General features: G+C 36.8%; 1 long non-coding RNA gene across 1 annotated transcript; it reads right to left on the minus strand.

The window, feature by feature from the left end:
• Window positions 1-1103: 1103 nt before the first annotated feature.
• On the minus strand, window positions 1104-43037 carry LOC141372527 (uncharacterized). The gene is made up of 3 exons (XR_012377804.1): window positions 42952-43037; window positions 5445-5576; window positions 1104-1283 (listed from the first exon to the last, which is right to left on the minus strand). It is a non-coding gene; the product is annotated as an uncharacterized lncRNA (long non-coding RNA).
• Between the last annotated feature and the right edge of the window lie 29052 nt (window positions 43038-72089).

Consider the following 72089-nt stretch of genomic DNA (forward strand, 5'->3'; position numbering starts at 1 on the left):
ACCATATGAAATGTCTAAAAAAATTTTTTTTAGATAAATGAGAAGTTTTGAAATGATTACATTTGATTTGTTGTTTTTATGCTTTTGAACCCTTCATGTAATTTTCATTCCACTAACAGTAATGCTTCAATTTTCTTTCACCAGTAGGATTAATAGTCTTGAGAGCAAAACCTTAGCATACTCACGCCTCTTTAGCTTCCTGTCAGAATCTTACAAATGCGCTAATGAGGTAATGGGTATTTTAAAAAAATCACGATTTAATCCTGAACCGAAAGCCCAACAATTCCATATACGATTATCATTGTAATAGCAAATCATTACCGCATATATTGAGCCCTGGAACACGGCGGGTCTTGCTCCTTTGAGGCTTCAACTACAGATAGAGGAGGAAATACCTGAGCATGTTGACAACGGTTGAGTGAGTGATTGCTACTACAGACAAAAGTCAAGTGCATGTTGTACTCATCTGGGAACTTCTTTATTTGGTCTTTTTCTGAGAACACATCGCTGGAACTTCATTAAGTGTGAGCTTTGATTTTGCTTAATAGTTGGGACTAATATTATCTCATCAGAGACTTGATTTCAATGTTTTCCCAGGAACTATTCAGAAGTAGTCATGAAAAAAACCAGGTATTTTCATTATTCAAAGTAAAGTAGAGAATTGAAGAGACCTAGCAATTTAGAAAGAATTGGTCATTTCAGTGCTGAATACTAGCTTGCAATAATTAGCAAACTCTAACATCTGAGAATCAATCACATCTTTGTTTTCATCTTGCAGGGAAGGCAATGAGAACTTAATGAGTCTGTGTGTGTATAAATGAGGTAATTACTCAGATTTTTTTTTTTCCCCAGCCCTCACTCTTCTCTTCAACCTTTCAGTCAAGGTTTTGGGTTTCCCACTGTCCATGTATAACTTCTATCAGATAATGGGAAACTGAGAGGGAAAACGGCCCAAACCCAATGAAGTTATAAGGGTGCTTGCTAAGTCAGAAAATAAATGAGTTTTCATCTGACTATTTTTGGTGACAAATTGCATTATATATTTAGCAATAATACTCTTACCATTTTAATTCCATAATGATTATATGAATTGTGAGCTCCTTCAATGTATGAATCAAATTATATTTCTCCAGTCTCTCCATACAGAGGTTCTTTCTGCCTGGAACATGGAAATTATGTCATAAACAGTTGTGAGTTAAATGGAGGTTTGCCACACCTTGTTTTGTAACTCATTCAAGTGCACAATTGCAAAGTTAGGTACTGCAGAAGAGAATGGTTGTAACCTGAGGAACAAGAATTTGAAAGTGAACTTTCCTCTCAATACAATGTCATGACCTGAGGTCCTGGGGATCAAGGAAACATCACCTTTGAATGCTTTGACATACTAAGGAGAGAACAGAGAGGATCTATAGACCCCAGGTTGAGGTCTGGGAGCCAGCGGGCTAGAGAGAGTTGATGCACCGATAACAGATGTGCTTTTCTTGAACAGCAAAATATTTTGGAAATAGGGAAATTTCACATAAAAAAATCACCTGGAGTTTTGACTTCTCTTGAATTTTAGTAGATTTGGCAACCCTTGACAGTAATCCTTCGGATCCAATGTGAAACATCGCTCTTGTTGCAATTTCAGTTCTCCAGTCTGTTATGTTCCTGTCAGTCTGTATCGTTTTATTTTAGGCCTTTAGACATTTGTGTGGTAACCCCTTCCCCATGATAACAAAATTAACCAGGACAGATGGGATTTTTTTTTGCCTTTAAGAACTTTTGCAGAGAGCTTGCGCTGAATTGAGTTTCCATTTCCTTGGTACTCAGTCAGGTACCCCATGCTTCTCTTGAGGTTGTACTAGCATACCCATTCCCAACAGCGAACTGGAAAATTACTAAGGAGCGTGTGGTAAATGGCCCGGCTGACAGTGAATCCTGACATTGTATGAAAAGACCCGGGGCTCCATCTTCTCATCATCGCAGCTTCAAGGATCTGGCTCATGGTGTCAACTGAGATCATGAGGAACATTGATAAAGCATGGTGGGGTGCTGGATGACACGTCTCTTTGTCATCTGACCCATAACCAAGACTTTGCCTGCCTTTATATCCCATAGTGGATAATTCTTCAAAAGTGGCAAAATTATTTTTATGCTTATTTTCACTGTGGATTTAACATTTTAACATTGTTTGTGAGTGATCCTAAAGACCCATGGAACATAGGAATTTATAATTGTGTTGAGTCTAGGCTTTGAAGATTGGTAGTCAGGACATTAAATCACTTCACTAGTTAGTGAGTCTTACAGACTACGTGTACTCACATCTCCATGTGACACTGCTGTCCCATTTTAATTTATACGCCTATATTTTCGGGTGGTATATATATTATATCACACTATTGTTGTCTCACAATAGGAAAATGTCACTCTAAAAGTAAGTAAGCAGTTTAAGTAGACCCTCAGTTTACCTCAAGTGCCGATTGAAAATATTTTTTCCAGATTTGGGAACTATTTCCAGTAATAAATCATATGGAGTGTTGGCAGAAACATTTCTCTAGGCTCTGTCTTTAATTTTGGATGTTGCTAGTATACTTATTTCACTCCTTCACAGGCCCGCTTCTCTAAGACCTATGAGGTTAGTAATGATTTTATGTAGAGTCACAATAGCCTTATGCCATTCATCCCAGTAACGTGCATGAGCTGAGAAGTTGGTTTGTCTTACAAATGCTAAGAAAAATGCTTCATGCCAAACTTCTTAACAGTGGCCTCTTCTCAGAGAATAAATCATTCTATGTTTTCTTTAAGATTCATTGCCAAAGTTTAAATATTTATAACTACAGATGAAGCGAGAATCATGGTTTTGAAGTCTTGAAGCATAAGCTAAAATCTTAAGCTCGGTAATTAATAATAAACTACATGTTTGTATACATACAACAGGTGTGTGGAAGGTCCAGGTTACCTATTTGACAGGGAGAAGCGAAAATTACGTGTTTAACACACAGGCCTATTTTTCCATTAGTAAAACAGGGCTATTTTATCAATTTAATCTCACTATGTAGCGATAGGGGTGGCAATGATTTAAGGGGAAAATAAAGAGGCAGGCCAAGAAAAGAGGAAGAGACAAAACGTGAGTGTCAGAGCAGAAATAGTTCAATGGCCTGGTAAGTAACCAAGTCCGAGAAGTCACTGACTAAGAGAGCTGCGCAAGACCCAAACTCCAAAGTCCCTGCAGAACGGTTTCCCACCATGGTGTTCGCAAGAATGGAGAGAGCCAGGGCAAGCAACTCAATAAAGGAACATGTGTACAGTGCCAAAAGTAGGACAAACAACTTGAGACAATTCCTTTTCCCAGCCTCAACTGCTTTTTCTCACTCTCTCTGGTTACTGTCAATTCCAATATAATTTGACAACAGGAATACAGGTGAAGCTAACTGAAAACAACTGGGGGATAGTGTGGGCAGGGGTCAGGGGAAAGTCACTGTTCTCTAAGGCCTTTTCTAACAATTCCAAGAAGGAAGCACAAACTGAGTGTCATTCTTGAATTTCTCCCTTAGGTCAGGTTTATTTCCAGTGTAGGAGGTAACTTGTTTCTGTGCTTCGTGGCCAATAGCCAAGAATCTTTCTTTCACTTATAAAGAAACTTCCATGAGGATGCAGAATGGGAATCAAAGAGAAAATGGACAGTGAAAATATGTGCAACCAGAGGCCACTCCTCACCCTTACTTGTCTGGTCCCAAAGTTCCACCCTACTCCCGAAGAACAACTTGCCCTGGGCCCAGATCCGGAAGGACTGCTAACTTCACATGAAGGCAGACCTTTGGGAAGAATGACTTCCTTCCCTTTCACACAACTCCAGTTACAATCCAATCATCTCTACTCTTCTTCTCATTCTCTTTACATGTTTAGCTTTCTCTGCTAGCTTCCTCAAACACAACTTAAGCTCGGAGTCTCCATTCTTAAAGGATCAGTGTGGGTCCTTCACAAGAATAGTATGAAGCATGATTTTGGTCTCCTCCATTAACTCGATCCAGATCTGTCATCTGATACTGCCCTGAGAGACTAGTAGAAGTTACATGTGCTGATTTTAACGCTCTGTCTGGTCCAAAGCCAGAGTGAATTCCAAAGATTTAAAGCAAATGTCTCTACTATTCAGGAAAAGATCACTGCCTGCCTAGGGGCTCCCGGCACAGTCTAGTAAGTACTCTACTACCCCCCACTATCTCTTCAGTAAACAGCTGTCAGTTGGTTAACTTCCTCTGCACTGTCATCTGCTAATGTAGACCAGTGCTGGCTAACAGAAATATAATGTGAGGCACAAATGTGAGCCACAGATATAATTTTAAATTTTCTACTAGCCCCATTTTAAAGAAGTAAAACAAAAAACAAAAAACAACAAGAACCAAAAACCAAGCAAGCAAACAAAAAGAACAGGTGAAATTAATTTTAATAAGATTTTATTTAACCCAATACATCTAAAATATTATCCTTACAACGTATGATCAATATAAAATTATTAATGAAATATCTTACATTCTTCTTTTGTACTGTTTTTGAAATCCATGGTGTGTTTTCTACTTACAGCACATTTCTGTTTGGACCCTCTGTATTCCAAGAGCTTAATAATCACTGTGGCTAGTGACTACTGTGTTGGACTGAATTGTTTCAGCCTTAAATAGAGGGCCTGGGGTTGAGAATTTCCCTTCCTCAGATCTACTGGAATTCCTTTGAGCCATACAGTTCCCTAAAAGAGAATGATTTCCTAAATCCTATACAATTTTTCTTCATGACTTAAAATATGTACTAAAGATACCTTTGCACATTTTTTCATTGGTTGTGACTCTGATGGATTCTAATATCTTGCTTTTTGCCATGTAGGTGACTGTCTTTAGATTTCTACCCTATTCTATACCTGCATCTCCACCCCTCTGCCCCCGTTCCCACTCCCACTCCTGCACAGAGGGCAATTTTCCAAGAATTTAAAGGGCCACACATTTTTATAATGCCATGATTTGTTCCAGACAACTCATTAGGTTTTTTTCCTCAACCTACAAACAGGATGAGAAAAGATAAATTGTTTTATTCCTGTTCTTGCTATTATAGTGGTGGGTGGGTATGTACTGGTTTTTGGCTTGAACACCAGTTATACTATTAATCATGTGATAGACAATATGTATCTATTGTCACTTAAAAAAATGTTTGCTGAGACTATATGACATGTTTACCAATTTCCCACGAGGATGTCCACTTCCATCCTAAGGCTGCTCTGGTTTAACTATTTGTCTTGGTTTCATGCCCCATCTTTATTTGTGTTATAATCTCCTCCATTAATATATAAATTAAAAATTATGCTGTTAGATTTCTTCAGTTATTTATTGATTCTTTAGTGATCCTAAATTTAAAACAAACCAACAATTCTCCACATAATTTTAATGTAAATGAATATATATTTCTGAAGTACTTACTGTTGATTAATTTGCAGTATTTTGGAAGAAATGGGGTTTACTTATGAGATATTTTTCTGGACTCTAGGTCCTGAGTGTGGTACCTTAGCTCTGAGCATTCAGGTCTTCATGGTCTCGGAGATGGGCTGATACCTGTAGGGAAAAGTAATCTTTTTTTTTAAATTTTTTTAATTTTATTTATTTGAGAGAGAGAGAGACAGAGATAGTGACAGAGAGAGCACAAATGGGGAGGAGAGGGAGAAGCAGGCTCCCCACAGAGCAGGGAGCCCGATGCGGGACTCGATCCCAGGACCCTAGGATCATGATCCTGGGATCATGACCTGAGCCGAAGGCAGACGCTTAACCGACTGAGCCACCCAGGCGCCCGGGAAAAGTAATCTTTTAACAGGAGCAAACAGAAAGCTAGTGTGTGTGCAAATGCCCTAACTTTCATCAAACAGCCTATAAAGGAAGAACAAAACAGAGGGGATAAGAGTTACTTGAACTACTATGCTTGTCTCTAAGCAGGAAGTGTTTTATTCAAGAGAAATGCACTCTCCTTATGACTCTAACTGCACAGGGAAGATGAATGTTCCACAGAGAGAGCTGCCCATTCTCTTCTCTGGTCAGGAGAAGGCAGCTTACAGGGTGCCTGGACAAAGTTGTGTGTTTTCAAGAGTGCCCTCCAATGGGACAGAGACATCAAAAAAGAAAGCTAAGACTGTGGGTGAAACTCTCTAAAACTCAGCAGATCCATTTGGAATGAGTGCAGAAGACTTGAAACATCAAATTTTCTAATTTTATAGAGGAGAGTTAAACTGGCTTTGTTTTGGATTGAGAAGATAGATAATGTTTGATCAGTGCTTTTTTATTCCCAGAAGAGGAAGAGTAATATAAACACAGAATGGGCAGAAAAGAGTCAGTAAGAAATTTGACTGTTAGACTTTGTATAGGAGTTCCCCCATTTGGTGGAACTCCTACAGCGGATTGTGTTATTAGTCTTCTTTTCTTCTTGGTCTAGCCTAGTGCCGGGCGCCTGCTCTGTCCTCAATAAATATTTATTGAATTAATAAACAAAACATCCAGATTTCTTAAATTTTTGTTATATGTATTATGAGAACAATGTTTTAGTTACTATAAGGAGGAGAAGGCACCGGTTCAGCTAAACTGTTATTAGCCAACAGTTGTTAAATGATAGTAAGATTTTCAGAGAAGTTGGCAAACAATCTCCCGTGCTCCCATTGCCCATCACCCAGAGCCCTCCACTGAAGAAGGAAGGTCTGGTGCCACGGGGCTCTGCACTGGCCATCACTTCTAATTGGGCAGATTCTGGCTGGCAGCGCCTGAGCTGCGATATTGTGAATATGCTCCTCCAGCGTGTATGGAACAAAACCCTTTGGAAAAGCATAGGATGTTACGTGTCTTAAGATATATTTATTCTCAGTGAAAAACTTTCCTGAAAGGATCACTTTAAGTTTTGTTGTTGCTGTTATGTTTTCGTAAGACTCTTAGGACTACACTATGAAAGAAGCAAACTGAAAATAGGGACCCTTTTGTGAAAGTAAATTCCATTTGATTTAGTATGTGCTCTTTAAAACCTGATTTGTCTCTCTTACAGTTTGTCTTGTTGTACTGTTAAAAGGTTTACTGCACGGGGCTGACACTGCAGTAGCAATGTGTCAAACAGTTTGGGAAAAACAAATTGTCAGCATTTATCAGGGGTGGGGAATATTTACAAATCCTCGACTAAATTTGCAGTGCTTGGTCACATGGAGACAAAAACATGAAAGAATACCTGAAAAAAATATTTGAGACAAGGAGAGAAAAGTTAAAGCTGTTAGTCATGGACACTTCTGATGTACTTTATACAGGTGTCACTTTCTACACTGCATTGTGTTATTATTTACCTTGCAGTTCAAATCTTACCTTCCATTTTGTGCTTGGGAAGGGGAAAATGGACAAATTATGAAAAAGAAGAATAAGTCAACAAAGAAGAAAGATACACAAAGCAATCTTGTAACCTGATTATGTGTTCTTGAGCTCTCTCTGAGGTTTTGTTATAACTAAGTGAATAATTGTTTTAAAATCCTATTTTATACCATTGGTGAGAACATACTTTACTACCCAGAGTATTCCTTTTACAGAATGAAATTTCAATATGTGACAGAACACTGAATTTTATTAGGTGACTAAAACCATAAAAAAAATGAGGTTATTTTTAAAGAACTGGGTGATGGAGGTCTTGTGAAGGTTTTATTAGCAACTATCAGCTAGAATCGACAAATAATTTTGGTTAAGTATGGGAGGAAACTTGTCTGATTTATCACAGTCAAAATGCTTTCAATAAAATTTAGTGTTAAAGTACAAACAAATACCTATATGCAAAACTGCTTTGTTTTGGGATAGGAGCAATCTTACTAATACTAGTCTCATGAATTTTAATCCTCCAAAATAAGTTTATAAAAAGACAAAAGACAAATAAAGAAATAGGGCTTCCAGTAAAGGCATGGAAGCCTGTGAGGTCCTTATCCTGCAGAATAAAGCAGCAAGTATTAGGAGAATCAGACTTTATTTTTGTAGACCTGGTTTTCTTAGATTCAGTCTGTGCTTTCTTAAATGTTTTCTCCATTTGCTATACTTTTTCCAAATTTTGTTCTTTTCTCCTCTCTTCAAAACTTTTCTTAGACTCTCCCCTAAAAAGTACTATTTCTATTAATAATCAGTGTTAATGATGCAACAGATTTTTAAAGACACAAAATAAAAATTGAATGTAGTAAATAAATTCCAATATTAAGATAGTATAATTGTCTTCTAGTTTTATTTGTACTCCCTGTGTTTCACCATATGAAGAGAACATCATCTGAGAAAAATATATTGAAGGTAATTACAGAACAAACTTCCATGTCATGAAGACATATGCTAGTCAATTGATTTTCTTTATTTCAAAACCACTGTGTATTGGACTATCAGATAAAATCTGTCTTTGAGAGTCACAGTGGAATGAGAATTGGAGAAGATTTTAAAAATCAATTTGTTGTGCTCTTCATTTTATAAACGAGGGAACCGAGGCCCAGAGGGATCAGTGACTTTTGCAAGATGGTGCAGCTAGTTAATGGCAAAACCAAAATGGATCCCGAGGACTCCTGTCCCCTGTTCCAGCCCTGAGTACATTATACCATGCTACCTTCCCTATATGAGCAAAAAACCACAATATTGTTATGGAACAACATGTGGTTCTAAGAATAGAATGAGAATAATGAGAACAAACCTGAGGATACAGCAATTAATAATGTGTAGTTTTTCAGTTAACTCGATTTTTCTCTGAGCTAGTCTCCATCTCTTCAGAAAAATGTAAATATTGTGATAAAAATCTTAAAACTTTTAAGGAAAAATCACTCTATGGCTAATGTTAGGTAAATTTAAAAAGGAAAATAAATTTTTGTCGATAAGTAAGACACAATATAATAGTAAACTCCCCAGAGATTAGACCATTCAGTTCCACCCACTGTCAGTCTTGTCCCGGTGGGTAGCAGGCCCTGTGTACCCACAAGGGCATTAGAAGGTTCAGTCTTTTTCTTCTAGTGCCACATGTGCATTGAGTGGTGTTCAATATTGGTTTGGACATGAGAGACCACTTTAAGAGGATCATGTGCAACGTTGTGCATTGCTCCTCCCTCCTCTCTTTCTTGTAGACCCCTCTGAAAATCCCATATGTTATTGCTTTGCAAAACTCAAATCGTGTATATTCATCCTTGAATATGACAGCAATATATACTTTATTTTCCAGATGGAGAAAGTCTTCTCCATAAAAATCAATAACTTAAAAAATATATATTAGTTAACAGTAACTTGGAAGTGATTCAGAGGAAAAATAAAGCTATTTTCACCATATGTAAATCCAAGTGAATCATAAAACTTTCAGTGGTGTTTGGATCAAAATATCCTGCTCTCTTTTCAGTTCATTGAAGTCACATAGGAATGTAAGATAATCTAATGTGAAAGTTCTTAAAATCTTTTATATTTTTATTATGTATTGCCTTTAGTTTAAATTCCTAGATAGAACTAAAATGGTCAAGGCATGTTTTTAAATCTACACGTTCAGAAAAACATTTCTTTCCAAATATCAAGAGTAAAGCGTGTTAATGTCAGAGAGCCCAAGCTCAAAAACACTTTAAGCGCATATAGTTTTTCTGTTTAACTCTCATGTTAAGCTAATTTATACTTAAATTAAAGTATTATTATATTTTAGGTCACAATTTTGGCTTCTTAAAATCTAAACAGAAAAATATTTTTAAAACCTAATAGAAAGATTTCTGAGAAATAATTTTAGCAGAAGTTAAAATATGCTAAAACCATTCAGGTGTACAGGAAAAGAGATTTCACTGTGTTAAATTAAGAGTTGCTTTTAAAAATATATTTTAATACATAAAATGCATTTTCAGAATGTTATTTAGTTTGGGTATATGTTTATAATAATATGCTTTAAAAGTGAAATCAATTAATTGTTTCATTATTCAAACTGAGCAAAATACTAGAATAGTAAAAAAAGGTTATGAAATAAAATATGTAGGTGGTGGCTGATTTACGTCTTTTTCAGTCTTAGCTATTTCAGATGACTTGCAGTTTAATAATTTAGTTTAATAGCAACAATTAAACTCTTTCTCTGGGTATCCAATTTCTTTTTGACCATGCCACTTCCATGTGTTCTCTTAGATATGAGTTAACAAGATAAATGAGCGCAGAAACTATGAGTAGGCTGCAAAAGGGAAAATGCTCCTGGAGAACATCTGTTTTGGGTAAAGCAATTTAATTACAAAGATCGTGGTGGTATTGTCAGGATTTATTTCAAGAGAAGAGCAAGAAGCAAAAGAGGACAGTGAGAACCCTTGACACCCTCTTTCCTCACAGAATTTTATCATCAGCAATGAAGGGGCCAAGAAAAATCTACCTTCTTTTGTTTTCCTTTGTATCAATTTCCTCTTCTGAAATAAGGAAGTCTAAACAAAGTAGTTTGGCTTTTGAAATTATATATATATATAATGTATATAATACATATACACACATTTACATAACATACACACATATACATAATAGATACACATTCCAGTTTTAGGTGTATTTAGATGTATTCTCTGAGCAGTAAAATCCACCTTAGAGAGATTATAGAGACTGCCATTTTTCCTTAGGTTTCCAAGCCTGTTTTAATTCATAGAATGATTCAACATCCTTGTTAGGAATGTGTAGGTTCGGGATCAATGATTCACCTATGTACCTTCAAGACCAACAAAAAAAGCTTTCTAATAAAGCTTATGTTGGTTTAGGAAGTAACATGAAGTAGACTGTGATTTATGGAGAAATGGTAGTTTATATTAAAAACAAAAAAGATTATAGGAGAAATCAGCTATTGTACCATTTGTTTAGATATTAATTTTAGCATCATTAAAACTTGGATGGAACTGTGGCACCTGGGGCACTGAGTCCATTAAGCACCAGACTCTCGGTTTTGGCTCAGGTCATGATTTCAGGGTTGTGAGATCAAGTCCCACACCCGGCTTTGCACTCAGTGTGGAGTCAGCTTGAGATTCTCTCTCCCTCCCCCTCTGTTCCTCCCCACCACACATGCTCTCTCTCTAAAATGAATAAATAAATTAAAAAAAACTTTGATGGAATAATATTTGTGTTATTCATTAATACATCTCTTTAGTGGCAGTATTTGAGATAGTAAATATTCATAATTGAAGGCACTTGTCACACCTACTAGGACAAGCAAGCAGGAGAAAAGTGTGAGGTCAAAGCCTTCAGAAGGTTCACAGGAGTGTTCTTGTTAGTTCTTCTCTTTCTCTTTGGCTACCTTAGTTGCCTCTCAGATCCACACATGAACCAAGAGAAACCCTTTCTGATCATAAATGAAGGGAAAGAAGCAAGAGACATCTTATGATACCATTTTGAATGAAATGAAAAAATGTGGGCTATATGACAAGTCAAGCACATACAAAATGTGGATTAATAGACTGAAGTCAGACTTAGAGGGTATCTCTCAACATGTATTTCAAGGTCCACCAGTGGTCTGTGCGAGCTCCTCTGAAGGGTTTAACATGGATCCAGACTTGCAAGTTTTTTTTTGTTGTTCTTACAGGTAAGTGGTCTGAAAGACCTTGGATTTCTATTTTTCTTTGTATAATTAAGGGTTAATTACTGAAATTAAAAAACCATTTCTGATAGTTGATAACATAACATGCATAAACTAAAATTAGCATGATAGTAGGGGTGTCTGTGTTGCTCAGTCTGTTGAGGGTCTGACTCTTGATTTCCATTCAGGTCATGATCTCAGGGTCCTGGGATTAAGCCTTGTATCAGGTTACTCAAGGGAGAGTCTGCTTCTCTCTCTCTCCCTCTCTCTCTGCCCCCCTTCCTGCTCACATTCTCTTTTTCTCTCTCTAAAATAATAAATAAATCTTTTTTTTAAAGATTTTATTTATTTATTTGACAGAGAGAGAGAGAGATAGCTAGAGCAGGAACACAAGCAGGGGGAGTAGGTGAGGGAGAAGCAGGATTCCTGCTGAGCAGGGAGCCCGACACAGGGCTCGATCCCAGAACCCTGGGATCATGACCTGAGCCGAAGGCAGATGCTTAATGACTGAGCCACCCAGGCACCCCAAATAAATCTTTAAAAAATAAAATTAGCATGAAAATACAGTTTGCTGAAGACTTTAATTTCATAGTCTTAATAGAATTCCAGTGATTTGATATGATAAAGCTTTTCCTATACAGTAGAGCTAATGAGTGGTAAAAATCAAGACTTGCAAACATTTCTCACATTAGCAGAGTGCTCTTTATAATTCATTCAGCTGAGTAATAGGTTGGATCACAGAACCAGGTTTCAATACCTTTATAGTCTAGAACAGGATGCCAAATCCAAGAAGAGGAAATTTAATTAGTAGTAAATATTACACAGTTTTAGACTTCATTTTGAAATAACACCTGAATTTGGGAGTCTTTGCTTTGTGTATATTCGTGAGAAATACTTTCAAACTTTAGGAGGCACACTGATGATGAACTTGAGTTTGTGCAGGGAAGGGTGAATGGTCTGGAAACATGTACAGTTAAAATAACTGGAAGAACCTAGAGGAGGAAGGATTTAGAGTAAATGAAATAGGTGTCAGATGAACGAGGGATCTTCTTTATCCTGTAGAGTTCCATCTTCATTTGTGGAAATGCTGAGAGGAGATATGTTAGATAATGACATAAAAGAGGACACCTTCTTCTGCATTTCAGTTTTCTACTCTGAAAGAGGATAAGGAATAACAAAGGAACATCTAGTTAGCATGTAAAATCCTTGGAGCATGTAATAGATGATGTGATATACTTCCCAGTTCCCCCCTTTGGAATGGAGGACTACTTTTCCTAGCTGCTTGGCATGCTGCTGATGGACAGCTCTCAGCTATTATAAGGTTGCAGGAGTGGTACATCTGAGATCAGGCACATGCAGGACTGGGGGGCACAAACAAGCTGCACAAGCAGGAGGCCCAGACTCCTGGGAGTCCCTTGTCCTTTTTCACTGATGTCACAGTATCTCCCCCTTCATTCACTCCTATAGCCACATTGGGGGACCCACTTTATAGCAAAGGAAGTAAGGCATTGAGCACACGAGATTTAGTGATTGTATCCCATACTACACCCTCCAGAAGCTCTTCTTTTTAAAGTTTTACTCCAGGAAAAGAGTTCCATCAGAATCATGGAGGAGCTGTTCTCAGAACTTCAATCTCTCCTCATACTCCAAAACCACCTCCTGGTCCAAGTAACTACCATTTTGCACCTGAAACAATATCTATCTTGTCTCTTTGCTTCTACTCTTGAGTCTCATATCATCCACCCTGTAACATCTAGAGTGAAGTTTTGACAACAGAAATCAATCATGTAATTTCTCTGCTGAAAACACTTCAAAGGTTTCTCATTGTCCTCAGAATAAAATTACACTTTATGGCCTCAGGCTATACAGACCTTATTTCCTCCTACCACTTTCCCTCTTGCTCACTTTGGCCAGCCACATTGGCCTCACTCTTTCTTGACCATGTAAAACTCCTTTCCATACCAGAATCTTGCTTTACTCTGTTGTCCCCTCTGCTTGGAATCTCCTTTCTCCTGATCTTCACATGATTGGTAGCTTCACTAACTTGAGGTCTGGTTCAGGTCCCTGGACAAATGTCACTTTGCTCAGAAAGGTCTTTCCAGACCACTCTATCTAAAATACCCTCACACCATCCATCACAACCTATTAGCTTAGTTTGCTTTGATTTCTTTCAATGTACACAAAACACTGTACATGTAACAATTTCTCATGAGATAGTTATATAAGTATTAACTTGGAATTTGGGTATTAATTGCTATTTACATATGAGTATCAGATTCCCCACTCAGTGTAAGCCCCATGAGGATGAGTCTTTTTGCTCGCTTGTTTTTAACTTTAGCACTGCTTGGCACGTGTTAAGTACTCAATAATTATTTGTTGAATTAATGAATGATGAAGACATTTATTAAATGTTGACCAACTGATGGTTTCTGAATCTGCTGCCTTCTTTTGCAATAGATCTGGCTTTTTTTCTGAGAATAAACCAAATGGAAACATGAATGAAAGATCATTACATTCATCCCTTTTAAAAGAAAAGGTACTTTTTACATGGCTAGGTTATACAATCTATTGCTCTGAAGAAAACATCTGTTCTTGAGCTTGCTTTGGTAAGAGTGTTTGATATGCCTGGCCCAGATTTTAATTATAAACTTCCAGATGAGTCATTCTTTCTTTGGGAACATTTATCCTACCTGTTTCCACCACTTCCTCTGGAGAGGTTAATCTAAATTCTGATAATACCAAGAAGGGCAGAACTTGAGTTTTCTTCTTATTAACAAGTTTAAATGGGGTTTTTTGAAGGTTTTCTTTTATTTGAAATGCATTAATTATGACTTTTAAAATTGAAGTCAGCCATTAATACATAATTTAGAGAACTAACATCACTGTTGTCTTTCTCAATGGCACAGACAAAGCACTTTGTAAAGTAAATCTTTGTTTATTGTTACAGTAAAGTTCATGAGCCTTCAAGCCTAATATTTTTAAGATAATTTTTCAGTGGTTATAGACACCGGGGCACCTGGGTGGCTCAGTCGTTAAGCGTCTGCCTTCAGCTCAGGTCATGATTACAGGGTCCTGGGATCGAGCCCTGTATCCGGCTCTCTGCTCTGCGGGAAGCCTGCTTCTCCCTCTCCCACTCCCCCTGCTTGTGTTCCCTCTCTCACTGTGTCTCTCTCTGTCAAATAAATAAATAAAATCTTAAAAAAAAGTAGCTATAGACACCGAACAGCCATTTGTAAGCAGGAGAACTTATTGATTTACATTGTATTTAAACAAAAAAATTTGATGAAATATCCAGCTCACCAATCCAAGAGTTCTTTTGCTTTTGTTATGTAAGAAGTCAAGACTACTTTATGTTCGATTTAGACATGAAATGGCATTTCTCAGAAACATTCAGAATTAAAAAAAGTTGCAAAAATATAATTGGATATTATCCTGCTGATAGCCTTCGTCAGAGATTTTGGGGCATGGTGGCCCTATCTTTAGGAGACTAAAGTGACCTCGGCCAAATGGCAGCAGAGCTTCTCTGCATCCTTCCACCTTTAAAGGCACGATCCTCTCTCAGACATAGGAAGACCTGGTTAAAATTTAACTCAAGATAGACTATAAAGGACAGTGCAGTCATCCACTGTGGTAGATAGAATAATGGCCCATAAAAAAAAATGTCCATATCCTAATACCCTGAACTTGTGACTATGTTAACTTACATGACAAAGGTACTCTATATATGTGAGTAAGTTAAGAACCTTGAGATTGGGAGGTTATCCCTGATTATCCAGGTAAGCCCAGTATAATCATAAGGGTCCTTATAAAAAGAGTGCAGGGGAAGTCAGAGTCAGAAGAGAAGGCAATATAATAAGACAAGCAGAGATTGGAGTGATGTGGCCATGAACCAAAGTTTGTCGGCAGCTTCTAGAAGCTGGAAAAGGCAATGAACGGATTTTCCTCTGAAGGCTCCAGAAGTAACCAGCCATGTGGACACCTTGATTTTAGCCCCATAAGATTCATTTTAGACTTTGGACCTCCAGAGTTGTAAGAGAATAAATTTACATTGTCTTAAGCCATTAAGTTTGTGGTAATTTGTTACAGAAGCAATAGGAAACTAATACACTTACCAAAGCTAGATGAGACATGTGCTTCATGGTGTCCTAAAAAATGTTCTTTCCATGTGAGTTTCCAGGGTTACTGTTGTGGTTAAAGTGTCAGGTTTGTGAATAGGGATGATGTTAATTTATCTGTTCAATGACAGTTATTGAGTACATACCATGCTGCATAAATCATTTTATGTATGGGGGTTACTGCAGCAAAAAGACATCATAATGTCAAGGAGCCCTATTTGTTGAATATTTGCCTGCAATCCGTCCTTTAAATTTTGGCATAAAGAAACTCTTGACTATGGTTTTGTGGTAAGGTGATACAGATGAATAGAGATCCACTTCAGCATATAAGTTTAAGTCTAAGAATACTCTGTATCTTAATTCTTTCCTTTATCTATTCAAACCTAGTCTGAATCTATTACAAAGATTCTTAAGCAAAATGCATTACCCTGTGGAAGGCATACAAAAATCTCAAGAAATATGTGTGTAATTTGTGTAAGGCCATTTTAAAATTGCCATTGCTTTAATTTTTGTTACATTATTTGATACATTTGAAATTTACAAATGAAATTAAATGAGAACATGAAATCTAAGTTTCAGAAACACTGATTTAGAGTCACTGAGACCTTTCAACTTTTTCGGGGAAATTCCTCATACCCTATTTTTCCTTTTTGCTCTAACTGTGACAACTTCATATGGCATTGAATTTAGTTCCTCAACTATGCTGTTAATTCTTCCATGCTGAGGACCACGTCTTAGTCACTTGTGTACCCCACAACTATTATAGGGCTTACCATTTACTGTATGCTCAATGCACACTTAATGATTTTGATTTCCTATTCTGAGATTTTAAAGATTATTTGCCAAGTATTTTATAATTCCCCGAGCAGTTTTCACAATGCTGATGCCAGCAAAGACATTTAGTACTTCTGATCAACCAATTAATTATTTGGTTAAATTACAGTTACAACCTTGTATCCTGTGTCAATTTTACCTTTAGATTATTTAACTAATCCTCATTGATTGTTTTGATTATTTTTTTTCTGTGATTCTAACTGGGAAGTCATTTAAAAAATTACATTATATTTTCATAAAATTAATTTGTTATCTCATTGGCTGGCTAGTTAGGGCTCTTTTGTATTTTGTGCTTCATAGGTCATTGAATTTATGTGAAAATATTTATTTCCTTGTTCTTTGACTTCTTTTTTCTTCTACCCAAGTGGCAATTCTTTTTTTTAAGTTTTTGATTTATAAATGATTCTTTTCCATAATGTATTTATGTCTTATTTTATGTGTAAACTATTTTAATTTGAAATCTAGATTTTGCTAGTTGACATAATCACTTACAATCTTATTAATATCTCTGGTAGAAAATATTACATTGATGATAAAATTTTAATCTAATTTATCCTAGAACAGTAATTTTCTTTCATTTGCTAACTGATCCACCACCCACACCTCAAAGCCCCAGTCCAGACAGGACAGGAGCCAGGAAGAGCTCTTTATCTCTTTCTTATGGATCTAAAAAATAAAAATCAGAAGCTTCACTGGGAAAGATTACTACTCCCATTAAATTTTTAACTCAAATGATTATAATTTGGAACAATCAAATTTTGTGAATTCTTTACAGATGAAGTCCTATAGTTTTATCTGAAGATAAGTTACTTTGAGGGACCCCCTCTTTTATTAGCTGAAGGAACATTTTCCAAATACCTATCATAGCTAATTACACCTGGAAATGCATTTACTTTTTAGAGTGCCAACTACCTTGATCATACAGAAAATTGTGTTGTTGCTCTCAAGAGATGTATGTTCTCCTATGCTGAAAGTTCATGACACATAGAAGCACAATAATTTTATCTCTTTCACTCATGAAATAATTGCTGAATGGGAAAAGACATGTCCACCAAAGGAAAAAAAAAGGCAAGGAAAGAAAATTTCCAATAATTTTGTCTACAGTGTCAGCAAGATGGCAGAATAGGAAGTCCCAGTCCTTGTTCCCCTAGAGAAACACTAATAAAGCAATAATAAGATAAGAACTACAGAATCTAGTCAAGAATTGCAACACCTCAGATGAGAATGAAATCGAGAAAAAACACTTTGAAATGGCTAAGTAGAGCAGCTTCACTTTACTCATGTCAGTCCCTCCCCCAAGACAGTACAGCTCAGTGTTAAGAGAGAGATCTACCCCATCTGCAATTCTTCCTTGGAGGAAGCAGTGACCTTGCAGGACAGAAAGAAATGGGATGATATATTCAAAGTACTAAAAGAAAATAACTGCCAATCAAAAATACTATGCCTGGCAAAACTGTCCTTCAAAAATTAAGGAGAGATAAAAACATTCCCAGACAGACAAAAGCTGAAGAAATACATCACCACTAGGTCTGATTTACAATAGTGGCATGGGAGTTCCTCAAACCACAATGAAGGGATGCTAATTAGTAACATGAAAATAGAAAGTATAAAGGTAAATATAAGGCACCTGGGTGGCTCAGTCAGTTAAGTGTCTGCCTTCAGCTCAGGTCATGATCCTGGGATCCTGGGATTGAGTCCCACATTGGGTTCCCTGCTCAACCGGGAGCCTGCTTCTCTCTCTCCCATTGCTCCTCCCCCCGCTCATGCTCTCTCTCTCTGTCAAATAAATAAATAAAGCTTAAAAAAAAGTAAGTATATAAACAGAGAATACTGTAATAATGGTGTGTACATTACTTTTAATTTTAGAATAGAAATTTTAATGACAAAAAGTTAAGAATGACTATACAAACTTGTTAATGGATTCAAATATAAAAAGATGCAAATTATAACATAAAGTGTATGGGGGGAAGTAAAATATAGACTTTTGGAATGTGATTCAAATTAAATTTCAGTTTAAACTAGATTGTAATAACTGGAAGATGTTTTATGTAATCCTATGGTAACAATTTATACTTCATAGTATAATTTATATACATGATACACCAAAAAAAGAGAGAAAGGAATCAAAGAACATCATTACAAAACACAAGGAAACAAGAAGAAAAGAGAAGAAAAAAGAGAAGAAAACAACAACCACACATAAAATAATTAACATAATTGCAATTGTAGTCTTTTCTTATCATAATTACCTTAAAAATAAATGTACTAAACTCCCAAATCAAAAGACACAGAGTGGATAAATGGATAATGAAACAAGACCAAATTGTATGCTGCCTACAAAAGATTCACTTTTAGATTTAAGACAAACATAGGCTGAAAGTGAAGGGATAGAAAATGATAATCCATGCAAATGGTAACCAGAAGAGAGCAGGTGTGGCTATATTTATATCAGACAAAATAGCCTTTAAGTCAAACACTGTCATTGGGAAAAGAAGGATGTTATATAATAATAAAAGATATCAATGATTTATAAATATATATTCCAATTCATTAGGAAGATATAACAATTATATATGCACCCAATGCCAGATTACATAAAGATATAAAGCAAATATTAACCAAACAGAGGGGAGAAATAGACAGCAATACAATAATAATAGGTTACTTTAGTAGCACAGTTTTAACAATGGATAGAACATCCAGACCAAAAAAACAAAAACAAAAACCAAAAAAACAATAAGGAAATAGCAGACTTGAACAACACTATAGAACAAACAGACCTAACACAGATATGCAGAATATTTCACTCAACAGCAGCAGAATGCATATTTTTTCCAAACATACATGGGACGTTTTCCAGGATAGACCCCATGTCAGGTCACAAAACAAGTCTTACCAAATGTAAGAAGATTAATATTATACCAAGTTTCTTTTCTATACCATAATGATATAAAACTAGAGATTAATAACAGTAGAAAAGTCAGAAGTTCCACAAATATGTGGACATTAAATAACACCATCCTAAATAACCAGTGGGCCCAAGAAGAAATCAAAAGGAAAATCAGAAAACATCTTGAGACAAATGAAAACACAATAGATCAAAACTTGTGGGATGTGGCAACAAATGCCTACATTAAAAAAGACAAAAGATCTTAAATAAGCAACTGAAATTCATACCTCAAGGAACTAGAAAAAGAACAAACTAAGCCCAGAGTTAGCATAAGGAAGGAAATAATGAAGAGTAGAAATAAAACAAAGACAAGGAAAATAGTAGAAAAGAAAATCAATAAAACTAAGACTTGGCTTCTTAGAAAAGATAAACAAGTTGACAAACCTTCAGCGAGACTAAGAAAAAAAGAAGACTCAAATAAATAAAATCATAAATAAAACAGGAGACATTACAATTGATGCAACAGAAATAAAAGGGTCATAAGAGACTGTTATGAACAATTATAGGTCAATAACCAGATAACTTAGGGGAAATGGATAAATTCCTAGATACATACAACTTACCAAGACTCAATCATCAAGAAAAAGAAAACTTGAACAGACAGTAATGGGTAAGGAGATTGAGTTAATAATTAAAACCTCCTCACAAAGAAAAGCTCAGGCCTAGACTTCACTAGTAAATTCTACCAACCATTTAAGGAAGAATTAATGCCAATCCTTCTCAAACTCTTCTAAGTAATTGAGAAAGAGGGAATACTTCCAAAGTCATCTTATGAGGCCAGCATTACTCTGATACCAATCCAGACTACAGGAAAACAAAAACAAAAACAAAATTATAGGCCAGTATCCTTGATGAATATAGATGCAAAAGTACTCAACAAAATACTAACAAATTGGGATCAACAGTAAAAACACTTTAACTGGGATATATCTCTAAGATGCAAGGATGGTGGGGTGCCTGGGTGGCTCAGTCATTAAGCATCTGCCTTCAGCTCAGGTCATGGTCCCAGAGTCCTGGGATCGAGCCCCGCATTGGGCTCCCTGCTCTGTAGGAAGCCTGCTTCTCCCTCTCCCTCTCTCCCTTCTTGTGTTCCCTCTCTTGTTGTTTCTCTCTCTCTGTGTCAAATAAATAAATAAATCTTTGAAAAAAAAAGATGCAAGGATGGTTCAACATATACAAATTAATATAGGTGACTCACCACAAGACAGAATGATGGGGGAAAAATCATACGATCATCTCAACAGATGCAAAAAAAAGCATCTGTCAAAATGTCACATCTTTTCATGATAAAACCTCTCAACAAGTTGAGTATAGAAGGAATGTACCTCAACATAATAAAGGTCATATATTACAAGTCCACAACTGATATCATACTCAGTGGCAAAAAACTGAAAGCTTTTCCTCTCAGATCAGGAACAAGGTAAGAATGCCCACTCTTGTCACTTCTAATCAGTATAGTACTGGAAGTCCTCACCAAAATAGGCAAGAAACATAAATAAAAGGCATTCAAGTCAGAAAGGAAGCAGTAAAATTATCTCTGTTTGTAGACGATACAATCCTATACGTAGAAAACCCTAAGACACCAAGAAAAAAAACCCAGCAACTGTTAGAATTAATAAGCAAATTCAGTAAAGTTGTAGGATACAAGTAATTGATACACAAAAGTCAGCTGTATTTCCATACATTAAGAACAAACCATCCAAAAAAATTAAGAAAATAATTCTATTGATAATAGCAGCAAACAGAATAAAATCCTTAGGAATAAACTTAACCGAGGAAGAGAAAGACTTGGGTGTCTGGGTGGCTTAGTTGGTTAAGCAACTGCCTCCGGCTCAGGTCCTGATCCCGGGGTTGTGGGATAGAGTCCCACATCAGGTTTCCCTTGCTCTGCAGGGAGCCTGCTTCTCCCTCTCCCTCTACCTGCCATTCTCCCTGCTTGTGCTCTCTCTATGTCAAATAAATAAATAAAATCTTTAAAAAAAAAAGGAAGAGAAAGACTTGGACACTGAAAACTATAAAACATTGATGAAAGATATTAAGGGAGATACAAATAAATGGAAAGACATCCCCATTCATGGGTTGGAAGACAATATTGTTAACATGCTCATAATACAGATTCAATGTTATCCCTATCAAACTCTACATGGCATTTTTTTTTTTTACAGAAATAGAAAAAAATCCTAAAATTCATATGGAACCACACACACACACAAAAAAAAACCAAAACCCAGAATAGTCAAAACAATCTTGAGAAAGAAGAAAGCTGGAAACATCCCACTTCCAGATTTCAAAATATATTACAAAACTACATTAGTTAACAGTATGGTACTTGCATAAAGACATTAAATATAGATCAGTGGAACAGAATAGAGAGCCCAAAAATCAATCCACACATGTACAGTCAACTGATCTGTGACAAGGGTGCCAAGAATACACAATGGGGAAAGGACAGTCTCTTCAACAAATGGTGTTGGCAAAACTGAATATCCCCATGCAAAAGACTGCCATTGGATCATTATCTCATACCATACACAAAAATCAACTCCAAATTGATTAAAGACTTAAATGTAAGATCTGAAATGGTAAAACTGCTATAAGAAAACACAGGGGAAAAACTTCTTGACATTGGTCTCAGAAATGATTTCTTGGGTATGACACCAAAAGTACAGACAACAAAAGCAAAAAGAGGCAAGTGGGACTATATCAAACTCATAGAAGCAGAGAAATGGTGATTGCCAGGGGCTCCAGGTAAAAGAAGTGAGGAGTTGTTGTTCAATGAGTATAGAACTTAAGTTATGCTAGATGAATAAATTCTAGAGATCTGTGGCTTAGAGTTAACAATATAGTATTGTGCACTTGAAAATGTGTTAAGAGGGTAGAAATGAAACAAAAAACAAAACTAAGGGACATGAGGAAACTTGGGAGGTGTTATATACATCTTTACCTTGATCGTGGTGATGGTATACAGGTGTTTGCTTATGTCTAAACTCACCAAATTGTACACATTAAATATGTGCAGCTCTTTGTATATCAATTATACCTCAGTAATGATGTTAAAAAAAAGAAATTCTGCCCAAAATAATGAAATACCTAACTGTAGAAATGTCTCTAAAAGTATTAGTGATGTTTCTTTAAATTTAACGCTGACCATGATGTTTTGTAATTTTCCTTTCAAAAACTGGATTTTCCCAGCATGACACCCAGTGCTGGCATTAGTAAGAGACACTTAAAAACACTCATGCCAAGGAGTTAACAGGAAATATCTTGGCAAATTCAGAGTCAAAAGGAAAGCAAAAAATTGTCAGAACACATATCGTGTTTCTCAGAATTATCTGTATCATGTTGGAAGTTTTTATACGGAAGTGTGTGTTGACACAAATGATTAAGGCCAGGATTCCTACAATTGACAGGAAAATGACCTATAAATAATGACCTGTGATGGACTTGTCATACAGTCATTAAGTGAAATATTCTAGTACCAGTTTCCTCCCTTTGGTATACCATTTTCCGGCTTCTGTGAAGTACTTTTCCTCTGCAAAGATCACTCATTTTATCTGAGACCATCAAGTTTTTCTTTGGGCTTTATCAAATGATAATTTCATTCTCTCCCTTAGTAGATAACAATATCAAATAAGAGTTTCACAAGCCTTTTCGGAACGCATTTTGCTTGCAAAGAAATTTTCTCAGGAGAGCTTCTTATTTCTCTTTCTAAATAAAGAGCAAAATAAAATGCTTGAAATGTTGAAAGTTTAGGATTTCTCAAGTTTTGGATAAAAGTTAATTTTTATAAATCATTAAGCAATCAGTTTGTCAATTATTTTATGTAAAACAGAATCTATATTTTTCTATTAAATTAATAAAGTTCAACATAAATGGTAAATGGTATTCAGAAATTTGCAAATGAGTTAAATATAAAAATTCTATCATTTTACCATATATATATGAAAGATGTAAATTTCTGGAAAATTATTTTATTGATTTAACACTAAATTAGAGTTTCTCCAGCTGAGGGATACAACACTCAAGGCTTACAGAAAAGTAATATTGGGGACAGTGAATGAAAGTGTAGTTCTCTTTCAGTTTTTAGGGACTCCAGCAGGGTTCTCTTCTCCTTTTCATTCCTCCTCCTCAACCCCAAAACATTGTGTGGACCAGTGGTCTACCTTTTTTCCCCTCCTTCTTTCCTTCTTTTCTTCTTTTCTTTCCCTCATGTTGATGGTTAAGGGGTTTTAGTGGGAAAGTAGTATGTGATAAGCACTATTTTCTAAATCCACAAGCAAGATGCGTGTTTTTAGGCATGTAGAGGAAAAGAAAATGGAGAATTTAAAGCCATGTTACAATGATCATATTGTATTAAGTCAATGTATGATATGATAAAAGCTAACATGGAATTAAGGCTGAAAAATGCTTACAAAAATCACTCCATCACCAAACAGAGAATCAATACCCTGTACATCCTATATTCAGTGATTTACTATGTTGCTTATTCTAAATGCTATTATTGGGATAACTCATTTTTTTAGAACACAAATGACCACTTTTAAGACCCCTCTGTAAATCATCTCACATTAAATGATACTTAAGAAAGAAATAACACATTGGTTTTGTACCGATGTCCAGAGATTCAGAGATAAAAGTCACCTTAGAATTATTTCATTTACACCTCTCATTTTACAGACAGTGAAAGCAAATTTGAGAGACTTTAGGGTAAATGTCACCTTCCTATGTTTACATGGTCAAAAGCAAAACTGGTTTCTAAATAAGTGAGATTTTGATACAATATTATGTATGTCTGTAACGCAATTCTAATTATGGGACTAGGGTTAATATTTCCCTGGAACTGGCAGTTTCTATTTTCTCTCTGCCATCCTCCTACACTCTCTTTGGACTGCCTGTGTATCAGTCAACATTGCTGTGTGATTTACTCTACAGACTGGAGAGTATGAAAAGAAGAATAAGCCCCAGCCCTGCACTTAAAAAAATAAAACACCCTCATAATGACAATGGAGAAACAGAACATGAATGTGTGAAAATAAGTACAGTAGAAATACAGTACTAAAAGTCAAGTCCAGTTCCTTCTATCCAAGTCCTAACTGGTGTCTCCCTCTTCAATATATTTATCCCTTGAACCCCTCTCATCAAAACTACATGAAAACCTTTCTAGAGCACCTCTTTGACTCTACTCTTTCTCTACCTGAAATCATCCTTGGGTGTCTTTTCAGACAGAATCTAGACCTATTTGGTCAGGTAAGCAGCACTTGCTTGACACACTATGAACCATCCCTCCACTCAGCCTCCAAATTACTTTTCCAGCCTCAGGTCTCATTATCCACCTAAAATGGAGCTAATCTCCAAACAAACTGCATGGTCCACTATTCCTTGAACACTCGTATTGTTTAAAAAATTGCCTCTTTGCTCCTTGTTATGCCATGCTACATTTTTGATGCCCTATCTTCACCCCATTCATCAGAATTCCACCATCACCTACAGCCCAGGTTGAGTGCTTCCTTTTCCATAAAGCTTTCCTTGTTCAGTCAGCAGTGAACCTCTGGTGCCTAGAATATCTTTAGAAACATGGTTATACTGTGCTTGGGGGCACTTAACACATTCATCCTTGAACTATACTTCTTTTATTTCTCCTAATATAGTGTATGTTCACTAAGAACTAAAACTATCAACCTCTGATTTACCCATATTGTTTAGAGAAATGACTAGCACGGATTTTTTTTCCCATAGAAAATCTCAGGAACTAATTAAAAAAACACGAGTTGAGAAGGAATTTAACATTTATCTGGCTCAAATTCTCACTCAAAAAAGGAAAAGCAAAAGGTGAGCTGATTTTATTTCTGAACTGTTATACTCAAAGAAAATCTTTGCAGCATTAGGGCAGGCAAAGATTTCTTAGGACAAAAAAAGCATGAACTACATAAAACAATTTTTTTAATTGGACTTAATTAAAGTAAAACATCTGCTTAGCAAAAGATATTACTGAAAATGAAAAGTCAAGCCACAGGCTGAAAGAAATATTCATAACACATGTGTCTGATAAAGGACTTGAATCCAGAAGACAGAAAGAATTCTCATAATTCAACAATAAGACGACCAAAAAAGGGGAATGTTATGTGAACAAAACACTTCACAGAAAGTCATACAAATGGCTAATAAGCTCAGAAACAGATGTTGAACTTCATTAGTCATCAGGGAAATGCAAATTAAGACTACCATAAGATACTACTACATACACTTAGACTAGCTGAAATTATTAAAAACAAAGAAACAAGCAAACACATACCGAAATGAAATCTTAATGATACCATCTGTGTCAAATATGGGTAGCAACTGAAACTCTGATATGTTGTTAGTGGGGGTATAAAATGGCAAACCACTTTGGAAAACACTTTGGCAATTTCACACAGTTATATATACACTTTTTGTATGGACTCATTGATTCCACTCCTAGGTGTTTATCCCCTCTCCAAAATGAAAATATATACCCACAAAAAGACTTGTACATGAATATATTGATAGCAAATTTACTCAAAATAGCCCCGATCTAAAAATAACCCAGATGTCCACCAATAGGTACATAGATACACAAATCATGAAATACTCATATGCTGGACTACGACTCTACAATAAAAAGAAACAAACTAGTGATACATGAAGGAAGATGGATGAATCCCCAAATCATCAACCTGCGTGAAAGAAGCTAGGCAGAAAAGAGTACACACTGTAGGATTCCATTCTATAGTGGCCAAATGATTGGTCATACTGCGGGTGGAAAGGGGGTTCACTGCAAATGAGCTTGAAGAGATTTGTTGTTGTGATGGGAATGCCCTATATCATGAGTTTTGAACTCTTACGACTTCACAGTGTAAAAGTAAAAAGACCACCTTGGCTTCTACAAGGGGTGGATGCCCTCTCCTTGGATGTCTGCTTACTCATACATTAATAAATTAATTATAAAATATGTCCCATACTTCAAGCTAATTTCAAATATATTGAGTTAGTGAAACTTTACTACATAAACTTAGGGTAGCATTTGTAGAACTGCAACAGAGCTGAACGTGAAAGAGAAATGTAGTTTGAAAGATCATCTTCCAAAACTCCTGGGGCCAGATGTCTTTTCGTATTCAAATTGTTTGGATTTTAGAACAGCAATGTGGTGTATATACCATATACATGAAATTTTTCATATACATGAAAATTCATACAAAGTAAGTTAAAGGTTATATATAGTCCAATGTCAGTTCAGGGCATGTTTATAAGCCAAATAAGTTCTAAAACCACACTCAACCAAAACTTTAAGGTTTTTTTTTTTTTAAAGATTTATTTATTTTAGAAAGAGAGAGAGAGCATGAGTGGGAGGGGCAGAGGGAGAGGGAGAGAGAATCTCACTCAGACTCCACACTGAGCACAGAGCCTGATGCAGGGCTTGATCTCAAGTCCATGAGATCACCTCCTGAGCTGAAATCAAGAGTCAGTTGCTTTTCCTACTGTGTCACCCAGGCACCCCCAAAACTTTCAGGTTTTAAAGAGTTTTGGATTTTGGAATTGCAGGTAAAGTACTGTCTGTAGTTCAACTGACCAGTAGATGAAGTAACATTTTTTACTTGAATGAGACATCCTTTTACTATTTATTTTCATTTTAAAATTTGTACCTATATTATAAAACTACATGAAATGAAAAATCTTTCCACAGAAAACACAATATTCTTCATTACAGTGAACAACAACAACAAAAAAGCTCAACATGGAATTGAAGACAGAAAATTTAAATTTCTCATTAGAATCATTGCTTAGTTCTCATTCAGCTGGGTCTGATTTCTCCTATGTCCTGACCAGTGCTTAGCGTGCATGCATGTGTGTTTACACATTTGTCTCCATTCCACAAGAACCACTGGTAACTCTGGTATGGCATGGAGGTAACTGTGGTATGGCATGGAGTACAAAGAGCATGGGAATGGGAATTAGTAAACCTGATCTTAAATCTGAGGTGCTCTCTTAAAACTTTTGGGACTGCAGATAATTTAACTTTTCCAAGACTGTTGAATCATCTGTAATTTGAGAATTGTAAAGAAAATTCCTCTGGATTAATTTTATGATAATACAGGCACGAGATACTGTCAATCATCCAACACAGAGTAGGCACTTGATATGTGGTAATTTTAATAATAAGTTTATTACAGTATTATTAAAAATTTAACAGTGAAATCTATGATTAAAAAGGGAAGTGTAATTATGTCAGAGATCAGCTTAGAACCTCACCTTGTGAAACTGTTATTCTGCTTCTCCCTACAAGGCTGTTACATAGTTTCACCACTGGATTTTGGCAAGAGCTATATTTGATAATGTTTGATGAAACTGCATACTCTCTGCTGCTCTGAAACATCCTCTGTGAAGCCTGTGGTCAGGAATTACAATCTAACTAGTATAAAAAAGGTTCAGAATTCTAGAACAGGAGAAAAATCTATCACTCAATAGGAAAGATGTAAATTATAACCAGGGATCATTAAAAAATTAAGGCTCTGATTGGATTTTGTCGTGGTACATAGATTTAACTCATTTTAAGAAAGTTTGGCTATATAATCTGATGATGCAAATGAGGGAAGGTGTTTTATTGTAAAATGTCAGTTACAAATAATCAACTGGAGTCAAGCAAGCCATTTGTTCTTCAAATAATTTTTTCAGATTGATTACTTCAGATTAAATGCAGTTAAGCAATTGACTTATTCCTCTTTTATTTATTTGTTTATTTTTCACTACTCAGTTCTTATGGGAAATCCTATCTAGGTCATCATAACACAATTGAAAACAGCTGATAAAGAAAAGAATGCTAATTGGTTTCCTCTCTCTCTTATCACTGGTCAGTACACAAACTAATGCTTCCACGTTCTTCCTCTTGCTTGTATCCAACCTCTCATTATTATCTAGACTTAAAATTTTTTTTCAAGTAATCATGAACTAACAAAGCAATGCACTGCATTGATAAACTATATTGATTAGTAGACAGTGCAATGAACTTGGACTAGAAATAGTGTGTTTAAAGTCATTGGATCAAATATTTATTGAACAGGCACTAAGCCAAGTGCTAAGGATAGAAGGACAAGACTCAGTTTTGTCCTTTGGGAACCTAGAGTTCAGCAGGGGAGATTTGTAAATAAACACTTGCCACACAAAATGTTACATGCAAAAACAGATTGTAGTCAAAGTAATAAACATTTAGATGAATAATAAACAGGATGGGCTTATAGCGATGGGACCATTACACTACTCAATCTGTGTGTTCTGCTCGAAGACTCCTGTGGCCAAACAAACATTGCCTCAAGTTAGGTGAGCCAAGAACTATCTATCAATCCCTCAATTCAACCTCCTCCAGAGACTGTCAGGACTAAACTCTTGAATTCCCAAGTCACTTCATTCCTATTTAATTCAGCCAATATTCAAAGTCTCAGAAACCTCTTTAAAAAATTGTATAATCTATTGCAAAAAAAAAAAAGTCTATTTCCTACTGCATTATGCTGTTTATCTTCCTGACACAATTTCTCCCAGTCCCTCCTCCTCATCCTTTTCCCCCACTGATTCAAAAGTTCCCCCTAAAAGAGCTACTCCATAACATAAAAATCCCTATACCATCAACTTCTATTTAGAACATTCCTTCCACCTCTGCCTCAACTGGACCCTGGCCCTGTCTTGAGAACCCAGTTTCACCTGTAGGCCTTAAGACATCGCTTTTATTTTTCTGTCACCTCCATATATTAAGCATTCAAGCAGTAATGTTAGCAGATTTCAGACATTTGCTTTCCCACTGTCCAATGAGGACTCCCACTGCTGTAAGGCTTGCCACTTAGTCAGCACACACTCCCATACCTTATAGGTGGCACCTACCAGCCACTCAGTAACTCCGCATCATTCAGTGAATACCTTGACACCTAAGTCACAGATAGTCTACTCCTATAACCCAAGATTTCTGCTCTTATTGTGTAAAATTTTCAGGTCCATGGCCAACCCATTTAGGACTCTAACTACTTGTTTCTAAAGTTCTCTTCTACTTCATTCTGACACTCATTCTTAAAGCCATAATCAGGACCTGGCCATAGCCTGAAACTAATAAAATTCAAATCATCATCCATCCATAATAAGTTTATTTTTCAGCTAAAATCTATGATGACCATTCATCGATCTTTTCAGGTCTTTAGTCTTTTGACCCTTCCACATTCTACCCTACCCTTATTCTACCCCTGCCTTAATTCTAACCATAACTATGACCGTGACAATGACCATAACCATAATCCTTCTTATCTTTACTGTTTTCCTGTTCAGTTTAGATTCCATGGTCCATTATTTCAGTTATTCTTTTTTTCCTTGTAAACTCCAATTCTTTCTGTTTTTTCATTGCATTCATTTAGCAAAACTAAATTCTAAGGGAATCAATTTTCTGTGTCTTCGGCAGTGAATGATATTGGAGGAAATAAAAAACAGAGCAAAGTAACACGATAAACTTATCATCACTGACTTCACCTAGGTCATTAACAAATCTCTCACTGGCCTCAATTTTTCACACATTCTATACTTTTTTCAATCTCTATTTACACCACACTAGCCCCATCATTTCCCAAGCCCAGATGAATTTACTTCCTAGAAGAGAAAAATAGAACCTATCAGATGGGCACCACCTTAATTCCCAACCACTCAGCCTATGAAACTAATTGCATTTGCACCCATCCACTTCTCCTCCCCTCCTGTTCAAACAGAAGAAGCACATTGTCCTTGACCCTGTTAAGGTCAGTTCTTCCACCAGTGCCCTACATTTAATCTCCTCTTACCTTCCCAGGAAGCATGCACTGTTTCTGATCTTGTTGCTCTCTTATGTAATCAAACACCTTCTTTCTCAAACAGATCCTCCCCATAAACATTTAGAGTTCTTTTCATCTTAAAAACAAAACAAAACAAAAAATATAAACAAAAATAAAACTTTCCTTGACCCAGTTTTACTTCTATCATCTTCTTTCTCTTCCTCTCTTGACCTTGACAGTCAGATTTCTTGACATAGTTGAGAACCTTCACTGTATCCCCTTCTTACCTTTCCATTATCTTCTCAACATACTCTGATGAGCCTCATGAACTACTACTCCACTGAAACAGCTCTCACTATCATCAACAATGACTTTCATGCTACTAAATCCAAAAATCAATTTTGTGTTTCTTGCCCCACTTTTCTCTGAGTAGGTTGACCACTTTGGTTAGAAGTTAGTATAAAGTAGCTGTTAAAACTGGGCTCTGGAGTCAGATGACCTGGGAGAGATTCCCAGATCTGCCAATTACTAGCTGGGACTGAAAGCAATTAGTTAAAAAAGAAATCTCTCTGTGCCTCAGTCTCCTTCTCTGTAAAACAGAGATAAAAATAGTCCTTACTTCATGGGAATGTTGTAAGAATAAAGTAAATGAAAATATGAAGTTCTTAGAACGAAGCCTGGCACCTAGTAAGTTCTCAATAAATGTTACTATTAATTCTATTGGCCATTCCTTCCTTCTTGAATAACTCTATTCTTTGGTCACTACACTTCACACTCTCTTGATTTTGGTAGAATGGCTATTTATGTCTGCCCCGGAGACCATATAAAAAATAAATAAACATTTCAGAGGTTTAACAGTGTCAATTCAAATATAGAATTTCTCTTGTAATCCTAAAAAAAAGTCATATTTCTGTCTACATGTATTAGTTTTCACTTGCAAATGGTAAGGCAGAAGTGGCTGAAAATTAAACTCAACATTTAGTATCTGGGTTAGTTATAGGATCAAAATGTAAGGTGTATTCACAGACTATTCAAGTGTCCTAAGTAAAAATTAGGACATTGATTAGGAAGAGCAGGGTTATTGGGGTAGATATTAACAAAGATGAAAATCTTGAATCTACTTTAAGCTTTCTTTCAATGGGGTGCTTGTTCTTCTCAAGACCTATCCTTACCATCCCTATTGTGTCCAGACCTGTAATAGAGAGATTTGAGTAGAGTCCAATAGGAACAAATAAAAAATTCACCCTAGGAAGAAATGGGTTACACTCCAAAAGATTGTAATATTTGTCTAAGTTATATTGGCATACACCTAGGGAATACACATGAGAATACATTTTAAGAATGTTAGACTAAGGAGGACAAAATATGACATTGGATCGGGCCAAATTAATCAACATAGGTATACTTATTCTTGAATTAATATGGTAGGTTGAATAAATAATAGTGTTCTCTATGTGCCTCATTTTTCTGTATGTCTCAAAGTTCAGTTCTGTTTCCCAATGACTCCCCAGATAATATTAATACATGGTCTTAAGTTACTATTTATTTTCCAATGACTCCCAAATGTATACCTCATATCTGTTATTTCTCTGAGCCCTAAGACCTTTAGATTTCAAACAATCTCATCAAAATCTCCATTTAGATATTTGAGAAAGAGAAAGTTCAAATTCTATATGTCCAAAAATAAACTCATTATTTATCTCCTAAAGAGAGTTATACTGCAGTGCTCCTCCTCTGTAAATGACCAGGCTACCCACTCATTTGCATAAGTGAGAAACCTGGGATTAACTCTTAACACTTCCTTCATCTCGACTACCAGTAACCGATGACCAAGTCTTGTCTTTTTACCCACTAAATAACTTTCTAAATTATCCACTATTCTTATTTTCATATTTCCTCATTCCTCAAAGATTCAGCACCTGCCACTCTCTTCAACATTTAGATATCTGTATAGATCATCTATCAATATCATAGACTCTAAATTCCTTGACAGTCACTGTCCCAATGATCTTTCTTGCCTCCTATCTCAGATACTAAATGTCAAGGTCATACTCTTATTTAAAAAAAAAAAGTGGCACTGCAATTCATGCAAATTTTCTATTTTAAGCAACACATTCTCCAACCAGCACCGCCCATCTTGCCAGCTAATATCCACTAGAATGGCAGTTCTCAATCTTTTCACCACTCTGGCACCTCAGCACATCAAGCCTCATGTCTTTGCTCTCTCCTGTGTCCTCTCCTTATCCAGTTTAAATTCATGGTCAGTCACAATCATTCCTCATGTATGTACTGAACCCCTTTGCCTTTCTCTCACTTTTGTGGTACTGTTGCAAAATGACAGCCCTGGTCCAGCTCTTTGCCTAATCTCTGCTTGCAGTGACAGACCTTGTCTCTTGTTTCACAGAGACTGGTTAATAGTTCATCAAACCTATTTTCCTTTCCACCTGGGTACAAAGTTGGACAATATTTCCCAGCCTCTGTTGACTTAAGATGTAGCTATGGCATTGAATTTTAGTCCATGAAATGTAAGTAGAAATGATATATACCACTTCCAGGCTGGGCATAAATAAAATTTCTTGAGATCCTCTATTTTCTCTTCCCCAATTTTCCAGCTGGATGTCAACATCCAGGATAACCTTGGAAAAACATGTGTTGAGCCTCAGCCAGGATCACTGAAACAGACAAAATTGTACCACCTTTGATTCCACCTTTACTGCCATGTCTCACTGCCTGTTAGATTTTAAGTTACTGAAATATAAATTTCTATTGTGTTAGGCCACTAAGATTTCAGGGTTAATTTGTTGCAGCAAGTAGCATTACCTTAACAAATGGAACCACCATAGAACTATGTCCGTAGAAAATACACAGCTGTGCTAATTGGTCTCACTTTTAAATTCATGATCACTAATCTTAATTGTCACCTAACATTAACACTGAATTTCTGGGCTTGATTCAGCCTCCTACTCTCCTGGATGATAATTCATACTTTTCCTCTCATCTCAAAGCTTACACCTGATCTATCTGCAAATCCCATCATCAATACCTTCAAATATATTTTGAATATATACAGAATGTAACCACTTTGTCACACTCAGGTCCAAATGCTTCTACTGAAATACTCTCCTATTTGGTCTTTCCTTTTAGTCTTTTCCATCACAGCTGCCAGGGTGATCCCACTAAAATGCAAGACAAATTATTCCAGATCTCAGAACCCTTCAAAGGCTTTCTGTCAGCTAGAGTGTAGTCAAAAAACCAGAAACAACACTGGACATTTGAAACTGAGGGGACCCTTACCCAGGTAGGTGTTGGACAACCTAACGGTAACAACAATTAATAACTGTGGGCAACAAGCGCCATCATTGGGCCAGGGAACAAAAAGGGAAGAGATAGGTTATAAGCTAGGATCTTAAAAGGGCTCTGCGGAGCTGGTTCTCATACTTTGAACGAAGGAACCACTGCCAGGGTGCTGCAAGTTTCTCTGAGAACACACCCAAGGGCTCTGCTAGAAATGTCATAAAAGACTGGAGGCTTGAACCAACTGCTGCTTCTGGGCAATGTTGGCAAAGACAGGGAAAACAGGAAGGAAGTCCCTTCCTCTGTCTTCTCTCTATGTATCTTGAAGGTAGACTCTAAAAGGAAGTCAGCTGGCCGATGTGACTGGGAAATGTAATTTGCAAAATTCCAGCCTTGGTCTCAGCACCATAAAGCCACCCACTTCGGCTACTCAGCACTCATAAAAACTCCTCTACACATATTTTAACTTCAATGCAACAACAATAACAATCTCATGCTTCCACCCAGCAGGGTCCAACTCTCTTTTATCCAAATGAGGTCACTCACACACTTTTCCCCATAAAGAGGAGACTCCAAGTCTTAACACAGACTGTGTCCCATCTCTAGGGGATGTTAAATCATCTTGTTCAGTCACAGTCTCACTAAAAAATCCTTACACAAAGTATTAAGGATAAAATAAAAGATGAAACAAATTAGTGATTCCTCAGGGCTCAGATGGACTCACTCATCTGTCTGTGGTCAGCTGCTGGGATGGTTGGTCTTTGGACTCTCTTGTGTGTCTGGGGCCTTGGCTGTAATGGTTTGTCTATGTTCCATGTGGTTTTTCAACTTCCAGATGGCAAGGACAGGCCCTTTTATGTGGTAGTTGCAAGGTTCCAAAAGAAAGAACAGAAGGATACAAATCTCTTGAGACCCAAGTTTAGAATCACACGGTCACTTCTGCCATATTCTATTGACCAAAGGAAGTCACAAGGGCAGCCCATTTCAAGACATGGAAAAATAGATCCTACCTCGAAAGGAGGAGCTGTGGAAACTTCTATTTATCAGTATGCTACATAAGTGAGGAAGAAAACATACATAGCTCTTCTTCTCCCACTACATCTCAATTCCTCTGAATTGGCCCACTAGGAGATGGAGCTTTTCACCCACTGCCTAGCCATCTACTTTGAGCAGTGTTCGAAAATAATTTCTGAGTTCCTAGGATTAGCATCAACTTACACAGTAAGGACACAGTCACCTATTAAATGTGTGCGATCAGGTTTTGAGAAGGCTTGGAAAGGTTTTACAGTTTATATTGTGGCAATGTTGTAGGATCCTTTCTCAAAGGTATCTAACCTCTTATTTATTTATTTATTTATTTATTATTTATTTGTCAGAGCGAGAGAGAGAGAGAGCTGGGGGCAGTGGGGGTGGGGAAGGGGCAGAGAGAGAGGGAGACAAAGAATCTTAAGCAGGCTCCGAACCCAGTTTGGAGCCAGATGAAGGGCTGGATCTCAGGACCCTGAGATCATGACCTGCGCCAAAATCAAGAGTCAGATGCTTAACGGACTGAGTCACCCCAGAGCCCCTCTAGGCTCCCTTTTAATCAAATAACTCCAGGTCAATGAATTGGCTTAGGTTTGGGAAGTGGGTGTTTGACTCTGAATACTCAAGCCATATTTCTACCTAAAATTTACTTGTTATATTGACTAATTAACACTTTAGAAATCTAGCCATATATTTTACTCCTAGGATATTTCACTCCTAGGATCAAGTAGCCATAGTAAAAGATTCTTGTAAGGCAAGATATTCTGATTACCAACCCTTCCTTGGGGTCCATTACAGTAATTGTAAAAAAAATCTTGGATTTTTGAAGTTAGCGTTGCTACTTCTGCTACTCTATGATCGTGTGATATCTATTGAGATTAGAGATTCCTTTTCAATGACAGCACCTTCCACTGCCATTGTTAGCCTTTAGGGGCTAGTTACCATAGAGCTTTGCAAGGATACTGGCTCATGCCTAAGTGAAGGGAATACCCTCTGGGCCATCCAAAGGGATGTAGTGAGGTGGTGCATATGCAAGTTTCACAAGTTAAGTCCAACCTTATATTCCTATATCCCTCAGGCTTTTCTTTATATTAGTAAAGTATAGTAAATTCTCATCCAGCCTTATTGAAAGAGGGCCACCATTGAATCCAATAAACCAAGAAAACTGTTAGGACAACTTTCATCTGGTCAACCTACTATATTAAATCTGGGATAAGAACAACTATGTTGATTACTTTGTCCTGAATCAGTGTCACATTTGATCTACCTCGTTCTAACACCCTTATAACATATTCTCACATATAACCCCTAGGTTCATGCCAGTATAATTTAGGAAAATATTTTAATTCTTTTGGGGTATAACCTGTTTCTTCCTTGGTTGAGTTTTTCACTTGTTTCTGTTAGAAGGTGCTCAGATTTCTCCAGCTGTAGGACTAGACAGGATAGGAATGGTAGATCTTGAGGAGAAGAAGCCTTTCACTGAAAGGAAGGCTCAGAGTAGATTCAAGATTTTAGCTTTATTTGTGTCCACCTCGATATCTCTACTCCTTCCCAATCAGTGTCCTAATTTTCACTTAGGACCCTTGGAAAGTCTGCAAATAGACCTTCCATTGTAATTCTATATCTAACCCAAATACTTAAATGTTGAACTTAATTTTTAGCTATAGCTGCCCTGCTGTGTACAAATTTAAAAAATACACATTCATACAAAAATAAGAAATTCTTTAGGATCACAAGGAGAAGCTCTGAGATTGTTAAACCCCTGAGCATGTCATTTTCCTTTTGTATGGTCCCCAGTGCAGTCAGAAATAGTCATTCTACCCCACAGTTATCATAGTTATCATTACCACTGTATCAGTGAACTGCAGCAGCCACTTGGTCCCCTAAGATATTTATTTCAATAAGCACTTTATCCCAAGTAACTGCAGGTGGTAATTTAATTAAATAGTGCATGCCATGGCAATATCAGTATCCCATTTTCTACTGACAAGGAACTTAGCATTAATTAAATTCAAGGTCAAGGACATATCTCAAACAATTCTGTAATCCCATCTTTGAGGCTTTCCTGGGATTATTCTTGTTACCTGACACTGTAATCATCAAGAAAACAGAAACTACATTAAGCATTTTTAACAAAGGACATTTAAACAGAGAGTTGGTAACATAGGTGTTTGAAGGTGAAGGAACAAAAAAAGAACATTGCAGTAACCCAGATATTAATAACTCAGGAGGGAACTTCCATCCCTAGGTCCTAGGAATTGGGGGTAGGTGAGGAAATGATCAGGACTTAGAAGGTTAAAGGAGGAACCCTAATGCATTGGTCCTCAGACCTCAGAGTCTGAGGGGTCCCAAATCGCTGCTGCTGAAACCTTTGAGGAGGTGCCACAGGGCTGGTCCTGGAAGTGCTCACAGAATGTGAAGGTTGAAGCCACGAGCTGCTGTTGACCAATATAAAGAGAGACAGGAAAAACAGAAGAGTGTGTCTCTTCTCTTTTCCCGTTGCCTTACAATCTCTTTTATGGCTTTCTATTGGCAAAAGTTAACAGGAAGCCATCTGACTAATTGGGAAATGTAATTAACAGACCCAGCTCCAGCATCATAGAGAAGTATTGAAGGTTGCCTTGAGAATCAAGAGAAAATAGATAAATAGCTGACACAGGCTTCCCATCTCACCCAGAGTAAATACCAAAGATGTGCAATGATCTCTAGGTTCTGCATAACCTAAGCCCCTTATTAACCTGCCAATTTCATCTCCTTCTCATCTCCCCTACTCCTTCTGTTCTTACCATACAGACTCACTGCTCATTCTTGATCACACTAGGAATGTTCTCATTCCACAGTCTTCACCTTTGGGGCTCACTCTGCATGAAATTGTCTCCCTGAAACCTTCAAGGCTAGCTCCCTCATTTCCAACCTCTCAAAAGCTACTTTCTAGGGGAGGCTTTCCTTGGATGTTCCACCTAAAATTTCAGCTCATCATGGCATTTCAAATTTCCCTCTCCTGGTTTATTTTTCCCTTATGTACCTATGATTCTGTAAAATACTACATATTTTCCATACTTATCTTATTGTGTATCTTGTCCAATAGAATGTTAGTTTCAGGGCACAGAGACTTGCACTTATTTTGTTTCTGGCTAAATCCTCAGTTAAAGAACAGTGCCTTGCACATATTTGACATTTAATAAATCTTTTTTGAATTAGTGAATACCCAGTAACATAGCCCTGGCCAATTCTCATCTGAAAACATCCAATAGTCTAACTGCTATCTCTTCATCCATTCTTACTGTAGGTCTATTTTCAACCACAGTGCTGTAGTGATTTTTAAAAATTAATTATATATTACAGTATATTGCAGGTAGCTAGAGGATAAAAGTCCTATATTATTTATAATTATATCCCTATTTCTTTGATCTAATCATGGTCCTATATCTAAAGTTGACTTATTTAGATAAATTTGACTCATTCAGAGTTCCTTAAGTCACTTATATAATGAAGATTTCTACACATGGCAACTTTATCAACAGTTTTTCACTTACTTGTGGTTCTAATTTTCTTACCTATGAATCTTTGCAAAATCTCTCCTTACCTAATTTGGTTTTTCACACCATAGAAACCAAATGACCACTCTTAATCTGGTCTTTGTTATATAGAACCAGGATGGGAATGTATATATTTTATGTAAGACAAAAGTTATGGTCTTGAAATCTTGCCTGTGGACAAACATATATGTTAAGTTCTAGGTTTTTATTTCAAAGGAGTTTATAATAAATTAAATATGCATTCCTCTAGAAAATTCCTTGGGAATGAGACATAATAAAATCTCACTTAAAGTAAGCACTCATGTAAAAATCCAAAGTCCTCTAAGTCACAAAATACGAATGTGTATTTTATATTTAGCATAGTTATTTAAAGGTCTAAAGAGAATAATTATTTAACAAAATGTCTATCAATTTTTCTCTTGTTTCTAAAATATAGTAACATGTCCCCTTTTTTCATTGTCCAAACTCTACTTCTGTGATCTCTGTAAAAGCTGCATTCTTTTAGAAATGAACAGGTTGATAGAGTCTGATGAGAGGGTCAGATACAACAAGAGTCTAGGCAACAATTCAGCCCGTCTGCGTGGTTGTTTCTCTTGATTCTGAGCTACCCATCCTTTGAGCCTTGCTTATGCCAGGCTGGTGACTGAATGTGTGTACCTTCTCTTAGTAGACTGTAATCTCCTGGAAGTTAGGTTTTATTCACTTTGTGTCCACAGAGGCTTTTTACAGGGTAGATATTAAAATTAGTTGATATAATTGATTTAAAAATGGGACAGGGAGAGAAATAAATGAAGCAACTCTACTAACATATCAATGGAACTTATTAAGCACCAAAAAATCTTTAGATTCAGTGCAAAGAATGAATGCCCAGATTTATCGATTATGCAAAATTTGGTGTTCCTTGCAACGAATAGGCTCATAGATCTCGTGAGTGAGTTAGTGAGTGCGTGAGTTGGTATATGTGTGTGTGTGTGTGTGTGTGTGTGTGTGTGTGTGTGTGTGGAGGGGTTTTGATAATTCTCAAAACAATGCTAGATTTTTTTTTACAAAATACAAACTACTTGACGCATGCTTGTTCATTTCCTACCTTCAGCTTCTCCCCTGCAAATCTTGGGTCCTACGACCTTGCAGGGCTGTCTTATCCTTGGGCTCATGCTCCCTTACTTCCTTTACAGCATATATTATGCAACGTATTGAAAGGCAAATTGCCTATTGTGGGAAGGGTGATTTCTTTATGAGACCATCTTAATCTCCAGGAAAAATGCAGAGTCACACAAAAATATGCACAAACAGCTGGAGTACAGGTTGACATTAGTGAAACCAAACTTTTTTTTTTATATTGGAAAATGTGAGGGAAGTTACTTTTTATAAAACTTCCCTGCTGTTTTCACAGCACAGCATGTAGTCGTATGAGACTGCATAAGCTATATTTTCACAGAGACTTTTCTTAAAATGAGCCAGTACTGATGGTCTAATCTTTACAAAATACTTATACCTCTGATGATAAAAATAAGTCCTCCATATCTAATGGTAGGGTTGTAAAAAAAAATAACATAAGAGCATTTATTTGAAATACTGTGTTTCCAAACATATGAGTATAAGAAATATTTACTTTTTATCTTAGAATTATTTTCACTAGTTTATCTTTCATGTAATTAGTTTTTCTATCATGATTTAACCTTGGCTTCGTGGGATCTATCTGGTTGGATAGCAGCCAATATTTACATTCTTTTAATGTTTACTGAGTGCTTACATATATATTGTCTTACAAAGTAGATATTCCTCTTATCTGCACTTCACAAATGTTTGATGATTGATTTTGCAGGTGTTATGCAATGATGTTAAGGTAAAATCCAAAGATACAAATAACTTAGAATATTTAAGAGTTATATTTTTAATAAGCTATCAGATATTTGTATAATAAAATAAATATATTCAAATTTATCATTGTAAACCAATTAAAGTAGGAGGAGAAATAATAAATCTAATTTAACTGTTTACATGTGATGTCAGTATTTCATCATCAAAGAGATGTTATTAAGAATTATCTTTTACTGGGGCACCTGGGTGGCTCATTCGTTAAGCGTTTGCCTTCGGCTCAGGTTATGATCCCAGGGTTCTGGGATCGAGCCCCACATCAAGGCTCCCTGCTCAGCAGGAAGCCTGCTTCTCCCTCTCGCACTCCCCCTGCTTGTGTTCCCTCTCTCGCTGTGTCTCTCTCTGTCAAATAAATAAATAAAATCTTTAAAAAAAAAGAATTATATTTTACTGGGGTGCTTGGGTGGCTCAGTCAGTTGTGTCTGACTCTTGGTTTGGCTCAGGCCATGATCTCAGGGTCATGACCTCAGGGTTGTGAGATCAAACCCTGCATCAGACTCTGCACTCAGTGTGGAGTCTGCTTAAGATTCTCTTCCTCTCCCTTTGGCCCCCATACCCCACTCGCTTGCAAGTACTCTCTCACTCTCTCAAAAAAAAAAGGAATTATATTTTAATACTAGTGACAATAGTCTAAACAAAAGACACATAGCTCTATCTCATGTTAAAGTAATCTGAAGCTAGGAAGCTCAATGTGGTTGAGGAAAGCACATTACACATATTGTATATATATTGTGTACATACTATATATCAGGGAACTATGTTCTTTCTTTCTGTTCTGCTGTACTCAGCACATGTTTTCCATTTTCAAGGCCACAGGGTGGTTTCTGGAACTCCAGCCATCATATCACCATTTTTTTTTAAAGACTTTATTTATTTATTTGAGAGAGAGAATGAGAGACAGAGAGCACGAGAGGGAGGAGGATGAGAAGGAGAAGCAGACTTTCCGCTGAGCAGGGAGCCCGATGTGGGACTCGATCCCGGGACTCCAGGATCATGACCTGAGCCGAAGGCAGTCGCTTAACCAACTGAGCCACCCAGGCGCCCCCATATCACCATTTCTGTTAGGATACAGGGCAAAGAGAAAGAAAGGCCAACAGGTTTTTCCAGAAGTCCCACCCAACGCCTTCCACCTATATCTGACAGGTCATCCTAGTTGCCAGAGGCATGGAAAAGCTAGGCTCTTGGCCAGCTCATCACTACAGGGGTAGAACTAGAGACTAGTCACTAAAGGAGAAAGGGAGAATGGATCGGGCATACAATTTGCTATTTTTGCTACTTATCCATAAAGGAACATAGGATTTTCCTGTTTTTAATGACAGTATCTATTTAATCCTCCAAACTATCACCCCACATGTACACAATACCCCAGTAAGGCATTAAGAAGGATCCCTGATTAATTTAATCCTCTGATTAAAAGAAAACAAATTGAGTTTAGTGAGGGTAACCGTTGAAAATGGAAAATCATCTACCCTCATTCAAAAGACTGTATGATGGCATTAAAACAATGAAGCAGAACTCAAAAATGTGAAATTATTAGTAATCACTGAGTGCATGGCAATTTACTAAGAAGTCTGGTAAAGAGTAGAAAGTTTGGTTAAATGCAATTTTCTCTATTAAGGAGTTTGCCATAACGTTTGTTATCCAATAAAAAGCTTATATTATTTTCAGGAGAAAATAAATGGCTATAATTTCTGTATCATTTTTTAAAAATCTATACTATTCCTCTTTAGGGATCACTTGCTGAGAGTATCTTGGGACCATTAAGGAACTGTTTAAATTATGACTATTATTTTCTGGAATTCTGAGAGCTAAAAGGAATCAAATCATCTTTCCAGAGTCTTACTCACTCCTATCGTGGGCATGACTTAAAACATAAAATCCATTAGCCTACTGACATCAAGCATTCAGAAGAACAGTAAATTATTAAAAATAACATTAACTCACATCTCAAAATTTATGTAATAACATGTGAAAACATGCTAGACCACACAAGTAATACAGCACAAGTATATTAAACAAAAACAAGATAGAATTTAATATATAATTTTGTCAGGAACCGGTTAGGAAAAATGATATAAACATTGTCTTTCATTTCTTGGAGAAGAATAACTGGCAAAATGTTTTGGAAAGATACACACACACATAAATGCATTTTTTAGCCATATGTGAGTATGTATAAATATACATGGAGAGTATTAAAACAGCCATACTCTTTAACATAGTAATTCCATTACTGGAAATCTCTCTTAAAGAACTAATCCTAAATCTTTTTTTTTTTTAAAGATTTTATTTATTTATTTGAGAGAGAGAGAGAACGAGAGATAGAAAGCAGGAGAGGGAAGAGGGTCAGAGGGAGAAGCAGACTCCCTGCTGAGCAGGGAGCCCGATGCGGGACTCGATCCTGGGACTCCAGGATCATGACCTGAGCCGAAGGCAGTCGCTCAACCAACTGAGCCACCCAGGCGCCCCAGAACTAATCCTAAATCTTGAAGAAGAAAAAACTGGGGTGCCTGGGTGACTCAGTCGGTTAAGCGGCTGCCTTCGGCTCAGGTCATGATCCCGGGGTCCTGGGATCGAGTCCCACATCGGGCTCCCTGCTCAGCGGGGAGTCTGCTTCTCTCTCTCCCTCTGCCTGCCTCTCTGCCTACTTGTGCTATCTCTCTGTCAAATAAAAATAAAATAAAATCTTAAAAAAAAGAAAAAGCTTATTACTTAATCTTCATGGCAGTCATGTGTAGAAGTAAAAAACTAGAAATAGTAGTTGTTTAACATGGGACAATAACTAGGTAACTAATGGTACATTTACGTATCAAAATACTGCATTGTTAATTTACTAACTGAAAGGCTAAGTAAAGAGACTCTAAGGTCTCACAGAGGCACTAACTGCTGGAAGCACCTATCACCCCTGGGGGTGGGAGCACAAAGGAAGGAAATTGATTAAACTTAGTACCTTCGTGCCTTCTTACCTGAAGTTCAGATCTCTGAAAAGGCAGCCAGCCCAGCCAGTCGACGCTGACGTTTTGAGGTGGAACATGATGAAGCTGGGCCTCCAATCGTTGAAACTGCAAACTGGATTCACCTGCTGCTATGGAAGGCACTGCTACTTGCCGTTCTAGAGTGATGCTCAGAGTTCGAGCAGCAGGTAGGCTCTCAGGAAGCATCTTCTTTCTCCTCTAGCCTTCCGCCCTCCCTGTAGCGCCCCCTATTGGCAAAGCTCTACAGGGAAACAGCGGGCAAAGCACATCGCTTCAGCCCCTACCTGCCCCCCTACCTGCGGGAATTCCTGTCAGTTGTGCTCCTTCCATCTCTGTGCTCAACTCTCTCCTATGGTTCCTATGGCTTCCAGCTTCTAGCTTCTGGTAAATCAAGAGGGAGCTGGGGGGCGCCTGGGTGGCTCAGTTGGTTGAGCGACTGCCTTCGGCTCGGGTCGTGATCTCGGGGTCCTGGGATCGAGCCCTGCATCGGGCTCCCTGCTAGGCAGGAGGCCTGCTTCTCCCTCTCCCGCTCCCCTTGCTTGTGTTCCCTCTCTCGCGGTCTCTCTCTCTGTCAAATAGATTAAAAAAAAAAAAAAAAGAGGGAGCTGGGGTGGGGTGAGGGTGAGCGGGTGCTCCCTGGATCTTCAGGACTGAGCAGGAGCCTGTGCCCAGGTGCAGTGAGCACATTCCACCCTGGCTAAGGCCCTCGACAACAGGTACCCAGGGCTGGTTCAGGAGGGGCGAGCTTGTGCCTCACCATCGCAACGCTGAGTATAGAAGGGTGGTTTGGAGGTGAGAGACAGTAGCTTTATAACTGGCATACTCTTCATCGCCCATCTCTCCATCTAGGAAATAAACGCTTAAAGGACAGGGTAGCTTCTGTTCTTAAAACAGTGCCTGGCACACGGCGGGTGTTCCATAAATATCATTGAATTAATGAAGAGAAACTCTCTGCTATCGAAGGAAGAGGGAAAATATGAAAAAAAATTATGGCATCTTTATTTCTGTCTTTTAGATTTTCCTGGTCCAGAAATTAACAACTAAAAGGTATAAGACAAGGGGACGTCTGTCCTCTCAGTGATCCTTGTCCTGTCTCTTTTTAACTGTTTGTGACTTTGGGAAGTTACTTAACTTTAGGAACTCCAGTTTCATAATCCTGAAAATAGAAACAACACTTACTGTAAGGCCTGATAAGATGGTATATGCGGAACATCTTCTACCATGCAGGGCACGTGTCTGTTCAGTGGATTGTGCTGGTGCAATCACAATGCGCATTCCTACACCTTCAACCGTTGTGCATCTGGCATCATGTCCAAGTCGATAGGGTTTCTAAGTAGTAATAGCAACTAACATTTATTTGTGTCACACATTATTATAAGTGTTTTGCCTGTAATAACTCATTTAATGCTTCTAACAATGTATGAGATAGGTGTTTTTATTTTTCCAATTTTGATGAAGAGAAAATGAAGGCACAGAAAGCTAGATAATTATTCTTAGGCTACATAGCTAGAAAGTGGCAGAGCTAAGATTTGAACCCAGGTACTCTGGCTCCAGAGTCCATCTTCTTAGCCACCGTTACTTTGTTTCTTTAATAAAACTACTAATAATCTTATTTTTTTAGCTTTTATTTATTTCCCCCCAAGTTTTTATTTAAATTCCAGTTAGGTAACATATAGTGGAGTATTAGTTTCAGGTGTAAAATTGCGTGGTTCATCACTTCCATACAACACGCAGTGCTCATCATAAGTGCTCTCCTTAATAGGTGGTGGGTAATAATCTTATTCTTAATGTTGATTCTGGTTATTTGCAGGACTATCTTGTGTGATTGTTCATAGGCACTTCACCCAGTTCAGCCAAAATTTTTAAGGAGAATTACTGGCTTTTAAAAAACCCACATCTGAGTAAATTAGATACATCAAGAATGAGGAGAGGTGGTGTCTCACAAGGGTATCTGGGTAAAGCTTAAATTCAGTCAACCTAATTATAAACTGTTATCCCCCTATTATGGAAAAACCCTGTAATTGGATATCAGAAAATCCTCTGTAAAAGCTTGTCCCTCAGGCAAGGTTTAACACTGGTCTTAGAAGCTCAATTAAATATGATCAAAACAGTATTTCAAAAAAGTTATACTTAAAAAAAATCGAAGGTAAACACTTCACAATGTAATTGCAGTTGATTTTGGATGGTAATGCAATGGGTAATGTTTTTCATTGTTTTTCCTTTAAAAAAACATTTTTCTGAATTTTTCCAAATTAGAATAAATTATTTTAAAAAGAATGTTTATTTCTTAAGTATGAGAGGAAACTGATATTAAAAGCAGAAAATTTAGATTAATAAAAAGAAAGGGAATTATACATAATCACACCATTATGTGTTAAAACTTTTTTATATTTTCCAGACTTTTTCCAGTGTAAGGACACTCATACTGCATATGCGTGCAGAAATTTTTACCCAAAATACCAGATCATATCATTCATACTGCTTCATAATCTGTTTTTGTTTTCATTTATCAGAATGCTGTGAATATCTTCCTCTATGAATAAGGGCCCATATATGGACCCTTATTCATAGAGGAAGATATCTTTACCTTATGTAAAGATACATAAGGTATCTTTATGTATACCTTACGTAAAGATACCTGTATGCAAGGTATGCATAAAGATACCTTACAATATCTTTATGTATATTAGCATAACTTTTAAGCAGTCTTGTGTTGTTGGATATTTAAGTAGGCATTTTATAAGTATCATAGCCCAAAATTTATACATTTGTTTGAACCACTTGTCTGGTGAGTCCCCCAGGATGAATTCCAAGAATTAAAATACTGGGTTAGTGGGCATATACTCTAAGTCTTTTAGTACATCTTGAATATTTGTCCTCTGGAAAGATGACCCCAAAAAACCCTTCTACCTAGCTGTATAGTAGAATGCCTATTTTCTTAGAGACACATCCTGCTCTTTATCATCTTTCTCAAGAAGAGAAGCTAAACAAAATCAACAGACGTTATTTTATTTCTTTCATCACTGCTGAGCTTCATGTGCTTTTGTCATTTGTTTTTGTCTTCTCTGAATTGCCTGTTTTTGTCCTTTGTCCATCTTATGTGTTGTATTTTTTTGACTGATTTGTAAGCGTTATCTTATATTATTTTTAATATGTTGCAAAAATTTTACCACATTTTTGGTGAAGTAATTATACAGAAGTTCCCATTTTCACATATTTCATATATTGCATCTTAGAATAAGGGTAAAAGGCATATCCAAAGGAGTCCTGGGTGTACTAAAAACCCTAAGCAGAAACAAGAGCATGAAAATCCCTGAAACACAAGAGACTCTCCTCATTTGGCACTGAAGTTACAGGAAAAGACTGTGCTGGGCTCCTGACAGACTCTCAGGAAGAAAAGCCAAGAATTCAGTCTGGTTGAGAACTGTTCCTTCGGCCACAGGGAAAAAGTTTCTCTTCATCAGTTTCTTCATGAGACAAAACTAGAGATTGATATCAAACTCCACAGTGTATCCTTCCCAGTTCCTCTCTGCCTGGTCAGGGTCACTCATCCCTTAGATCTCGGCTCAAGCACCACTTCCGCAAGGAAGTTTTCCCTGACCTTGCCCCCAGGTCAAACCTCTTTTTTTGTGTGTCCATGAGACCGTGTGTACTCCTTTGCAGCATTTCTCACCGTTGTGATTTTACATTTATTTACCTGGTCATTTGATTCATCTTTCCTTCTCACTCACTGGAATGGATACTCCCTGAGGGCAGAAACTGTCTGGTTTTGCAAGTTTTCATGTCTCTACCTTCCAGCCTGTCACATTGGAAATGCACCACTAAGATTTGTTAGGAAAATGGATTGCATATAAATATGCATTATAAATTATAATTAACATCCGTGGAGAGTGAATTCGGCCATTCTTCCTTAATACTTGGGACGTTTTTATGAAGTGCTGACTTTAAGAGCCACGTCAGATATTATTAAATAGAAAAATCTAACCTTGGGAGATAGAGGTAAACAAGGCCTGTTTAAATAGAATGACTCTCCATTAAACCCTTCAAAGGTTTTCACGAAGGCTATTGATTGATTAGACCCACAGAGACCTAGAGATTAAAGGAAAAAAATCCTCCATACTGTGCAGTCCAAAATGATAGCCAGCCAGCAACATGTGATTATCAAACAGTGGAAAGATGGCTTGTCAAAATTGAGATATGCTGTATGTGTAAATTGTGCATGGGATTTCAAAGACTTAGCATGAAAAAAAGAGTAAAAAAAAAAACCTCAATAATTTTTAGATGTTGAAATGATATTTTGGATATATTGGTTTAAGTAAAATATATTACTAAAATTAATTCCACCTGTTTCTTTTTACTTTTTTATTGGGTCTGTTAGAAAATTTACAATTAAATAAATGACTCACAATATATTTCCATTGGATGGTACTGCTCCTTACCATAAGTCACAGATACAAAAGACTTCACCTAACTAAGAGTAACTTTACACCTCATTCCTGCCTACTTAAAAGAATTGAAAACTTGGAATTCTGCAAAAGAGAGAAGTTTGAGTAATAAAAGCATGTTATGAAAATCTAAGTACTAGAGCTTACTCAGTGTTGCCACCCAACATTTGTTTTCTGTTATTTTATCCACAGTTTAACGAGTTTCCCTTTTCACTCTCTAAGGTCCCAGAAATAAACGACAAGTATTGAGCAAGGTAGCTAACAGCAAACACACACATATGTGAGAATTCAAACTCTTAGTCCCTCACATCACATTAGGCTGACAACCTGGTACCAAAGAAGGTAATAAAAAATACTACGAAAAAATACCATGAAGAGAAGATAGGACAAAAAATCTAAGTTTTGGAGGGGGCAAGATGGCATGCTTTGTGCAGGAACAAGAGTGTTACCCTCTCTGTAGTCTACTATAGTTCAGTGCAGTTACCGTTGTAAGAAAAAGCTAAATGATTGATCAAATGCATACTCCATTAAAGAAAGTAAAATTACAAAAATAAAACATGGGATTTTGGGGATTTTGTTGACTAAGAACAGCTATTCACCTAAGAAAAAGGGGAAAACAGTGACAAGTGGAGAGAGGTAGTAGGAGTTAAGAAAGAATAGAGCTTGTGTTCTGGTTAGTCAAAGTTCTATTACAAAGGAACTGACTTTAAAAATCAGTCACCTTTTTTTGTATAACAGAAGGAATTTAAGGACAAATATAGATTAGATAAACAGAAGTTTGTGAAACAATATCTGCATATTGATATCAGTTATTGCAGCCTACTTATTAGTAGGAAAATATTATGCCCTGCCTCCTGTGTCAAGTACCATCCTCCCTGTGCTTTTACGACAAGATTTTAATGGGGCCTTTGGGTTATTATATGCTTTGGCCTGAGCGAGTGAATGACTGTTAGGTCCGTTCACTGACTTCAAATCACATGTTATCAGTGAAACCTTCACTGCTGAGTTTCCTTTCATTGTATCTCCAGGCTGACCATTTCCTGTCAATGTCCTTAGAACGGAGAATATACTGAAAACTGGGGTCAGCCACTATGCCGCTAACTCTACACTTCTGGCTTTGAAAGATAAAGCAGTTTTTATTTTGTTTTGTTTCAAAATATTATTTTTTTTTCATTTTTAAAAAAACCAACATTAGATATTTCTGTGATTTGTTCCTCGTTAAAAATCAGCAAGATACATTTTAAACAACATATAGTGTCGTCCAAAGATTCACTCACTGCAAAAATGAATTAGTTTCTTGTCATGTATAGTAGGCTTCATTCAAGAATTTTCATGCTCTGTCCAGCATAGTCTTTGAGACTGCACAGAATAAGAGCAACTCAAGTCTGAATATGACCCTTGTAATAATGGGGACTTATGAAAACATAGGAAACAGTGTATAATGATGTGCTCGTGGAAAATAATGAACTTTTAAAAAAAGCCTACAGTGTATTAATTAGAACTATAAAGCAATATCTTTTGGATATCCATCTGCAAATTTGTATTCACAAAGTTGTGTTCCTTTAGAATGCATTTCATAGGGCATTTTATTTCTTCATCATGTTATCTTTGAAAATATAGTTGAGTCATTATTTTGACCATGTTGGGGGAAAATGAGTGTATCCATATGTAAAAGAAAGAAAACAAAACCCCAAATATAAATATCAAAATAAGAGGACTGTGCCTGGTGACCGGGGACAGTTAGCGCAGCTGCTTGAAAGTGTGACAATCACCCTCCCCCTTTGGATTTCTCACATTATTATTAGACTGGCTAATGACCAAGGTGTGAAGGATTAGGATTCTGGGCTCTCAGTAATTAACAGTATACAACCTGTTTTTATTGGAATGACAGAAGGAGATGGAGCTACTTACATGTGGGAGGAAGTGGGATGGCAGAGTACGTAGTTAACTGCTTATTTTTGAAAGGGATTGTTATTGTGGTGTTGTCATTCCTACTATTAAAGTGAGTTCCTTCCCTGTCAGCTTCAGAACACACTTCCTGTTCCGTGAGGAGAGAGCTATCTTCATGAACCATAAAATAAACGGATAGTTGCATAAAGGGGGAAAAAAGTCACTTGAATCAAGAGGTAAAATGATTCAACAATGTTATGCCATCCCATAGTGAAGGAGGTTCTTCATCAACAGCTCCCAGTGTGTTTGGCATTAGGCACAAGCAAGGCTGGATTCCCACACAGTAGATTAAGATAATTCTGACAGGGACGGGGAAGGGCTCTTCTCTGGGGACAGGGCCCGGGCAGGGGTCTTTGAGCAAGTCCAACCCAACGACACGGTACTATAAGAAGAAGAAAGATAGTAAGTGGCTGTAAGTGAAGGCCTGAGGAAAAGATGTCCTACCTTTTGTTTTAGTTTCCCTAGGCTCCTGAGCAGAAGTGACAAATAGGAGGAAAAATATATCCGTTGTATGGATGTTTTCCAATTTATTTTTTGCTATTATTATTTTGTTTTTTGTTTGTTTGTTTGTGCACTGATTTGGGGTTGGTCGATATTTTAAATGAAGCCAGTCACTCGTTTTCCTTATGGATTGAATGCCAGTTGAATCACTTTGGGTTTCTAAATGGAAATTTTTGATTCTCTTGCAATTATCCACACTAGTATGATTTTTCTTTCTTTTGCAAGTTCCAGGGGCTCGGCCTCTCTGTTACATGCACTCCAGGGACAGATGGCAGAGGAAGACACCACCTGTCTGACAAAAGACAGTACCTGTTTGGTGCCCTGAATGTCATGCTGAGAAGCAGTAACTGTCACCGAGGAAGTATCAATTGTTATATAATTGTACAGTCAAGCACTTGGTCATATTCAGTTTTGCTGCTAATTATGTACTCCCTCATATTTTTAAACTTGATGTATATGTTTCTGCAAATTGTGAACTCCCAGAGAACGGAGATGGCATGCTTCTTTTATGGCCTCCAAATGACAAGGAACATAAGAGAATTGAATAAATATTTGATAAATCATATTCAACAGCAGACTGTCATTTTCATGACAGCAGAGGTGTAACCTTTTTCTCCAGCATTGTATATCTAACGCTTAACAAACTTCCTGACATATAAAGTACTTCATAAATATTTATTTAAAGGACAAATAAATGAATTTTCTAAAATCATGAATTGGATTGTCAGCTGAGAGTGAGGTTGCCGTGAAGGGCAAGAAGGGTGGAGTGGAGAAAGCTTCTTGCTCTTGGATGTTATGTCCCGCTAAAGGTCACATGAAGACCATCTTTTTACCGTTGGTTTTCTCTACCTTATTGGCCAATGGTCAAACATAAGGGCAGATTCAGAGAACTCTGGATGTGATCTAGTTATGCTTTAAAATCTTCAGAGCCAGGATATATGCCACCAGCCTCTACCCCATTCCCACCTCCCAACTCCCTCATCAGAGGAGGAACTTGGGCCGAACACCTCACTTTGTTTTAGTTAGCTGGACCAACTTATATTTTCTGGTCAAGTAATATTAACCTTTGTGAAAGTCACAGAATGTGGTTTTGATTATTTTACACTTTAAACTCAGAAGACAAAAACACCCCCCAAAAACAAAACAAGAAAACCCCTCTTGTCTATAACATTTTTGCAAGGCCAGCTATGGCTACTGACTACCTGAGCACTTAGATTCATACACAAGGCTCACGGGTTTCACCCACAATTCATTAGTTCTATTTCAGCACATGTTTCATTCTATCCTCTTCACACACACTAGATTGGAAATTAGTGCCATGCTTTGGTCATTTTTCGATATCCTGCTTGGCACACGACATGTGTTCATCAGTATCTGTTGAATGAATGAATGAATGGCCGGGCGTTTTCTCTTACTACTAACATGTTTCTTTTTCTTGTTGAGAGGGGTTGCTGTTTTTCAGAATACATCCATTTCTCCTCTGATTCATGTTCATGTTCTCTATTTTAAGACCTCATGCTGGGAAATCCCAATTTCCCATGTCACAAGGTTGATATGACTACTCAAAAGCTTCTTAACCTTGGTTTGTTACAGCAAGTTCCCAGCATTCTGATTCATGATTGCCTCATTAAAATCAGAACAAAATATACAGACACTCCTTAGGATATATTTTTTTAGTTCTCCTTCTGCCCACCAAGTTGAAACTATAGTTAGAAATTTAAAAAAAAAAAAAGGCAGCTGAATGGGTATTTCAAATTACAATTTGACTTACCTAAGGCTAAATAGGAAGGAAAAAGCAGTCTAACTACAATCATGTAATATAGTTAGGAATATACTTAGGTACCCATTTAAAAAATGCAAATGAAAATGATAAATATATTTTTAAATGCCCTTAGGATAGAATGTCCAGCATGATGACCATAGCTAACACTGCTGCATGATACGGAGGAAAGTGGTTAAGAGAGTAGATCCTAAGAGTTCTCATCACAAGGAGAAATTTCTTTTTTCTCTTCTTTTTATTGTATCTGTTTAAGATGATGGATGTTAACTGAACTTATTGTGATAATCGCTTCACAATATATGTAAACCATACCATCATGTTGTATACCTTGAACTTATAAAGTGATGTGTGTTAATTACTTCTCAATAAAACTGGGAAAGATGTCTTTAACCTTTGAGTTTATAACTTAGGTCTCTTATCATCATATTTATTTTCCATTACCAGAAATATAACATTTTAAATTAATGTGCCCTTTAAAAGTTTTCACTGTCTTTCTTCAAAGTAGGCAATCAGATAAAGTAGCACAGGATTTTTTGCCTCATGTTTAGAAGCAATTAGAACCAATGAACTGATCTGGGGAGCTTTCAAAAGGGTACTATATGAAATTTTCTGATTCTAATACTATCCCCTTTGAGATTCCCAAGACTACCCTGTGAAATGATTGGAATATTTTTCTTTTCGATACTTTCTTTTTGTTTTAATCTGCAAATCTGATTTCCTGAGATAGTTTCTGAATATGCTCTTTTTTGTTTACAGGTTATAACAAGAGGAAATGAAATAATTTATCTTGGAATAACTTTAAGAACTTTCACAATTATAACATAGGTAAAACTTGACCTTGGTTCCATCCCTCTGTCTATCCCATCTGTTTGGTCCCAGCCCTCAAGGCCTCTCATGAGCCAAAGGACCTCACTCTGAGCTGGTTATTAAATAGCCTGGAAGAGGTGTTGGCTGGTAACTTCAATTGTATCACTTCCAGTAATATATTTTATTACAGGATTTTATAAACAGAATATCCTTGAATCCAGAAGAGACGGTTGCTAGTGATGATATTTCTCGGGGCAATATTTTAACTGTCCTATTATAGCCACCTGCTTCAGTTAGACCCTGTGAACAGATACTTTAGGAAGTACTGGGCTGGTGGCAAGGTTGAATAGATGTAAAAACAAACAAACAAATATTTTTCACAACAGGCACAATGTATGAAGATCAGATAACAGGTACTCTCTTTTACTTTTCCAAAAAGTAAAAAAAAAAACAAAAACCCTGCAAATTGCCCCCATTTATGCCTCAAGGTCTTCAGTGGGTTGTTGTGTAGATAAATAGAAGGGTTAGGTTATTAAGAAGGAAGAAGGAGAAATGGATTTGTTGGTGTACGTCCATTCACATACAGAACAAGTCAACTACCAGACTCTAGAAACTTTACCAATTTTCTGATAGAGACATGTCATATGGCAAGGGTTCCCAAATATTGTACAAGTCATTACTTTAAGATTTACTGATTCAATAGCTATTAGCTACAGAATCACCTCTGGACTAAATGTCCTAAGACCTTATATTTCAACTCTTCAACTTTTCTAGTTGAAAACTAAAATTACCTGTAAAATATATACCTTTTAAATAATTTATATCATATTATTTTAAGCAGCAAGTTTCCTAGAATATTTTGTACATACAAAATTCATTTGTCTGTATCTATGTGTACATGTTTGTAAATTTTTTAAATTTGTACTCATGTTTATTTGCATCTTATTCATAAAAATTAAAAAGGACTTCCACTTCATATGTATACATGTTAAAAATACAGGAAAATGTTCGTAAGTGTGAACAATAAGTACAATATACATGCAAGTTAACGTTAAAATGCCTAATATTTACAAATCCAGGTTATAATGTGGATATTGGCATCTGATTTGTTTTCCTTGTCACTCCACAAAAGCTCATAAAAACCCAAAAGAGAGAAACAAAGACTCAAAACTGTTTTTATTCTCTCAATTTTAAATTCTTCTTTTTGATTCATTTAAGCAGCTCTTGACACTATTATGTTTTATTTTTTCTTCTTTCTGCAATATTTGTTATTCCAAAGAATGTATGTGACACAGATTTACTGTATAAAGCATACTAACAAAATGAATGATTACATGTTCTTTTCCTATCCCATCTCTTGCCTCACCCTCTAGGCATAACCACTATTCTGAATTTTGCCATCCTCCCCACGCTTTTTAGTTTTATTGCATATGTACGTAGCCATTAACCCCATGTTGTTTATTCTTTATCTCTTTAAGAATGTTATCACACAGTCTTCTGGGATTTGCTTTCTTCACTCGACACGATATCTTTAAGAGTCATCTTTGTTGTATATAACTGATTTACAGCATTTTGTTGTATGCATAAACCATAATTTACTTATCCATTCTCCTGCTGATGAACACTTGGCATCTCCCAGCTTTTTGATATTGTAAACTAAATGTGCTATGCACATTCTTTTACTTCTAGTGCACATGAACAAGACTTTCCCTAAGGTAATGACCTAGGAGAGTTGCTGAATTGTAGTGTATGAATGTCCTCAATTTTACTAGGAAATGTTGAGTATGTTTTCCTAAATTTTTTGCTGACACATCCTCTCCAATACTTGGTATTATCAAATTTCTTTTTCCCAGTTTAGGAGAATAAAACAGAATCTCCTGATGTTCTTAATTTGCAGTTCCATGATCATTCATGAGGTTGGACAGTTTTTCATGCATCTAATAACTATTCTTGTTTCCTCTCTATCATATCTGTCTTTTACTGATTTGTAGGACTTAATATTATGCATACTAACTATTTATTGGTTGTGTGTTGCAAATACATTCTTCTAGAGTGTGACTTGGTTTTTCATTTCAGGGTCTCTTGTGATGAATACAAATTCTTAATTGTTAATGTAGTGTAAGTTATCAGTATTTACTTTTGTAGTAGAGCTTTTTCTGACTTCTTTGAGAAATCCTTCACTACTCTGAGAAGGTTGGATTTTCCCATGACAATATTTTCCTACTTTTTGCCCTAAAAGTTTTGTTTGTCTTTCACAGTTAAATCCTTAATCTATCTGATAATTACTTTCATATGTATTGTGATATTGGGATCCAATTTCATTTTTTCCACATGGATACCCAACTGTCCTAGTGCTATTTATTGAATATCTTTCCTTTCCACCGTTATTAAATATATCTCCTGTATCACATAGTAAATGTGCAAATAAGTGTGGGTTGATCCTGGATCCTAGTGTTTCATTGGTCAATTTATCTATTATTGTGCCACACCACACTTTCAAATTAGTACGGTTTAAAAGTAAATCTGAGTAAGTTTGAGGCAGGTTCTCCCACCTAATTTTTCTGCTGAAGGAGTCTGTTTCCTTGGCTGTTTGCTCATCTGCATTTATTAACTCATCCTGTCAAACTCTACAAAAAACTCTAAGGGATTTTGATGAGAGTTATATTAATTCTATAGATAAATTTGAGTGAGAATTAAAACTTTGTGATATTGAGTCCCACTAGCAATAAATGCTGTTTATCTCCCTGTTTGTTTAGGTCTACTATTTTTTTACTGAAGTATATTTGACACATAATATTACATTGGTTTCAGGTGTACAACATAGTAATTGGACAAGTCTCTACACTAGGTTATGCTCACCACAGTGTAGCTGCTATCTGTCACCATCCAACACAATTACAAATACCATTGACTATGCCCCCTATGCTGTATCTTTCATCCCTGTGACTTATTCATTGCATAACTGGAAGCCTGTATCTCCTACTCTTCTTTACTCATTTTGCCCATCCCCATAACCTCTCCCCTCTGGCAATCGTCAGTTTATTTTCTGTATTTGTCAGTCTGTTTCTGTGTCTGTTTGTTTGTTCATTAGTTTTGTTTTTTAGATTCCACATATAAGTGAAATCATATGGTATTTGTCTGACTTATTTCACTTCGCACAATACCCTCTAGGTCCATCCATGTTTTTGCAAATGGAAAGATCTCCTTCTTTTCATGGTGGAATGATACTGTGTATATATACCACATCTTCTTTATCCATTCATCTATTGATGGACACTGAGTTTGCTTCCATATCTTGGCTACTGTAAATAATGCTGAAATAAACATGGGGGGGCAGTTAGACTGATTTTATACCTTTCAAAAAAGTTTTATAATTCTCTCAATAAAATATTTTTCAGCTTTTGTTAGAATTATTTTAAGCATACAATATATTTTCTTCCTATAGTAAATGGTAATAGTCTTAAATCGGATATCTTAGCATTTGGAGCTGATATACAGAAATACAATGGGTATTTTATTATTGATAATATCATTAGCCAGCTTGCTAAATTTGTGTTTCTAATAGTCTGTCAATTTGTGGGGAAGTTTTGTTTTGTTTTGTTTTTTACAAATAGTTATGTCATTTGAGAATAATGACAATTTTTGTCTTTGTATAACATTTATTTTTTCTTGTATGCTGGCTAAGGCTTCCAGTATCACATTTAATGGTATAGTAAGACTGTGTGTCCTTAACTTGTTCATGATTATAAAAGGAATTTTCCTGATGTTTAGCCATTAACAATGATGTTTCCTTCAGCTTTTTGGTGGCCTATTATCCTATTAAAGAAGTTCCCTTTTATTTCTTTTTTTTTTTTAAATGTTTTATTTATTTATTCATGAGAGTCAGAGAGAGAGAGAGAGGCAGAGGCAGAGGGAGAGGGAGAAGCAGGTTCCCTGCAGAGCAGGGAGCCTGATGTGGGACTCGATCCCAGGACTCTGGGATCATGACCTGAGCCGAAGGCAGACGCTTAACCATCTGAGCCACCCAGGCGCCCAGTTCCCTTTTATTTCTAATATCTAAAAATTTTTATCATTCTGACTTTTAACAAATTTTTGGTCTGTATATATTTGGTCTTCAATGTGGTAAATGATAGATTTTTAAATGTTAAACTATCTTGGATTCCTGAGATAAATAGAACATGGTCATTTGTGAATTATTTTTTTTATTCACTGCTGTATTCATTTTGGGCCTCTTGCATTTTTATTAATGATTGAAACAAGCCTATAATTTTCCTTTCTCATATCATTCTAGCTTGATTTTGGATGAAGGTTATACTAATGTCAAAGAAGGAATGGGGGAGAATTTCTTCCTCATCAGCTATCTTTAAAAATGTATGTATATAGTATAAATATATGTAATAATATAAATATTGTATATAAGACCAAACAACTGGTACTAAATTTTGTCATGTTTGTCTGTAAAACTATTAAAGTATTCTTTTTCGAATCAGTTTTGTAGGTGCTATTTTTCTCAGAACTTGTTCATTCTACATACTTTCAATAACTTACAGTTTTTCTTGGTATTTTCTTACTCTCTTTGAATCTCTGCTATAACTATAGTTTGTTGTCTTTTTAATTCCTATGATTGGTTAGTTGGTTACGTTTCCTCTTCTTTTTCTTGAACAATGTCTCTAGAGGTTTTCCTTTTAATTTGGTTGGTCCTCTTTGGTAACTTACTTCTGACATTTATTTTATTTTATTATTTTTTTAAAAAATATTTTATTTATTTATTTGACAGAGAGAGACACAGCAAGAGAGGGAACACAAGCAGGGGGAGTGGGAGAGGGAGAAACAGACTCCTGCTGAGCAGGGAGCACGATGCTGGGCTCGACTCCAGGACCCCGGGATCATGACCTGAGCCAAAGTCAGATGCTTAATGACTGAGCCACCCAGGCGCCCCTACTTCTGATATTTAAAAAAGCATCTCCTAACTTGTACATTCTGTTGTTCTGATTTCATACATAGGATGAAATTAATTTTCATTTTCCTTTGAATATAACACTTACAGCTATAAACATCTGTACTTCGAAGTACTGCTTTCACAGCAATTCACAGGGTTTGATACGTAATATTTGTATAATTTTTTAAAAGATTTTATTTATTTATTTGAGAGAGAGAGAATGAGAGATAGAGAGCATGAGAGGGAAGAGGGTCAGAGGGAGAAGCAGACTCCCTACTGAGCAGGGAGCCCCTTGTGGGACTCGATCCCAGAACTCCAGGATCATGACCTGAGCTGAAGGCAGTCGCTTAACCAACTGAGCCACCCAGGCGCCCCTGTAATATTTGTATAATTGTTGCATTCCAAGTACCTTGAATTTCCCATTACGGTGTCTTTTTAACCCACAAGGCATTAGAAATGTGTTTTTAGGTTACAAATATTTGTTGTTATTATTGTTTTTTTGTTATCATGTGCACAGTGTCCAGAGAACATGGTCTCATAAAATGACTTGAGAGACTATGGACTCTGAGAAACAAAATGACGGTTCTAGAGGGGAGGAGGGTGGGGGGATGGGTGAACCTGGTGATGGGTATTAAAGAGGGCATGTTCTGCATGGAGCACTGGGTGTTATACACAAACAATGAATCATGGAACACTACATCAAAAACTAATGATGTAATGTATGGTGATTAACATAATAATAAAAAAATTATTTTAGACCAAATTTGAGCCTGATGTATGATTAACTCTTATAAATGCTTTATATATACAGTAGATAATGTATATTTTCTAATTATTGCCTGTAGAAATCAAACTTAACCCTGTTTTGCAGATCTTCTCTGTCTTTACTAATTTTTGATTGTTTGAACTGTCAATATTTGAGTGAAATGTGTTGAAATTTCTCCCCCTGATGGCGGATTTGACAATTCTTTCCTTTTCTTCAATATATTCTTGCTTCCTATGTTTTAAGATTTATTTTTTTTCCACAGGGATCTGAGTTTAGATTTGTTAGAGCTTGATAAATTCAAACTTTATCATTATTTTATGAACTTTTTAATCTTTAACAATGGTTTGATTTTAAAGTCACTTTTGTCTGATAGAAACTAGCTACCCTATCTTTCTTTTAATAATATTATTTTGGTGTATTTTTATTGTATCCAGCCTTCAAGATGGCCCCTAATGGTCTCCAACTTCTAGTAATCACATTCTTGAATAGTCCCCTCCCACAATGAATAGAGTTGACCTGCATAGTTACTAGGATGTTACATAAATGGCAGTATGTAGCTTCAGGCCCAGGTAAGAAAAGACACCATGGTTTTGTGGATCACCTATTCTGAGAGAAGCCAGGTGCCATGTTGTGAGGGTAGCAGGCCTATTTGAGGTCTTTCAGCCCCAGACAGGCCTTGAGATAACTGTAGGTCTAGTCTACTTCTTGACTGCAACTTCTTGGGAGACCCTGAGTCAGAATCAGGCAGCTCAGCCACTTCTGGATTCCTGATCCTCAGAAAATGTGAAATAATGCATGTTTGTTTTAAACCTTTAAGGTTTTTTTTTTTTTTTTTAAGATTTATTTATTTTTGTGAGAGAGACAGAGAGCAGGGGAAGAAGCAGAGGGAGCGGGAGAGAACCTGAAGCAGACTTCCCACTGAGTGTGGAGTCTGACACTGGGCTCCATCCACAACCCAGAGATCATGACCTGAACTGAAATCAAGAGGTGGAAGTTTAACCGACAAAGGCACCCAGGAGCCCCTAAACCATTAAGTTCTAAATACATATTGATAGAGAGATAGATAGAAGATAAAATCTGATTGCATCCTTTTATTTTAGCCTTCCTATGTTCTTATATTACAGGCAAATAACATATAGCTATATTTTAAAATCCAGCTCAATAATTTGTCTTTTAATTGGTGACTTTGTTGATTTACTGTTATTGATATATTTTTCACTTATTCCTACCATCTGTATTTTTTTAGTTTTCCCACTTTTTTAATGCTCTTTTTCTTTCTTTTTCCCTTTGTAATTAATTGGTTGAGTTCTTTCTTATTTCATTTTTCCCTTTTGGGAAAAATGCATTTTTATATTTAGCATTTTTATATTACTTTTTACCTAGTCATTACAGAAAAGTTTGCTATTCATATTTAACTTATAATGTCCAAAGATATCTACAGTCCTGCCTAAATATTATCCAGCAGTAAGAACACAATAACACTGACTCCTCCTCCTTTGATATACATCCTATTTTTGTCAAGTATTTTAGAGTTGTCCTGTTAAATAAAACCACAAATAATTGAATGCTATTTTTATTACTTTATGCAGACACTATTGTTTAGGTTAAGATACATGTCTGTCATTTTATCACTCTATGCTTTTCTTGCATCTCAGATTGTCCCTCTGTAATAATTTTTTTTTGCTGAACTACATCTTTTAGAAGTTCCTTCAGTAAAAAAAAAAAAATTGTTAGTGGTAAATACTCTGTTTTGGTTTATCTGAAAAAGACTTTATTTCACTCTTAGTTTTGAAAAATAATTTTGATTAGTTTAGCCCCTACTGTAGAGAATTTTTTTTTTTTAGAGAGAGAGAAAGAGAGAGCATGAGCTCAAGTGTGGTGGGGGTCAGAGGGAGAGAGAGAATCTCAAGCAGGTTCTGTGCCCAGCATGAGGCCCAATCCAAGGCTCCATCTCATGACACTGAGACCATTCATTATGCTTCCTAGATCTGTAAATTCCAGTTTTTCACTTATTTTGCAACTTCTCAGCCATTATCTACTCACATATTTCCTCCCTGCCATTGTCTATATTCTCTCCTTTTCTGGGCTTCTAACTACACATATTTTGGAGCTTCTCAGCTTTTGTCTTCTCTCTCTATATATTTTTTAAGATTTTATTTATTTATTTGACAGAGAGAGACACAGCAAGAGAGGGAACAGAAGCAGGGGGAGTGGGAGAGGGAGAAGCAGGCTTCCCGCGGAGCAGGGAGCCCAACGCGGGGCTCAATCCCAGGACCCTGGGATCATGACCTGAGCCGAAAGCAGACGCTTAACGACTGAGCCACTCAGGCGCCCCTATCTTCTATGTATTTTAACTTCTTTTTAATATTTTCTATTTTTTTTCCCCCTCTGCACTATATTCTGGGTAATTTCATCAGATTTAAATTCAGTTCACTAATTATTTATCTGTGTCTAAAAAGCTGTTTACTTAGGTTATGGAGATTTTTTTTTATTTCAAAAGTTGTATTGTTCATTTAAAGAAATTTCATTTTGTTTTTGTAAAGTCTTCTAACCATTACTGATGGTTGTGTATTACTCACGCATATTTGTGGTTCCATATTTTATTTTCTTAAGTATTTATGATATAGCTTGTAGTAGGGAGAATAATGCCCCACAAAAGCACTCATGTTTTAATCATCAAGATGTGTGAATATGTTAGGATACATGACAAAGGAGAAATAAAATTGGAGATGGAATTAGGATCACCAATCAGCAGATAGGGAGATTATCTGAGAATATGTATGTGGGCCCAATATGATTAAAAGGATCACTAGAAGTGGGAAAGGGATTCAGAAGAACTGGATGCAGGGGAAGAGATGTGACAAAAAAACAGAAATATCAGAGTCAACATGGCTGGTTTTCAGGGTAGCCAAAGAAGGTCATGATCTAAGGACTATAAGTGGTCTCTAGAATCTAGAAAAAGCAAGGAAATAGATTCATTTCTAGAAATTTGCGAAAGGAACACAACCCCACCATACACCAATTTTAAGACATCTGACCCCTAGAACTATATAATAAGTTTGCATTCTTTCAAACTACTAAGTAAGTGATAATTTGCTACAACAGCAGTAGAAAACTTACACATAGCTTATATGTTCTATATCTAACTATTTAAGTATCTGAAGTCCTTAAGAGTCAAAGGCAAGGCCTCCTGGGTGGCTCAGTCGGTTGGGCATCTGCCTTTGGCTCAGGTCATGATCCAGGGTCCTGGGATTGAGTCCCGCATCAGGAACCTTGTTCAGCAGGGAGTCTGCTTCTCCCTCTGACCCTCCCCTCTCTCATGCTCTCTCACTCTCTCAAATAAATAGATAAAATCTTTAAAAAAAATAAAGAGTCAAAGACAATTGTTTCCCACCTCTGCTGACCATTACTTTTGTGGTTTATTTCTTCTTCTTTTTTTAAATTTTATTTATTTATTTTGAGAGAGAGAGAGAGAGAGAGGACAGGGGAGGGGGCAGAGGGAGAGGGAAAGAGAGAATCTCAAGCAGGTTCCATGCTGAGTGCAGAGCTCGATCCCACAACTGTGAGATCATGACCTGAGCCAAAATCAAGAGTCAGACGCTTAACCAATGGAGCCACCCATGCATCCTGATTTATTTCTTCTTATTCTTGGTGATCCTTTTATTTTGAACTTATATTTTCTTGATCTTAATTTGCAGAGACTCTATAAGCTTCATTGGGCATGTTTTTCTTTGCTTCTACCAAGGGTCTAGAGGCAATAAAAACCTGAAGATTAATTTAATTCTCTGAACAATTGATTTTTATATGCAGATACAGCTATCAAATGATTTCTTAAAAATTTAAGGGAAAAATAATATACATATATATCATTTGAAAAAAATTCTTTAACTCCTTTCTCCAGTTTTCACACTGTAATTGTCAGAGGTTAAAAACAAAAACAAAAACAAAAACAAATTTCTATTCAGTTGAAATGTTCATGCAAACAAGATTATGGATAGTGATCTTTTTCTATAACATGTTTATATACGCCAAAAGGAAAGCTTGAATGAGTTGGAAAATCAGAAAATGTTGACCATGTGCATAATTATTGAGAGCTCTTGTGTATGCTTACGAATCTTTTTTAATTTTATTTTTTAAAGGTTTTATTTATTTATTTTAGAGAGAGAGAATACAAGCAGGAGCAGAAGGAGAGAGAGGCAGAAGCAGACTTTCTGCTGAGCAGGGAGCTTGATGCGTGGTTCAATCCCAGGACCCAGAGATCGTGACGTGGTCCAAAGGCAGATACTTTAACAGACTGAGCCACAGAGGTGTCTCATTTGTGACTCTTCTTAGTTAAGACTTAATCTATAGGACTTGTTTATCTAAATTATAAAAACCTATTTATTCAATTTTAGCTGGTTGTTTTCATTTATAATTCCATGAGATTTAGATAATGGAAAGCAAAAACATGAAAGGCAATATAAGTCAATGAATTTTGCCATCACAAACTTGGATGAAAAACTTGGAAGGAAGGAATTTAAAGCCGATGATGGAAATTAGATTTTATTACTTTTACTTATTATTTATTATTGATGACTTTCACCAACCCAAGTTTTTCATGTATCTTTTCTTCACAAATAAGGTAGAATTATTTATGTTTCATATCAAATGATTGTATCACTAATTCTTCAGCTCTATTTTAATTGCCCTATGGGAAACACATTCAAATTGTCAGCACCATCTCTTTTTACTTACACTATGATCTATTGCAAACGCAAATTTGGGCATCTCTAGGAAGTAATTTATATGTGTAGGAGATAGAATTTATTTTATTTATTTTAAAGTACATGAATTCACTTTAAGAATGGAATCATCCTGTTTATTCCTCTTCATTTCAAGATTTAAGTATGATGTTTAACTTGCCCTCCCTTTTATTAGTCATAGCACATGTGAGCATGACGTATAAACCTTCCAGCAACTGGGTCAAAGTCAGAGGCTGAATGTGTGTGTGTGTGTGTGTGTGTGTGTGTGTGTGTGTGTGTGTGTGTTCAGACAGAATTATCTTTTAGAAATCCAATGATGATTTTGGTCTCTTCAGTTGACATTTTGGAACACAGTCTTGCATCTCTGCCTGTCTTGCGTGACTTAGAATGCCTTCTCCTACAAATATCCTGCAGTCTCACCTACACTGACTAAACAATTAACAAATTCACTAACTTTTTATAACAGGACTTCAAAAGGTCAGGCAAATTTCCAGGCTGTGTTCACCAAGGTCATCAGTGTTCACCAAGGTCATCAAAGACCAAGGTTCTTTCAGCCCTTGTGTCTGACATCCTGACACCCAGTAGTAGTGTGGGAAACTGCAGCTGGGGCAGATACCCCTTTTAAACATGAAAATTTCAGGAGGAAGAAGAGGAATGAATTTGCCTGTGATTTTTTCCTAGGATAGAGGGAACATTTCTTAGAAGGCAGACATCCCCACTATCACCACTGCTATTCAACATATTATTAGAAGTCCTAGCCACAGCAATCAGACAACAAAAAGAAATAAAAGGCATCCGAATCGGCAAAGAAGAAGACAAACTCTCACTCTTTGCAGATGATATGATACTTTATGTGGAAAACCCAAAAGACTCCACCCTAAAACTCCTAGAACTCATACAGGAATTCAGTAAAGTGGCAGGATATAAAATCAATGCACAGAAATCAGTGGCATTCCTATACACCAACAACAAAACAGAAGAAAGAGAAATTAAGGAGTCGATCCCATTTACAATCGCACCCAAAACTGTAAGATACCTAGGAATAAATCTAACCAAAGAGGCAAAGAATCTGTACTCAGAAAACTATAAAATACTCATGAAAGAAATTGAGGGAGACACAAATGGAAAAACGTTCCATGCTCATGGATTGGAAGAACAAATATTGTGAAGATGTCAATGCTACCTAGAGCAATCTACTCATTCAATGCAATCCCTATCAAAATGCCATCCACTTTTTTCAAAGAAATGGAACAAATAACCCTAAAATTTGTATGGGACCAGAAAAGACCCTGAATAGCCAGAGGAATGTTGAAAAAGAAAAGCAAAGCTGGTGGCATCACAATTCCGGACTTCAAGCTCTATTACAAAGCTATAATCATCAAGACAGTATGGTACTGGCACAAAACAGACACATAGATCAATGGAACAGAATAGAGAGCCCAGAAATGGACCCTCAATCTATGGTCAACTAAACTCTGACAAAGCAGAAAAGAATGTCCAATGGAAAAAAGACAGTCTCTTCAACAAATGGTGTTGGGAAAACTGGACAGCCATATGCAGAGGAATGAAACTGGACCATTTCCTTACACTACACACAAAAGTAGACACAAAATGGTTGGAAGACCTAAATGTGAGACAGGAGTCCATCAAAATCCTAAGGGAGAACACAGGCAGCAACCTCTTCGACCTCAGCCACAGCAACTTCTTCCTAGAAACAACGCCAAAGGCAAGGGAAGCAAGGGCAAAAATGAACTATTGGGACTTCATCAAGATAAAAAGCTTTTGCACAGCAAAAGAAACAGTCCACAAAACCAAAAGACCACCGACAGAATGGGAGAAGATATTTGCAAATGACATATTGGATAACAGGCTAGTATCCAAAATCTATAAAGAACTTATCAAACTCAACACCCAAAGAACAAATAATCCAATCAAGAAATGGGCAGAAGGCATGAACAGACATTTTTCCAAAGAAGACATCCAAATGGCCAACCGACACATGAAAAAGTGCTCAACGTCGCTCGGCATCAGGGAAATCCAAATCAAAACCTCAGTGAGATACCACCTCACACCAGTCAGAATGGCTAAAATTAACAAGTCAGGAAATGACAGATATTGGCGAGGATGCGAGGAAAGGGGAACCCTCCTACACTGTTGGTGGGAATGCAAGCTGGTGCAGGCACTCTGAAAAACAGTATGGACGTTCCTCAAAAAGTTGAAAATAGAGCTACCCTATGACCCAGCAATTGCACTACTGGGTATATACCCCATAGATACAAATATAGTGATCTGAAGGGGTACATGTACCCCAATGTTTATAGCAGCAATGTCCACAATAGCCAAACTATGGAAAGAGCCAAGATGTCCCTTGACAAATGAATGGATAAAGAAGAAGTGGTATATATACACAATGGAATGTTATGCAACCATAAAAAGGAATGAGAGCTTGCCATTTGCAACAACGTGGTTGGAATTGGAAGGTATTATGCTGAGCGAAATAAGTCAATCCGAGAAAGACATGTATCATACGATCTCACTGATACGAGGAATTCTTAATCTGAGGAAACAAACTGAGGGTTGCTGGAGTGGTGGGGGGTGGGAGGGATGGGGTGGCTGGGTGATGGACATTGGGAAGGGTATGTGCTATGGTGAGCACTGTGAATTGTATAAGACTGTTGAATCACAGACCTGTACCTCTGAAACAAATAATACATTATATGTTAAAAAAAAAAAAGAGGAAGAAGATAGCAGGAAGGGAAAAATGAAGTGGGGGGAATCGGAGGGGGAGATGAACCATGAGAGACTATGGACTCTGAGAAACAAACTGAGGGTTCTGGGTGGGGATGGGTTAGCCTGGTGATGGGTATTAAAGAGGGCAGGTACTGCATGGAGCACTGGGTGTTATACGCAAATAATGAATCATGGAACACTACATCAAAAACTAATGATGTAATGTATGGTGATTAACATAACATAATAAAAAAAAAAGAAGGCAGACATCCTTCTTGTCTTTTTGGCAAGATAAAGCAAACTGCCCATTCCTGAATTGGTCACTGGCAAGGAGATTAGCCCTAACCTTGGAATGATCAGGCTCACTCTGAAATCAGAGGGTGGGGTCAGTTTCCACTGAAGCTGCTGCAGGACTGGGAAGGTTCTCTTAGGAGAGAGAAAGGGTAAAAGCACTAACGAGGTGCGAACAAGTGTCAGCTCCATCACTAAAATACTTGATTTATGTCTTTAGATTTCCGATTGTTACAAGAAAGTCACCTAATCTTTAAATTAAAACTTCTGATTTATATCCTTAATAAAGATTTGTAAATGACCAGTATCTGAACTGCTAACTCTCTTGCTGTATGATTGAAATAAGTTCTTATGGCTGAAAAAGAGGGTGAATTGGTCCACCAAACAATTTCACAGTGAATGGAATCATGGGAATGAAACACCAAAAGTCTATCAGCACTCCTGAGCATTGCTGTCATTGTCCAGGCAAATGTTCAGATGCAACTGGAACTAAAAACAACCTTATTTTCAAAACAGAGTATTAATTCTTCTAGAGGAGGGAATAAGGCATCCATTTTTAAAGGTGCAGTGGTGTTTGTTTCGGGTCATTAACATCCCTCACAGTGTGCACAAGAAAGTAGCTTAGAAAATGTGTCTTAAACTACTGAATGACAGAATAAAAACAAAGAAGAAGCACAAAAGTTAAGGGAATGGCTGAAAAAATATGTCCAGACAATGGAATAATGTGCAGCCTCTAAAATCACATTTTAAAGAATACTAGGTGATATGGAAGATAATGTATAATGCAACATTAATTAAAAATTAGGATACAAACTATTCATATTATGATCCCATTAGTAAACTAATTGGAAAGATGTAGAAATTTTTTATTATTTTCTCTATGCATTTTATGCTCACCAAAATTTCAAAGTTGTGGTAGACTGTAGTGGTACTGAGTATTCTCTGCCCTCCTTGTCAAAGAATTGTGCTTTGCACCCCATCTCTTGGATGACTTGCTTTGATCAATTAAATGTGTGTGGAGAGATGTTTGTAATGTTTGGGCAGAAGCTTCGGGACTCCTGTGAGCCTCTGTCACTGCTCTTATCTCCCTGCTCTGAGCACAACATGACCAGATAGGGGTCATTTGTCATTCCCTATCCATGACTTAAGAACACACATGGAGCTCACATGTGATGGAGAAAAGACAAACCTCTGTCACTAGAAGCCATTGACATTTTGGGGTTATGTATTACATCAGAATAACCTAGCAAAAGCTACCTAATACAGAGGTCATGGGCTTTGTGTTTCAATTCAGAAAAATAATAAATATGAAATCACACCCTAAAATATGAATGTTATTTAAAATTATGCCACAAACACTTTCAGGAGAAGGAACATGAATATGCCATTGCATGCTGGCCCTCAGGGAGATTAAGAGAAGATGATTTGTCCTAAGTCCGTTGGCACACTCCTACTGTGCAATGTTGAAGTTTTCCTTTCTGTTTGATATGGGCATCCTTTATTCTTTTGGTTCTATGCTTCCTTATGAATGCTTCCACTGTCCCCAAGCAGGTAGAAATAATCCAGCAAAGTATCTAGATTACCCTTCTTTCCTCCACTTGTCTTGTCCCATCCTCTCCTACCCATTTCAGTCTCTGATCAGAAAGGTCACCATCACTGTCAAATCTAATGGCCTTATTTAGTGCTCATTTTCTTGGTTTTTCTTTTCTTTTCTCTCTTTCTTTTTTTCCCCTAGCCTTTGATTCAAGTGTGTATCCCTCTCCTTATTGAAACTTTTCCTCACTTGGTTCATGAGACACTGTAATGTTTTGTCGCTGCTTACACTGCTGGGACTGCTCCTCTCTATTCAGTTGGCACTTCCTTATTTTGCCTTCTCTCATAGGAATGTATGCCTTAAGCTCTGTCTTTATACTTCTTTTCTCTTCTTTTTCCAACAATATCTTCTTTGTTGCACATATCCTTTTGTCCCGAAGATGCACAGAGGAATGAGCAACGTAACTGTGAGTTGCTTTGATCTATTTCACCAGGAAACAGTGGCATGGCTATCGTGCATAAATCCTTTGGAAGATGGTATTGCGTTCTGAGATTAATATAAAATTACCCTACAGGAGTTAAACCTGTCTTCGTTCATTAGTGAAAAATCTGCTCATTGTTGAAATTATTCTAAAAATTGTCCCTGGGCAATTTTAATATCTAACCTCATTTTCTGGCGCCTTTCCTGGTATGATATATGATAACTATTTTTCATAAACCACACTCAACAACAAGAAAGAGTACTGATCTTGGCGAGATTTAATAAGTTATGTAATTGCTTGGGATTCCAAATATGAGTTCATGGACTATTATATTCATGTAGAAAAAGAGCCAGAATCTAAGCTAACAATTTTATAGAGCCTGCAGTATGCTAAGAGATGTTTATTTTCTGTGAAGCAATGAAAGCTTCCGTAAAACTTTGTTTGTTTTCCCAGTTACTCTATTGGAATCTAGTTAATGGATTATCCCATCTTAGGTATTTCTGAAGAAATAAAAATCTTCCTCATCATCAGAAAAATTCATATTCGCCCTGAAATCATGTATTGTGATCATCCATCTTCACACACAAAGCTATCCTGAAGATATGAAATGGATCATGTTTTAAGGACCCCTGGAGAAAAAGATTTTAGAGCTTACTTTTGGTGACTTATTCCAATGACTAAATCCCCTCAGGAAATTATTTCTCATCTAACCTGAGCATTTCACAATATGCTTAAATGTTTCCTTTTACTATGTCGTCACTGAAAATGTCAGTGAAGGAACCTCTCTAAACTGAAAAAGACATTTTTTAAATTACTCCTTGCCAAATTTGTTTAATCTAACTCAAGTCATTTTTAAAAATAATAAATCCTAAATCATTTCTGAGATGATCTGAATGCTTTCCAATTAAGGGTCTCATCGAAGCTCCGATTTTTAAGTTATGTGTGAGATATATTTGTTTTCTTAACTTATGGTCCTATCATTCAGATTATCCGATATTATGTCCATTTAAATATACATTATCATAAAATGAGTGCTTTTAGTGAGGCTTACAAAGAAATGCTTTCTGAACACACAAACCCCTCCATCAAGTTCTCACCAATAATTGTCAAAACAAAAAGATGGTCTAAGAAAAAAACTTTTTTTTCTGTTGATTTTTTTTTTTTTAACTTCCTGACTTTTGCGGCTGCTATGGCAGGATTATCGCAGTGTAACATAAATAGGAGATTAACTTTACAGTCTCTCTCCATGCACCATAAAACTCCTTGACCTACTCAAGTCCAGTAGGGTCAACGTTTTCTTTGGCCAGCTTGAATCTTTGGCTGTGGTACCTGGGGCTCACGCCATGGAATACTGTCAGCACAAGGGATATCCTTTGGAAAACAACGCAAACTTGCTCTTTTTTTTTGTTTCATACAACTGTAGGGAAACTCTCATTCTTCAATTCATTAATGTCAGTCTAAAGAAATTTGTAAGGACAAAGAAAAGCCTTGCTAATTAACCATTGTGTTGTAATCATAATCAAGATTTACAAAGTACTCTTTGTGCCAGGTAGCACAGAGATTGCACAAAAGACAATTTCTGCTGACAAACTTTCTGCCAGCCCTGTATCTCAGGGCTCAGTGGTTGGACTCTTTGTGCCAAAGCTTTCTGATTAATTAGGAAAATTCAACAAGCAGTTATGAAAATAACGCTCCAAGTCGTTTAGGCACGAGGTAGTGTTTTCCTGTTAGATTTCAAGTAAACAAAGGGATATCGGTTGATTGTTGGAGAGGAGTTGATTATAACCTTTGACTCTAAATAATGAGTCTGTTTCTTAATTCCTTTTAATGGTTTAGAATTCTAAAGCTATGGAGTTCATTAGGGAAGCAGAGGAAGTAAACACATGGAAAACAGGGAAGGGACCCATTGACTCCCAACTGGCTTCTTTTCTCTAACATTAATTGGCAGGTGGACTAAATCCATAGCCACTTCTCATCACATACAGACCAACTAACGAAATTTTAGCTGTCCCCATGCTATTTTTCATCCTGGAAGCTGGTTGTATATGTGGTCAAATGAATCGATGATAGGAGCAGTGCTGAGGGACTTGGGGCTACATATGAGTGGAATTGCCGAGAAGTTGATGGAGACGGATGTTTTTAGTTACAATTTTAACTGGACACAATGGCTTCCCCACAGGAAAGCTCATGGATCCATAAACCTAGTCCACTGCTCCCTTACAGGAAAGGAGCTGTTTAATACTACAGCCCATGCCACCTGCTCAGCTATCAAGTGTACATTTCATTTGTTCTCTTGGGAACGACAGGGTGGGGTAGTTACTAGAAACAGGGCTGAAAGCCAGCAGTATTCCACTTCCAAATTCTGGTCGGCTCCTCTAGTGACCTCTGTCTAGTCCTCTCAATAAAGCTAACCACTGCTTGTCTAAAACTGGAGCCAGATTTGTGGTGCCTTGGGAAATATCCACACTTCACTGGTATTTTTTTGGGCACAGAATACCTACAAAATTATCCTTGTCACCAACAGATATTTATTGGACATCTTCTGTTAATGTGTGATAGATGAGTTAAAAGGCATGTATTAGCATACATGGATTTACATAATATGTTTTTAAAAAACCGAGTTTGTTATAAAGGAATTGTTTCCTACATTGTTTTTTTGTAAAGCTTGTTTTATTGTTGTTAAAAGAATTTATGCAAAGTAATGTAAAAATCCAAAATGTACATTTATATAAATCTAACATTTCCAAAAGTTGAATTAGTCCCTGTCATAGCTAATTGTCAGGCGTTGTCTATGTTACACAGAATCAATTTTAAAGATAACCATCAGTGACAAAAAACAAAAGCCCAAAAGTTCTCCCCACAAAGAATCAGAATGCTACCATACAAAATTTTTTTTTTTTTTTTTTTTTTTTTTTACTGTTGTTATTAGAACAGTGTAAGAAAAAGGTTGCTGTCCTTCGGACCATATGTTTGCACGATTAGAATCATGATAGTGTATAATAGCAAAATATTCTCTGTGCCCTCTAAAGTGGGTGACAGCTCCTGGGCATGGTGATACTCCATAAACGGCCCAAGTCACAGAGCACCCTAACAGGAGAAATCACTGGCAGCTGACAATTGAATGTTCTATCCTTGACTTCTACAGTTGGCAGAGAGAGAGAAAACAATGTTCCAGAAATTAAGGTTGTTGAAAGTATGGATGTCCAGAAATGTTATGTGGGGGAAGAGAAATGCTCCTTTCACAAGTAAGCTTTGGAAATAATTAAGTGGTCACTCCAGAGGTCCCCAATGTTTTAGAAATACAAAAGCTAACAAAATTTCCTAGTATTTTATTTTATTTATTTTATAATTAATTCTGTTTTAATTTAAATTCAATTAGTCAACATATAGAACATCATTAGTTTCAGATGTAGAGTTCAGTAATTCTTCAGTTGCAGATAACACCCAAGGCTCATCATATCACATCCCCACTTTAATGCCTGTCACCCAGTTACCCCATTCCCCCACCCCCCTCCCCTCCGGCAATGAATTTTAAAACGCAAATCATTCAGCTTAGACTCTTTTTTTTTTAAAGATTGTATTTATTTATTTGAGAGAGAAAGAAAGAGCACGAGTGGGATGGAGGAGCAGAGGCAGAGGGAGAGGGAGAAGCAGACTCCCTGCTGAGCAGGGAGCCCGATGCAGGACTCGATCCCAGGACCCTGAGATCATGACCTGAGCCGAAGGCAGCCTCTTAACCGACTGAGCCACCCAGGCAAACCCAGCTTAGACTCTTTTGAAGAATTTTAGTGTTACTGTACAATGCAAGAAAAACAAATGCAGTAACAGTAATAATGAAACACAACTGGAACCTCATAAAAACTCCACTCATTGAAACTGTTAGTGCAAGAAGTTAAATCCTGCCAAGGTAGCTGTGCACAGTAGCACTCAGCCAGAGCACCACCACCACCCCAGACCCCCAGGCCTGCCCACTGTTATAGGAGTCCCTGGTTTTTTCAAATCTTCATGAAGTAATTACTTAGTTGGAGTGGAAGTTGGAAGAGAACATAGAGGTAAGAGAACAAGAGGTGAAAGGGTACTGTTAAAATCTCTGCTGCCTCACAGCTCACATTTTTTATGACTCAATTCCACATTTAAAGCATGAGACCACCCAAAATATTTTT

The sequence above is a fragment of the Callorhinus ursinus genome, unplaced genomic scaffold (assembly GCF_003265705.2).
Source record: "Callorhinus ursinus isolate GAN/ISIS: 27379988/994484 unplaced genomic scaffold, GSC_fseal_2.0 scaffold4, whole genome shotgun sequence".
Taxonomy (NCBI): Eukaryota; Metazoa; Chordata; class Mammalia; order Carnivora; family Otariidae; genus Callorhinus; species Callorhinus ursinus.